Source organism: Macrobrachium nipponense, chromosome 46 (assembly GCF_015104395.2).
Source record: "Macrobrachium nipponense isolate FS-2020 chromosome 46, ASM1510439v2, whole genome shotgun sequence".
Taxonomy (NCBI): domain Eukaryota; kingdom Metazoa; phylum Arthropoda; class Malacostraca; order Decapoda; family Palaemonidae; genus Macrobrachium; species Macrobrachium nipponense.
This window is the reverse complement of record NC_061106.1, coordinates 18,972,174-19,044,262: the sequence shown is the minus strand read 5'-3', so window position 1 is coordinate 19,044,262 and position 72,089 is coordinate 18,972,174.

Sequence of the window (72,089 nt, the reverse complement as noted above, 5' to 3'; positions counted from 1 at the left end):
AAATACGGCGTATATGTACATGCAAATAAATAAGTCAATAAATGAATAAATAATTAGATAAATAAATGGGAAAAACACAGTGACTGGACTCCCCATGTTGTGGGAAACCCAACAAATACCGGAGCTAGGGTTCTCGTGGGTAGCCGGAGTAATGCGAACATTAAAACAGGATTCGCTTAAGTGAAGTCATTAATATCCGGGACTACTGTACGCTCATCCCAGACCTAATAATTGACTTTACATGCAAAATGAACTATAAGTGAGAGAATTGTTCAGCAGAATTTGCCTGATAAACATCAAAGCTTTTGTTTGGTGGGAGTAGGTCTATCTAAGTTAGACCTACGAAAATGTTCAGCAGAAGTTGCCTGATACACATCAAAGCTTTTGTTTGGCGAAAGTAGGTCTAAATAAGAGTCAGACCTACCAAAACGTTCAGTAAAAGTTGCTTGATAAACATCTAAGCTTTTGTTTGGTGAGAATAGGTTTAATAAGAGTTAGACCTACCAAAATGTTCAGTACAAGTTGCCTGATAAACATCTAAGCTTTTGTTTGTTGAGTGTAGGTCTATCAAAGAGTTAGACCTACCAAAACGTTCAGTAAAAGTTGCTTGGTAAACATTTAAGCTTATGTTTGGAGAGAATAGGTTAGACCTACCAAAATGTTCAGTAGAAGTTGCTTGATAAACTTCAAAGCTTTTGTTTGGTAAGAATAGATCTAACTAAGAGTTAGACCTACCTAAATGTACATTCAAGGAAACCAGGTAGAACATATGACAAATGTTCAGGTATTAGATAAAATGAACATAAATCGAAGTAAATAGTCTATTAAAAAGGTAAAAAAGGAACTCCGCGAGATTGAAAAAAAAACTTTTTACAAGACGAGAAGTGCAATGAGAAAAAATGGAACAAACTCTTTTATCAGCGTAGAATCGAGAGAGAGAGAGAGAGAGAGAGAGAGAGAGAGAGAGAGAGAGAGAAACAAGCATTTATACTTCAGTGTAAGGAGCATTTGACACTAAGAGAGAACCAGGATTTAGCGGAGTGAAAGGAAAATCTAATAAAGATGACAAGAGAATTTAACAGGTCCCAAGACTCGAATTAGTCGCTTAAAGTACAGCTTATTTTTACCTATTTTATTATTCCTTCCTTCCAAATATTTCACTACATGGGCAATTTTCATCGGTAAAGCCTAAAGTCGATTAATTGGAGGTCATTTTGGTTTGGCTTGATTTTAATTTATTTCATTATTATTATTTCTTTTGGACTAGTGTTCTACTCTCGCGTTTCAGAAACTGAGTGACTAAAAGCCTGGTGACGTCACGGCATCCAGTTCATTAACGCCTTCGTATCTGGGGATCTCGGGATCTCTCCAACGGGAACTATTTGACCTTAAATATACACTTATTTATTTATTTATTTATTTATTCCTTCTGCCTTGCCAACATGGTGTTTAACTGAACATGTACTGTCCAGGCTTTGTTAGAGGGGAGGAGGTACTACGTGGTTTTAAAGTTATCATAACTGTAATACAGTGACAAAAAAAAGAAGAAAAAAATGCACACATTGCTAATAAGAAGTGTTTTAAATAGCTATTGTTTTTTTTTTGTTTTTTTGTTACGAAAGTGAGGTACGAATACATTCATACACACACATACACACAAACACTCATACACACACACACACACACACACACACATCACACACACACACACACACACATATATATATATAATATATATATATATATATATATATATTATGCATACTATATATATATATATATATATATATATATACATATATATATATGATATATATATATATATATATATATATATATATATATATATGTTTAATGTAATAAGAAAATCAGGATGCGTTGGACAGATATTAGGTGGCCGTGTAGGTGTGTAAGTCACTTACCAGAAAATTGAAAATTTTAAAATTTTTTTAATGAACAACAATGCATCATCCAGAAATATTCCAAACACAAAACCCCCACCCCAACCAACCCCCTAACCCACCTCCCACCAAACTCCCCCCTACCGCCAGAAAAAATGGTCACAAATAGGAATGTGAAAGATGGTATATATACCTTCGGCGACCTTCGTTCTCCCAAAGAAAAATGGAGAAAAAAGAAAAAAATAATAGCAGAAGGTGACCTTCCCTCTTGCAGGCAAGAAGCTGAAAAAATGAAAGAAAAAAGTGAGTAAACTTGCTTGCGTGAACGATTTCATGAATGTTCACGTGGGGTTGTGTATGGCTGCGTTTGGAGCAAATGAAGGACAAGATAGGTCTACACTCTACACTCTACAGTGTAGGGAAGACGTATGCTAGTAGTACTACCTTACGGGACTCCTCAATTTCATAAGAACCTCTCACCTTTCACACAGAAGAAGAAGGAGGAGAAGAGGAAGAGCAGGAGGAGGAGGCGGAGGAGGGGTAGGAGGAGGAAAGATGATGAGAGAGTCGGTGGTGAGGGAGGAAGAGGAAGAAGAAGAAGAAGAAGAATAGAAAGAGAGAGGCGAAGAAATGAGATTGCAATAACAGGAAAGCGGAGGGAGTAGGCTGAGAATAATGATGATATCTGAAGCTCCGCGGCAAATAACAAATTCCGGGATGAGAGAGAGAGAGAGAGAGAGAGAGAGAGAGAGAGAGAGAGAGAGACCTTGGTCTATGCCTCGGTTCCACCCGGAAGATTGGATAATGTCCCGTCTTGCAAGTGTAGCTGTCACAGTTTACGGGTCTAGTAGTAAGCCAGAACATTGTTATGAATCCTCAACTCTTTCTTGAGAGAATAGCTCAGATTTTTGTCTATACATATGTTCTCTCTCTCTCTCTTCTCTCTCTCTCTCTCTCTCTCTCTCTCTCGCCGCCACAACAATTCCTTATAAGTCATGTCGTCTGGAGTTCTCTTTCAGCGCTTTTACAGTGATTGATCATAAGAAAACCAGAGAATGGCCATCTTTTATTGTCATGTGATGATATTGTGGCCTTTCAGTGTTATTATGCTTCTCTCTCTCTCTCTCTCTCTCTCTCTCTCTCTCTCTCTCTGACTGTGCATGTATCATCTCATTGTGGTGTCAATTAAGTTTCTTAATGAGGAATTGATTTATATGTCACATGGTCGAACAAATTGTATCCACAGTTTTTTGTGATTCGTTTCGTGGTGTTTTTGTCAGTCGTATCAAAAGTGAATATTCCAACAGAACACCAGTGAAAACCCAACAGAAGAATGACAACACACGACAATGTGTTAACATGGTACTATGCAAACATCTACTCGCCACGATAAACAAATTATCGCCGGAATCATGACAAATCGAGTCTCTCTTCCTTCGAAACTGTCGTAGAATCTTGCCAAATATCTGTCACAGCTTGCCTGCTTGATTAGCGACGTGTCCTGCAATTTTAATGCGGAACCAAAAGGTGTCTGTGTTTTTTTTTATTTCTATTTTATTTGAGACGGCGAATGTTTTTGGAAATCCTTCGCAAAAATTTGGAATTATAATTGAATCAGTGACAGCTCATGTTGAATGGTTAATGAATGGTTTTGGCAACTTCGAGCACCGTTTCCACACAGTACATGAAGTTTATACAATAATTAACGTGCAATCTTGTCGACAGAATCAAATATCGTCAACAGAGAAGCGTTAATGTTAATTTTATTCTCAGATGTGTTGAATTTCTGTTTTCGTTCTTCCTAATTCTGCTTTAAATTTTAGAATACACAGATAAATATTTATGTGAAATGAATATGTATATACAATGTGTTTGTATGTATATACATAGTAAATTTAAGAATGTTGGGCTATAAAAAAATATAAATAATTTTATTGATTCTGTACATAAATTACATATATTGTATATGTATTTATTGTAAAATGACTTTTAAAGTTTTATTTTTTTTAAATATAAGAGAAAACAAAATTCTGCTTGAAATAATATTGCACTGATTAGAAGCAGCGCTGGGATTCATTTTCGCAACAGTGACTAGAGCCACTATTTAGAATCTTTCCCAAAATTGGAGAATGAATAAAATATGAAAGTGGGTTATCATAACCACGTGTCTTTCGGACGAAAATAGATTCATCACACATGCAGTTAGCGTTAATCAAGCAGCTGGAGTCTTGTTAAGACTTAAGACGACGCATAATTGCAACACCGTACGTTACGAAGTTCATGCAGGAGTTGGCTCTAGTAAGTGCTTGCTTGCAAAAACAGGGATAATAATTTCCTATGATTTCCTCCATCACTGATTTAGTTACTATGTACTGCAAGCACAGAACATGTATCGAATCAGTGACTCAGAACCTTTTTTGTTCCTTGTTTAGTTTTCTGTACAGGAAAACTATTGAGATGGCTTTTTCCCTCCGCCCTCAGATCTTAGAAACTTCTGAGGTTAGAGGGCTGCAAATTGGTATGTTGATCACCCACCTTCCAATCATCAAATATACCTAATTACAACCTTCTAGCCTCAGTAATTTTAATTTTATTTAGGTTTAAAGTTAGTAATGACTGTGCGTCTGACACCGCTATGCAACACAGGACACCACCCGGCCGTGGCTGCAAGTTACATGGTCTGTAGCTGAGATTTTTCATAGAGCATTAAACGCTACACAGAAAACTTGATTACGCTGAAGAAACTTCGGTGCACATTTGATCTGTTGGTCTAGGTTTTCCTATTTTCTTTTTTTTTCGTTTTTAGTTTGGCCTACATGGGAAAACCAGATATTGAAAGATACAGAAACTGCGAACAGAATAAAAGAGAGAATCCGTATAACGAAATTCAATGGAACTTGCCGTCAAGGCAACAGCAACATAAAGAGCAAAATAACTCGATGATCTTAATCTGTAATCACTGCATCATGTTATTCAAAGCAAACAAGAGTTGGAGAGAGGCGTTCGCACAAGTCTTCCCAGAAGAACCTTTGCAATGTGATTCACTAATGGCAAGAGGAACTTGATGCGAATTCTGACCTTAAATATATACATATATATATATATATATATATATATATATATATATATATATATGAATAACTTGATCACGAAATATATAAAACGTGATGTTATGTATAAATAAAGTCGATGCCACGGAGGAAAAATGAAAAGACGAGAAATGCCCAGATCTTTCGGTCTATACGTATGTATTTCGGAACTTCAGTGGTACTTTCATACCCTTACTCAACAACTGTGAATCAGCAAGTGAATACAGTCCTCCAAAAAGTTCTGCCAGTATGTATAGCTGAACAGATGCGAGGGTTCGTTAGGCAGACATCTTTGCAGTAATCAGGAAGTAATGTACGTGAAAGTTCATTCAATCACAATTACTTTTCATCATTATGCAAGCTGAGATAAAACTGAATTAAAAGTATGTTTATTTTGATGAATTTAGAAAAATTCTGAGCTTGATTTTGCGAGCCGCGGTGGTATGGCTGCCTCACGGTCTAGGCCGATGTAGTAGGCTTTAGACCCATGTGGTATTGTTGTAGTAAGCTCTCTACCCGCAAAATCCGAGCTCCTGGGTGATGACCGTTATAAATAAAGTTAACACACTTAAAGTACACATATATAATACGGGTACAGCTATGTCTTACGTCTGTTCTTGGCAATAAAGGACTATTGTATATAATGACGGATTCCTTTTCAGATCTTTGGAAATTATGCATTTTAATTTGACGAACTTAATCGTCGAGGTGATTCTCGAGTTATTTATTTTTTATTAGAAAAATATTTTTGAATTATTAAATAAAAGAAAAGCTTGCGGTTACTGAAGTGTGTGAGTGTTAAATCCAAAGGAAAACCTTTTAATAGCCACAAACCACAGTGCACACCAACTCCTTCACCATCTTGCCATATAAGTTTCTGCTCTTATACGGGTAGATAGGGGATATATATATATATATATATATATAATATATATATATATATATATATATATACACACACACACACACACACACACATATACATATATATATATATATATATATATCTTTATATTATTATATAATATTAATATATCTATATAAACTTTCACTCAAAATATTCATGTACTATACAAGCGGGCACAGATCGCTCACGCCAAAGTACAAATGGAAAATCGTAATGAGAGAGAGAGAGAGAGAGAGAGAGAGGAAATTATTATTCGAGTATATCACCGAAAGAGAAAGCGTGCCAATAAAATGAGAGCGGGAGCTGTCGAAAACTTGAGAGAGAGAGAGAGAAAGAGAGAGAGAGGAGCTTTTCGTAGACTAGTCAGTTGCTCTGCTCTGGAGATGTCATCACAGATGCTAGGCGGACCACACGTCATTCACCGGATTTACTGTAGCATCCCGACCTGTTTACATATTGTGTGCCGAGTCCTGGCGAATAACAGAAAATACGGCATATTTCTGAGGGAGTTTCATTCATTGTTTATACAAATTATACAAGTCTAATGTTCATTAATTTGTTCATTACCAATAAAAAATAAATCCTCATTCAAGTGGTTCCCCCCAAAAAAAATATCGTATACAGGAATGCCAGCATTGAATTATATATATATATATATATATATATATATATATATATATATATATATATATATATATATATATATATATATATATGTTAACGGGATATTAATCTCGTTATTTATTCTGGCAAACGTGTAATATATACAATTTGCATTTGCAAGGTTATTTTACTATAAAAGATCTTGAAATGGGTAGAGACTGAATGAAACACGGAACAGGAACGCAAACGTATCAGTGTGTGTGTGTGTGTGTGTGGCTCTCTCTCTCTCTCTCTCTCTCTCTTTCTTATCATAGTATAGTGCCACACCATCGCTAAATCCAGCATGAACTGTAGTACTACCTCCCGCCTCGGCTATTGCCCACCTACTCTCTTCAGACTTAATTAATTCCAAAGGCGGTCTTCTAACACCCGTCATAATCAAATACTTGGTAGCAAGAGTCAGTTCTGGCATAAGCCCAGCCTAGGTCTGAAAAAAACAAGAAGCAACGGGAAAGCCTCCGTGAAGAAAACCGTTTGACGTCATCGCGCGCAAAAGTAACTCCATGTCGCCGTCCCACGCGTGAAGATAAGACTAGAAAAACACCGAAATTCACCCGCTTATCTGTAAGGATAAACACGTTCCCCTATATTATATATATATTTCCACCGCTAACTCCCTTCGTGTGAATGAAAGGTAAGTTTAAAGGAACGCAAGAAAGAGAAGAAGTAAAAGTTTTTGGGCTTTTAAACCCATGGCCGACCATCAAGGTAATCAGGTGGTTTTGCCAAGGAGGTTGGTTTTGCTCGTAGTAGGAAGGTCGGTCTCCTCCCTCCCTTCACTCCCTCCATCTGTTCCCCCCTCAACCTCGTCCCTCCTTCCCCTCCACCCTTTCTTCGTTTTCTGGGCGAAGGGAGGTGGAGGATGGGCCGTGGGAAAGTGGATGGGGGGAACAGAGGTACGAGAAGTAAGATCATGGAATGTGGGGTGGTGTTAAGACTGACAGGAGGTGAAAGAAGATGTAGGGGGTGTTGGATGGGGGTGGGATGGGAAGGGTGCGGTGTTGGAATGGATGGAAGGCTATTGGGGGGAGAAAGGGCATGAATGACCGATATGCAGGAAGCCTGATGGAGAGAAGAAAACGAAATGAGTCTAGTTTAAGGATTTGATGACAAGGGAAGGCCAACACTCTATATATCAGACTGCCGGCGGGTAACATGATGGAGCTGAAATGAAGTTATTATTATTATTATTATTATTACTATTATTAAGAGAAAAATGGCCACTGGGTGAAGTTGGTTCGTGGATCTGTTTACTTGCTGTTAAGTCATCAGTTTTACAAAATAAAAATGTACGTAACAAGAAGAGATATTGCAACAAATTCATCAACTGGGTCTTTTTCTCCTATTATCAATTGCAACGTGAATGATCGTTGGGTTTTTATATTTTATTTGTATTTTTATATATAATGATAATAATAATCCAAAGAAAACTCATGATCACATGAGTCATTGGATTTACTTTCCCCAATAATAATAATAATAATAATAATAATAATAATAATAATAATAATAATAATAAGGACTAATAATAGTCCTTATTATTACTATTATTCTCATGTGGCTAGGAGGTTTCACTAGGGTAAAAAATATTTACAAACATGAAAGGAATAATGTAACCAAACTGAATCATAAAAACTAACATAATCAGAGAGGCCTGTAAACCACATAAGAAAAAAAAAAAAGATGTTGAGTTAAAATACACAATCTAAACCAGACTAAAGCTAAAATCACTACCGTGACCTGAAACCTGAAATATACAGATAAAAAAAAATATACAGATAAACAAATATACAAATAAAAAAACATGTTGTTCTTAGCCCAATGAACACGAACTTGTTTGTATACGCAATCCACCGCGACGAGAACCATTTAAAAGGCCGCCTGAGAATCTCTGATTTTGACTTATTGAATAATGCAACTGGCGACACCGTTACCAAAGGAGTGCCGAGCTTAAAACGAGGGTTGGCCGGAACTGAAGAAGGAAGTGGGGAGAGCAGAGGCAGATGATGATGATGGGAGTGGGAGAGAGGGGAAGAGTTGGTGGGGGGGGGGACAGATGGGGAGAGTGGGAGGAAAGGAAAGGGCGTATTAGGTTAGGATAAGGAGGGGAAATATTGTCAAAGAGGATAAAAATAAAGGTGGAAAAGGAAAAGGGAAAATTGACGAAAACGGAGATGAGTAAGAAAATAAAGTGTGCTTGTGATGAAGAGAAAATAAATCAGTAATATGGAGAAAGAGGAGACAAAAAGAGAGAAGAAACATGAGAGCTTGAGGAAGAAGGGGAAAGAACGGTGAATGGAGGAGTGAGAGGAAGAGAGAGAGAGAGGAAGAACAGAAGGAAACAGGCTTAACGTAGACGCCGATATTTCCGAATCAAGAGAGGAAGAAACACAAGAAAGAGAAACAACGATGTGGTGAAGAATTGAGAAAAGAGATGAGATAAGAAGCAAAGCTGATGATGAACAAGAGGGACAAGGTAATGAAAAATCAAAACTATGAGGAGAAATGAACGTGATAAAGCAGATCAAAGAGGGGAAAGAGAAAGAAAATGATATGAGATCATGATCTAGCATATTAACTTTTTTTCATCTTTTATATGAGAAAATATACAATATTTTACAATTTTAACATTGTTACAAGCAGAATTTTATCATAGCTGACTTAAATTTACCAGAAGTTAACAAAAATTTTATCTCGCGTATTAACTTGAACATAACGGAAAGAAGAAAATATAGCACGAACCAAGAAAACGTAAAAAAAAAAAAAAAATGGAAATAGAAAACAACGTAAAGTGAAAACTATCGAACATATTAAATGAAAAGAACAGATGCAGAAAATAGCATCGTAAATGAAGTGAAAGAAGTCTTAGATGCTGGGTCGGTGTTTGACTGCGGGAACTCTTGTTGGGGGGGGGGGGGGGGGGAGTAGTGGAGGAGGAGTGGTGGCATAGATGGTTGGAGGGGGGGGTAGGGGGGGCGGGGGGCAAATATAGGCCGAGCGGACGTTTGCGGATACTAAACTGCTGATGACAATGGTGGAGCCGCGCGGGAAAGAATGCTTTCGTAGAGATAAGGCGGAAGAAAGACGGAAATAAATAAATAGGTAGATGGGTAAGTAGACAGACGGGGAGATAAACATGTAGACCGACAGAGACTGAAATTCCTGATCATCAAGAATCCAAACACTTAATAGGCACAAATAAAATTTTGAATATCACTGACATCGCCAGTGACAAAGATAACGGAATGACGCCACAGATAACAACAGGTGATATGCTATCATCGACGATTTCAGTCTCCCCTTCCCTCTCTCTCTCTCTCTCTCTTTCTCTCTCTCTCTCTCTCTCTCTCTCTCTCTCTCTCAGTCAATCAATTTGTTGCTACTATCAATACTGCTATTACTACTGCTCCTCTTTTTATCATAAAATCCTTCTTAATACAATTTCTTCTGAAGATTAATTTACGATTTTTATATATTAAGAACATAAGTAGAACCATTCACTATTGGTCCTACTAATTATGCTGCTATTATCGTTGCTGCTAACTGTGCTTCTATTACTGTACTGCCTAATGCTACGTAATTAAAAAAATCGTTATCTCTACCTTTTTCCTTACAGATATAAAACGCCGTATTTAAAAAAAAAAAAAATATTAAAGAAAAAATGGCATGGTCTAAACAGTAAACCAAGAAATTATTCCCCCCATCCCCCCCCAAAAAAAAAGAAAAAGAAAAAAAAAAGACAGGGCTTAATGAATTCTGGACGAGCGAGACGATACATGAAGCCAAGAAGATACTAGCGCAGAACAAAAAACGAAAGCGGATGATGAAAGACGTAGAATAATAAAGGAGAAATGCCAAAAAAGGAAACGTATTGAGAATAAAATCCAGCAAAGAGAAATATGGGAAAAATGGGAGAATGTAGAATAATAAAGGAGAAAATGCCAAAAAAGGAAATGTATTGAGAATAAAATCCAGCAAAGAGAAATATGGGGAAAATGGAAGAATAAACTGCATCCAAATGGTACTCCAACATACATTCTTACACACGGTAACAACTGGTGAGAGAGAGAGAGAGAGAGGTGGGTAGAGTTGATGGATATTATGTACAACTAGGGAGTTTCAAGAATTAAGATTTCTCAAAGACTCATTAGTCCATCCGAGGAGACATCATGTGCTTACTTATCTCTAGGAGCAGGTTTTACGATTCATTCACATTGTCCTAATGATTTTGTCTAGCTTTGTGCTTAAACTCTTCCTCACTTGATGTTTTCGACTTCAGGCGGTATTTAATGATTCCATACGTCATATATCTTGTATGTAAAGAAGTTCCCAAAATGAGATGTGTTGTATCTCTTCAGTATGGGTATATGTATGTATATACATAGTAAATTCAAGTATGTTGAGCTATGAAAAATATAACTATATTTATTGATTCTGAACATAAATTACATATATTGTATATGTATTGTATTGTAAAATGACCATTAAAGTGTATTTAGAAAAAAAAAGTTCTAGTTCCCATCCATTATTTCTATTTTGGTTTTCAGGGAGAGAAATTGTAGCTAAGAGAGAAAGACAAAGTAGCTAAAATAAAGAAGAAGAATAAGAAGAGAGAAAGAGAGAGAGAACGGGGTAGGAGGAGGAGTAAATCGCGGGCAAAACTCGTCCGTGCACACACACACACACACACACATACACAAAGCTACAAGCCCCTATCATCGTTACTTCTTATCAGATGGCCGCCAATCACACGAGTCAACATGCTCCCGACTTGAGGACCACCTTCAGCCATCGGCACCGATAGATCAAAGGTTCATCATCTCCACAGCGTCTAGGGGTCTAGGGAAATAGCTAGGGATTTCCTTGGACGGGACGAGTGTACGTACACAATACATCATCATCACGCAGCAAAGAGTGACTTGATCTCCAATGCCATTGTTTGTAGCGGCCACGGGGCTGCTTTTAGGCACAGGTGTGAGTGCTTGGGGATACAGGTGCCTGCTTCGAGTGGGCAAGTCCTTGAGCCTGTTATTGCCTCGTATCAAGCACCTGAGTGGAATGAACGAATGTTACCGATCATGAAGGGGATAATAATGAGGAAAAGGAAGAGTTATATACTTAGATACACGCCAGGTGTTTGGAGCGTCGGTTACACGGCAACACGGCTTTACACGAACTTGTTACATACAAGCAGATGGCCTACTCGTATCTGATGTTGCGCCATAACTCCAAGCAGTTTCACTGGATCAGGCGCAAATCCACAGCGTTCCAATACATCAAAATAGCTGTCAAATTACACCTGTAGGAGGAATGTGTGTATATTTTTATTGTGCTCTTATATATTTATATATTCGATATGGTGTACTAGAAATGATTTGAATATGGTTGCAAATAATGTCATAAGGTTACTTATTAATAATAAGATCAATAATAACAGGAGAGATTTATATTTAACACAGCAATAGAATAAAGAATAATTACGGTTCCTTTTTAGAAAAATTAGATTTGTGAAAGATGAGAACATTTAATTATCTTTTTTTTCTGAAAAATGAATAGGTTATAAAAGTTTCTCATTGTAAATAATTTTCTTTTTGTTTATGTACAACTTTTACTATGTAGATCTACTCTTGTGTATCTCAAGGTTGTAAGTCTTTAATAATAAAAAGAAAAAAAATTACAATGGAACGAATGTCTTACTGGATTATTCTACGCCTCATGACGACGTTCTACGAAGTATTTCAAAAGACGTCTTGTCTGCACAAGTAACGGCACACAGACGAACGAACATCAATGCACACGCGCGTACTCACGCAAGCACAGGCAAAATGAGGTAGACAGACGGGGAAAGATGAACGATTAATGAACATTAAAACGCTGACGGAATGGCCAATGTAACACGTGAACAGCGAATGATAAGCGGTGCCTGTGGACCTGGGCAACACTCGCCTAGTCTCACTCACGGCTGCCGAGTTCGGCCAAAGGGTCTTTTGTCTATTTGTGAGGAAAACAGCATTCGATTTTGAACAGATGATGTAGAGAGAGAGAGAGAGAGAGAGAGAGTGGAAGGGAAGGTGGGGGGAGTGGAGTTGCTCCTCCCATACGGTGGGAAAAAGCGACGACAGGGGTCGGGGAGTTGGTTGGGTGGTAGCGAGAGTTGGGGGGGAAATAATGGAGTCTGCAAGGGGTTGGGGGTTGGGGTGGGGGGAAGAAACCGGCAGATGTAAAAGGACGGCTAACAGTGTTAGGATGGCGGGAATAAACAATTCCAGGGAGCTGACAGGGGGGCGAGTGAGACACTCGTCGACATCACACTCTTTTTTCCTAATGCGATAAATATTGTGGAATAAGAAGAAAAAAAAGGAGGGAAAATGAAAATCTGAGAGAGAGAGAGAGAGAGAGAAGAGAGAGAGAGAGAGAGAGAGAATCATTTATGGTGTTCACCGTGGCGAGTTTTGCCGACATAAAAAATAATGCTGTCCATAAATGTACAGCCACCCGGCTCGCAACACTGGATATCGGTCTAGGCGTTCGTGAAGCGGCCAGTCATACATGGGAGGGTATCGGCTGATAGATTGGGGTTACTGTGTTCCATTGAACTTTTTTGTCTATATATATATATATATATATAATTAGTCGGCCTAGTAATAACCATGACATAAAATTCTATAGCATGTCAATTAGGCATACACGAATAACAAATAACCAATTCCTATCCTTATTACAAGCATGTCAGTACATTATTTAATAATAGATAATAAAACATCATCTTCCCTGTCACTTACCTATTTGTGTATGCGTCCGTGTGCGTTGGCGTGTACTTGCATTTTTATTTAGGTAAACAACCAAGTGCAAAGTGCTTAGGCTATATAGATTTAAGAGCTATCTGAAAAATTTTGCAACATAGACAAGTAATAGCATATACTATATATATACACATACATATACATACCTTTATAACGACTAATAAGATCTACTATAGTCTTTAACAATAACTGGGATATGATGATAGTTTTTAAAAGGATATTTCAATTACTGAGAATTTTTATAAAATATAGATTACAAACAATATCATTTTGTAACAAAGGTATATTTAACATTGTACTTTAATTATTTTGTTTTATTCTTCTGTATATATGATAAAATAAGTACTATGTAAATAATGTAGAGAAATTTGTAATATTTTCATAATAAAAGATAAAAACTCGGAGACGGTTATCATCAATCTAGGTTGCTCATATGTGAACAAAAATCAACAATGAAGAGAGAGACACAGAAAGCTGTTGACAAAACTTAAGAGACATTGCGTTGAAGCAACACATCAAAACACTGGAGGAGAACATAAAAACTTAAAAAAGAAAAAAAAAAAAAAAAAAAAACTTCAGCAAATTGAGAAACAATAATGTTATGTTCAAGCAAAGACACGATTTCCAGTAAAAAAAAAAAAAAAAAAAAGAGCAAACTTTCTCTTTGTAATAGGGATGAAGATGGAATGGGTAGGGGGCGAGGATGGAAGGGGAGAGTAGATGTTTTAAATGGGTTGCTACGGGACAGGGAAGAATACAGAGAGAGAGAGAGAGAGAGAGAGAGAGAGAGAGAGTCTCGCAGTTACCATCATTATTGCTTTTGATAACACGACTCAAGCAAATGTTACAAAGATTACCGTTGCCCTGAGCTAGATCTCTCTCTCCCTCTCTCTCTCACTCTCTCTCTCAGGCAAACATTACAAGATTATGGTAGCTCTGAGCGCTCTCTCTGTCTCTCTCTCTCTCTCTCTCTCTCCCTCCCTCTCTCTCTCTGTCTCTCTCACTCTCTCCCCTTTCGATTTTAATGACGATGGATCGATTATTCTTCATTGGACGAGTGGTTTGTACTCGCCTACCAATCTGGTTGCCTGAATTCGCTCCCGCCTGCCGCCAGTGCGGAATCAGAGGAATTTATTTCTGGTGATTAGAAATTCATTTCTCGATATAATGTGGTTCGGATCCCACAATAAGCTGTAGGCCCCGTTGCTAAGTAACCAATTGGTTCTTAGCCACGTACATATAAAACTTCAATCCTTCGGACCAGCCCTAGGAGAGCTGTGAATCAGCTCAAAGGGCTGGTTAAACTAAGATATACTTAAGTTGATCACCATCGAAGTGTAATCACCGTGTAATTGACGTCGACCGCCACATTTGTCCACAGATGTTGGAGAATCCCCGATACAAGTGTGAACACCTGTGCCAGGAAAAAGTAGAAAGTATCAGAAAGTGTTGCAGAGAGATTTTCTCTCTAGACAAATACTTTCTATGTCACATTCGGACTAAGTGTTTTGATCTATGGTTATCTATTATGTTATGTGGTTAGTAGCTCTGCAATGACTAATGCTTGTTATGACTTACGGCTTAGTCTTAGGCCATGGTAGTGATCATGTCTAATCAGGTAATGGTCATAACTTAAGGCTAATGGTCACGCCTACGTATGTCTAATGTTTAAGACTTCTGGCTAATGGTTAAGACTATGACTATGGGTTATGGTTTGTCGCTAATGGCGACGCCTGTGTCTAATGTTTATGACTTAGGCCTAATGGTTATGACTTATAATCAGTTACCCTAATTGATGTATAATGGTTAGCGGGTATGATCACGGCTAATGATCACGCCTGATGTTTAACGGTTATGATCACGGGTAGTGATCATGTCAAATGGCTACCAGTTATGACTTTTGGTTAGCAATCACGTCTCATGTTCAGTAGCTAAGTTTTATGACTTGCTATTGATGATTATTGTTAAAGGACTAATGTGACTGACGGCAAACGCTCATGTTTTATAACTAACAATAGTTTTATGTTCAATGGGGAAAACGATTTATTTATGGCTACTTAGTGATGAGTATAGAGTAGACTATCGTTGCTAATTTATCACTAAGGGAGATAGATGATTTCGAAGTAACTAACAAAACTTGGACGCAGTAACCATTAGGACTAAAAGTAATGAATAACAAAATAAGGCTGAGAACGCACCAAGAGAAATGAAACATTATGACAACTTCATATTACAGAAATGTATATTTTATTCATGATTAATGTAAAAATTATGATGTATACTGAAAGTTTTCATTAACTGTCATGAATTTTGAGTAACATGGTTGACTAATCAACGCTGAATGAATAATTACGCTAAGGAATATTTTCTAACTAAAATGGATTTGTAGACCGATCTTACTAATGACGTGTCATGCTTAAAATTTACGGCGAATTTATGATGATTTTTTTTGTGATTTGCGACATCGTATGGTTAACACCGCTCTTATTAAAAAGAGTAACGGTCATGATACTTACTAAAACCTTGTTTATCAAAAGCGTGAAATGTCTGTAGACCGAACTACCGATGAGAAGCAACACAAGCGAGAACAAATTCATGAACAAGAGAAACAAGACAATAATATCTTCATGTTTAAAGTTTGTAGGTTAAATACAAGAAACTGTTGGAATTGTCACAAGGCCATAATTGAAAATATCTATACATTTCTTAACGCCAATTGGCATAACTGCATCGCTTGGAGACAATAATAATAATAATAATAATAATAATAATAATAATAATAATAATAATAATAATGCTGGCTGGGGGCGGTGTTGATAAGTTTACCGCGGTTTCCGTTGATTAATATACGAAAATCATAGGTGTTCATAATAATAATAATAATAATAATAATAATAATAATAATAATAATATCTGGTTACAATGAACACATTCGTCATCTCGGGTATGAATAGACTAATGTGGTGGAAATTTATACAGGAAGGAGAGAGAGAGAGAGAGAGAGAGAGAGAGAGACGAGAGAGAGAGAGAGAGAGAGAGAGAGAGAGAGAGAGAGAGAGAGAGAGGCTAATTTCCCTGTTGCGGTAAATGAAATTCACACGCGTAATCTAGCAACTGCTTAACAATAATACAAGCAACTACGTAACTAGTACGATCTCATCTCGCCTCCAGAGAGACCCTGAAGTCTGAAGTCCCACGCAGCCTTGAGTCATTAATTCGGTCAAATGACAACTTCGCCGAAGTGAGAAGCGACGATGATTCAACAGGAGGAGTCCTGACTGAGTCCTGCTCCTTTCCCAGAAGTCTTGAACAGCCGATGTGGAACAATTACTACTTACTGTTCCTTCGTTGTTTATTGGAGGCCACTGTGGCTGCTGAAGAACCCAACTCGTCTTGGGTCTGGATGGAGAGAGAGAAAGAACAACTTGCCTTGCGCCTAGATTATATAGGAAAAACTGCGACTTGCCTCTAGCCTGAAGACAGCAACTCGCTTTGACCCTCAAAGCAGCAACTCGCTTTGATCCTCAAAGCAGCAACTCGCTTTGAGCCTCAAAGCAGCAACTCGCTTTGAGCCACAAAGCAGCAACTTGCTTTGAGCCTCAAAGAAGCAACTTGCTTTGAGCCACAAAGCAGCAACTTGCTTTGAGCCTCAAAGCAGCAACTTGCTTTGAGCCTCAAAGCAGCAACTCGCTTTGAGCCACAAAGCAGCAACTCGCTTTGAGCCACAAAGCAGCAACTCACTTTGAGCCACAAAAAAGCAATTTGCTATGAGCTACAAAATAGCAGCTTGATTTGAGCCTCAAAGAAGCAACTTGCTTTGAGCCACAAAGCAGCAACTTGCTTTGAGCCTCAAAGCAGCAACTCGCTTTGAGCCACAAAGCAGCAACTCGCTTTGAGCCACAAAGCAGCAACTTGCTTTGAGCCACAAAGCAGCAACTCGCTTTGAGCCACAAAGCAGCAACTCGCTTTGAGCCACAAAGCAGCCCAAAAAAAAAACTCACTTTGAGCCACAAAGCCAGCAAAACCACATTTGAGCCACAAAAAAGCAACTTGCTTTGAGCTACAAAATAGCAGCTTGCTTTGAGCCTCAAAGCAGCAACTCGCTTTGAGCCACAAAGCAGCAACTCGCTTGGAGCCTCAAAGCAGCAACTCGCTTTGAGCCACAAAGCAGCAACTCACTTTGAGCCACAAAGCAGCAACTCGCTTTGAGCCTCAAAGCAGCAACTCACTTTGAGCCACAAAAAAGCAACTCACTTTGAGCCACAAAAAAGCAACTTGCTTTGAGCTACAAAATAGCAGCTTGCTTTGAGCCTCAAAGCAGCAACTCGCTATGAACCCCAAAATAGCAACTCACTTTGAGCCATAAAATAGCAACTCGCTTTGAGCCTCTAAGCAACAACTCGCTTTGAGCCTCTAAGCAACAACTCGCTTTGAGCCACAAAATGGCAACTCGCTTTGAGCCTTAAAGCAACAACTCGCTTTGAGCCTCTAAGCAACAACTCGCTTTGAGCCACAAAATAGTAACTCGCTTTGAGCCTTAAAGCAACAACTTGCTCTGAGCCTTAAAGCAACAACTTGCTCTGAGCCTCTAAGCAACAACTCGCTTTGAGCCACAAAATAGTAACTCGCTTTGAGCCTTAAAGCAACAACTTGCTCTGAGCCTTAAAGCAACAACTCGCCTCGAGCCTGGATTACAGAGAAAAAAGAACAACTCGTGTAGAGCCTGGACTAAAGAGTAAAACAACAACTCGTCTCGAGCCAAGTTTACAGAGTAAAACAACAGTTCGTTTGGAACCAGTTTACAGAGTAAAAAACAGCTCGTCTTGAGCCTAGTTAATAGAGTAAAACAACTTGTCTTGTGCCTTGTTGACAGAGCAAAACAACAACTCGTCCTGAGCCTAGTTTATACAATAAAACAGCAACTCGTCTTGAGTCTAGTTCCTAGAGTAAAACAACAACTCTTCTTAAGCCTAGTTCCTAGAGTAAAACAACAACTCGTTTCGAGTCTACTTTATAGAATAAAATAAACTCGTCTTGAGCCTGCTTTATAGAGCAAAACAACAACTCATCTTGAGCCTATTTTATAAAGTAAAACAACAACTCGTCTTTAGCCTGGAGTTTAGTCCTTAGCTCCTCTCTTGCTGACTAAGGGACTAAGGAAGGATACCATATCCTTTGAATCATGGCGGTCGAGGATTCTACGTCACACTCCGTAGAGCTTATAATGGGTGACGCATCACTTGATTGATTGATTGTCTGATTAACTGTGGCGTTTGAGTTACGATTCGTTACATGTGTTGATTAAGTAATGACGGAAACGAGGCCGTGATGGGTAGCCTCAAAATTGTGTAAATCTGGTATCTTCTTTTTATTTATATGTAACGGAGGATTTGCGTTATTATATATATATATATATATATATATATATATATATATATATATATATATATAATATATATACTATATCAACAAGGCTAATCTTTCGAGATGCATTCGTGATATAAATCTTTCTAAGTCTAATAAAGACACTTGAAAAAAACAAAAAAACAAAAACAAAGAGAATTATCTGAATAAGTCGGTGCTGACTGGACTTGGCATTCCTCTGTCTTTTAATCATCTTTACCAGTGGATTTTCTTGTCTTTAAAAACACAAACAGACGAAACAGGGAGCGGTGTATGAGACTGCTTCTCCACTTCATAAAGGGAACGCCCACATCACCTGGGAAGAACCAATTAAAAAAAAAGAAAAAAAAAAAAGAACACACACACACACACACACACACAAGATCTTCAGAATACAGTTTTAAGTGGAAGAGAAAAAATATGCTCAGAATTAAAGGCTTTAAGGAAAAAAATTCAGAATAAACAGTCTAAGGGGAGAAGGAAAAAGGCAACTTTCAAATTAAATGCTTTATGGGGAAGAAGGGAAAAACCCTCAAAATAGAAAGGTTTATGCCCGAGGGGACAGAGGAGGTGAAAGGGTGGAAGGAAAGGAAGAAAGGAAGAGGAGTAAAAGAAGAGGGAATTGAGGGAGAGAAAAAGGAAGGATTGAAACGTACAAGGGAAAGGAATATTTCAAAACAAAGGGGAAAACCCTCAGAATGAAAACTTTAGGGGAAAACCCTCAAAATAGAAAAGCTTAAAGGAAATAAAATCAAAATAGAAAGTTTTAAGAAAAAAAGGAAAAAAAGAACACTTTAGAGTAGAAAGCTTTAAGGGGAAGAATACAAAAAATACTTCAGAATAGAAAGCTTTAAGGGGAAGAATAAAAAACTTTAGAATAGAAAGCTTTAAGGGGAAGAATAAAAAACTTCAGAATAGAAAGCTTTAAGGGGAAGAATAAAAAACTTCAGAATAGAAAGCTTTAAGGGGAAGAATAAAAAAAAAAACTTCAGAATAGAAAGCTTTAAGGGGAAGAATATAAAACCCTTCAGAATAGAAAGCTTTAAGGGGAAGAATAAAAAACTTTAGAATAGAAAGCTTTAAGGGGAAGAATAAAAAACATCAGAACAGAAAGCTTTAAGGGGAAGAATAAAAAACTTCAGAATAGAAAGCTTTAAGGGGAAGAATAAAAAACTTCAGAATAGAAAACTTTAAGGGGAAGAATAAAAAACTTCAGAATAGAAAACTTTAAGGGGAAGAATAAAAAACTTCAGAATAGATAACTTTAAGTGGAATAATAAAAAACTTCAGAATAGAAAACTTTAAGGGGAAGAATATAAAACCCTTCAGAATAGAAAGCTTTAAGGGGAAGAACAAAAAACTTCAGAATATAAAACTTTAAGGGGAAGAATAAAAAACTTCAGAATAGAAAACTTTAAGGGGAAGAATAAAAAACTTTAGAGTAGAAAGCTTTAAGGGGAAGAATAAAAAACTTCAGAATAGAAAGCTTTAAGGGGAAGAACAAAAAACTTCAGAATAGAAAGCTTTAAGGGGAAGAATAACAAACTTCAGAATAGAAAGCTTTAAGGGGAAGAATATAAAACCCTTCAGAATAGAAATCTTTAAGGGGAAGAACAAAAAACTTCAGAATAGAAAGCTTTAAGGGAGAATAAAAAAACTTCTAGAACTTTAAGGGGAAGAACAAAAAACTTCAGAATAGAAAGCTTTAAGAAGAATTAAAAAAAAAAAGACTTCAGAATAGAAACTCTAAGCCCTAAAGAAGGGGAAGAATATAAAACCCTTTAGAATAGAAAGCTTTAAGGGGAAGAACAAAAAAATACTTCAGAATAGAAAGCTTTAAGGGGATGAATAAAAAAGAAAACTTCAGAATAGAAAGCTTTAAGGGGAAGAATAAGACTCAGAATAGAAAGCTTAACGAAGAGAATAGAAAGCTTTAAGGGGAAGAATAACAAAAAAAGACTTCAGAATAGAAAGCTTTAAGGGGAAGAATAAAAAAGGAAACTTCAGAATAGAAAGCTTTAAGGGGAAGAATAAAAAACAGATAGAAAACTAAGAAGAAAAAAAACTCTAAGGGGAAGAATAAAAAAGAAAACTCAAGAATAGAAGCTTTAAGGGGAAGAATAAAACTTCAGAATAGAAAGCTTAATGGGAAGAATAAAAAACTTCAAATAGAAAGCTTTAAGGGAAGAACAAAACTTCAGATAAGAAAGCCTTTAAGGGGAAGAATAAAAAAAAAGGACTTCAGGAATTAAAAAAGAAAAGCTTAAGGAAGAATATTAAAACCCTTAAGAATAGAAAGCTTTAAGGGGAAGGGGAATAAAACCCTTTAGAATAGAAAGCTTTAAGGGGAAAAAAAGAAAAAAATACTTCAAATAGAAAGCTTTAGGGGATGAATAAAAAGAAAACTTCAGAATAAGAAGCTTTAAGGGGAAGGAATAACAAAAAAAGACTTCAGAATAGAAAGCTTTAAGGGGAAGAATAAAAAAGGAAACTTCAGAATAGAAAGCTTTAAGGGGAAGAATAACAAAAAAAGACTTCAGAATAGAAAGCTTTAAGGGGAAGAATAAAAAAGAAAACCTCAGAATAGAAGGCTTTAGGGGAAGGGGAATAAAAAAACCTCGGAATAGAAAAAAAGCCTTTTAAGGGGAAGAATAAAAATTTCAGAATTAGAAAAAGCTTTAAGGGGAAGGGGAATATAAAAAAGAAACTTCAGAAAAAAGAAAAAAGCTTTAAGGGGAAGAAAAAAAATTTCCAGAATAGAAAGTTTAAGGGGGAAAGAACTAAAAAAGAAAAAAACCTTCAGAATAGAGGAATTGAAGGGGAAAGAATAAAAAAACCTTTCAAGGGGAAATAGAAAGCTTTAAGGGGAAGAATAAAAAAGAAAACTTCAGAATAGAAAGCTTTAAGGGGAAGAATAAAAAAGAAAACTTCAGAATAGAAAGCTTTAAGGGGAAGAATAAAAAAGAAAACTTCAGGAATTAAGAAGGCCTAAGGGAAAAAAGGATGATCCAAAGAAATTTGCAGAAAGCATGTTTGGTTCCCTTAATAATACCTTTCGTGTGATATCTCCTTTTTTTTTTTTTTTTTTTTTTTTTTTTTTTGTAATAACTGCATCACTACAACACTGTCCCATGGAGATTCACTGACGAATAAAGGTACTGGCCTTGTCTGTCTGTCTTTTTTTTTATGTTGATGTTTCTGAAAGCATCTTCAAGTTTTATCATAAATGAATACCAATTAATATTATCCTTACATTTTATGAGAATCACTTCTTAAGTATGTTCAGCCGAGATCATCCTCGAGTTAAAAAAAAGAAAGTTAATTAATGCAGTTAATATTATCCTTATATTTCTATAAGACTAATTGTTCAAGTATGTATTGCCGAAAGCATCTTCAAGTTTAAACAGAAAAAAGGACAGTTAATATTAAAGTTATGAAATAAATAAATAAATAAATAAATAAATAAATATATATATATATATATATATATATATATATATATATATATATATATATACACATACATATACACTATATTTGTCTGCTTATTTAATGTTCATCGCTGTACGTTTACAATACAGTTAGCCTTGCAAAACATAAAGCGACGAAAAAAATCATATTAAGCATTCACGCAGCTTATAGACTCCTAGTCAAAAATAAAAAATAAAATAAAAGAAGGCTGTCGTTTCCTTCAAATAAAACTGAAATAAAAGCAAGGCGAAAATAACTCGAAATACAAAAACACGAGGACGGTTAAATATACGCGCGGCGACACTTAAGTATATTCTGTAGGTACGACACCTTTCTCGATATTTACGATGTTTGTGCGTCGGCCTTCCAGCACCTGCAGAAATTGTTGGGAGTTGGAATGTTGGCAGATGGGGGGGGAGGGGGGGGAGAGGGGTTGAGGAGGGGACCAGTTGAGGGAGAGGGAGGATTGGGGCGGGTTTGGGGGGCCGGGGTAGGGGGAGGCAATAAGCCCCTCTCTTATCACGGTGACATTTTGAAGAGGAGACTCTGCAGCATTCAGTCAGTTAGCAGGGAAAGGGGAAAATCGAGTAGCATCTCTCTTCTCTCTCTCTCTCTCTCTCTCTCTCTCTCTCTCCGATGGTGCCATTCTGGATGACTTTTAAACCCAGTGCGTGTAATCATCATCATCATCATCATTCTGATTTTGCAAACTGCGACGCCATTTGCATTTTATTTTTAAACTGAATAAATAAAAAATCAATCACTATTACTACGATCTGATTTTTTTTTTCTCAGTGGATTTCTTATTTGGCAAAGAAATGAAATGCTTCTCTCCCTCTCTCTCTCTCTCTCTCTCTCTCTATCTCTCTCTCGACTCTTGATTCGTGCCAAGACTGTATTCATGACGTCACAACTCCATCTCTCCTCTTTCTCTCTCTTCCACAGACGCAAAAACAAAGAAAATACAGAGGGAAAATGAAGCAAATAGCAGCTGAACCACCTAATTTCAACGTTGGAGGACCTAAGGGTTTCCCATAACAAGTCTAAAAGTAAGGAACAAGACGTTCTTAAAAGACCGCGGTAATTGTCCTTGTAAAAGAGTCGATCCTCAACCTTGCCTTAACGTTAAAAAAAAAGAAAAAAAAACATGAAAATTTGCTGAGCAACGACAAACGAGAGGTATTTGTTTTTTCACAAGACAGCTATTATGATTAAACCCTTATTATTATCTAATTTCATACGTTAATTTAAAAAAAAAAAAAGTTTCGTGAAAGGTTTATTTTTAAAAATACCCTCAAGAAACGTTATTCTTATCTGCCTAAAATTTCCATCATCAACATCAGAGCAAACTATCTAGCCATTCGTTGTTTAGTAACTAAAGATATAGTTACTAAATCCCTACACTTTCCATCGTAAACTCTTAAGCAAAATACCTTTCCATTCATTGTTTAGTGACTATGAAATTATAGTTACTAAATGCCCGCTGGAAAGGCATTTTGCTTGAGTGATTACGATGGAAAGTGTATCCCAAGAATAACCTTTAGATAAACACTTCATCCAAAACTGGTTATGGAAAGCCAAGCAGCGAAATACATTAATTACGTATTCAAGTATGCAAATAACCAACTCATAACACATGTATGAATAATGACAACGCATGCGCGTGTACATACGCTTTACATACATAGAACGAGTGCTATTCATCATTACCTTTCTCGAATACAGAAGAAAGGAAACTGGACAGAAATTTTTTGGAAAGCTCGAAACGGGAGTTTAGGAGATTCTGCCGTGATCGGGAGGGTGTGTGTGGGGGTTCAGGGGGCGGGGGTGAGAGGGAGGCTGTGGTGGCGCATTTCTAGTTTTGTAATGTCTATTTATTTTTCTTTATTCCTTTTATATTGATGACTGTCATGAAGGTATCTCTGGCTGTCGGTCTCTTTCTCTTCGTATCTCGTAATACTCTTTCCAAGTCTATGTATATTACCTGCACACACCACACATACATAATATGTATGTGTGTGTGTGCAGGTAATATACACTCAAGCGTAAATCAATGAAATTTGTGTATGTGATTTAAATGATATTACAAATAGGCGTATCACAAGATACGCCTGTTCGCCAAGTTGATATTGCTCTTTTGAAACGCTACAAAAAGACGTAACTTTAGTTACGCCTATACGTTTCGTGAATGGTTACTATATTTTTACTTAAGTCCTCACCTAAAGATGCTCTAATACAGCAACCGTTAGGCGTACAGATACGCCACTTTGTCACACTATAAAACTCGCCGCGAGAAACACAATGGGTGATATTATCTCAATTTTCAACTTTTTTGAGATACGACGCCCCTTTGTCACGGCAGTGACGATATATACATTGAAAGGTTTACTTTTATAATTACTTACATTATATATATATATATATATATATATATACTATATATATATATATATATATATATATATATATATATATATATATATATATATATATATATATATATATGGGCATTTATGTATGTGAACGCTACTTACACACGTACACGACCTGGCAATGGCATCCCTTTAGCGAACATAGAAACAACAATTCAGTATGTGAAGGGTTCATTGCCTTGAATTTAACCAGCTTAAGTTTCCTTTGTCACGCGTAGTCTATGTATCTTTTTTTATTACTCGCTCCATCTTTTTTTTGTTGAATACGTGTCCATAACATAGTTTTTTTTTTTTTTTGTTTTTTTTTTTTTTTTTTGTTTTTTTTTTTTTTAAACAAGAAGTTCGGGTTTCGTTCATCTTTCTAGAATGCTGCCCGGGTGAATTATTATTAGAATTGAATGTCTGGTTCTTTTTCTCTGACGTTTTTGTTTTTTGACTCATCATATTATCTTGTTCGGTGTTTGTCGCGTTGAGTTTATTGCTGTCATTGCTGCTTTCACCACGAACCTTTTTACTCTTTGAACAAACCAAGCCCTCAAAACATGGGTTGGATCTGTCTTTTCAAAGTACGAAATGGCAATCTCTCTCTCTCTCTCTCTCTTCTCATCAGCGAACTTTTCACACCCACAAATCATCGGAGGTCTTTTTTCTTTTTAGCCTCTGTAATGTTCCCTGCCAAATATCTCTCTCTCTCTCTCTCTCTCTCTCTCTCTCTCTCTCTCTCTATATATATATATATATATATATATATATATATACACACATATATATACATATACTATATATAATATATATATATATATATACATATATATATATATATATATATATATTTTTAGAGTATATTCTCGTCTGTTGGCTCCATGGTATCAATGTTCCATTTTGTTTCATCGGCTTAATATTATTACTATTATTATTATTATTATTTGAAAAAAAGAACTAAAGGAATACACGTCATATCTATATATATATATATATATATATATAATATATATATATATATATATGACTGTGTATTCCTTTAGTTCCTTTTTCAATTACTGTACGCAATAATAATAAAATAATAATAATAATAATAATAATAATAATAATAATAATAATAAGCCGAGAAAACAGAAAATAATAAAGAATTGAAACCATGACCCAACAAACGAGACTATTCTCTACCAAAATAAACACACTCAAAGACAGAATACTCTTCGGCAACATTTTACAAGCTGAATTTTATTACATCGATACCATTCATGCACAGTGAATATCTTTGCTTATTTTCTTGTTACACACGCGTGTACAAAAATACAGACATAGTATATATACATACATACATACATACATATATATATATATATATATATATATATATATATATATATATACATATATATATATATATATATATATATTCTTTGTTGTTCTTTCACATCTGTTTTATTATCATTCACGTTTATTTAAATCCATTTATTGGCCACCAACTACAGGGTGTCCATAAAGTCCCAGTATCATTACAAGTATATATTTATTGTAATGGTACTGGGACTTTATGGACACTGCATTTAATAACAGCTTTTCATGAACTTCCGGGAATTCGACAAACGCGGCGTCTTCGCCTGTTCATTGGGTATATAAATCTCTCAGTTCACCTATGATTTATTTTCATATGTTTTTTTATATATAAACTTGTTTGTTTGACGTCTCCGGGCTTAACAAAAGTCTGGGCAAATGTCCGTGTTAAAGCTTTGTCTGCGACCAGGGGGCCAACTTGTTCCGTCGAAGTTCTAATGTGTAGGTATTTTTTGGCTGCCTTTGTCTCTATGATCCTTTGTGCCATGAAACTTGGCTGGGGCGTTCTCTCTTTCTGTTTTTTTTTTTCTTTTTTAATCTAAGTATTAAGCATTAATATGTTAAGGCCAGTTTTTTTTTCTATTTTTTGGTGCTGGTAATGAAGATTTTGCCTCTAACGTGGAATTTTTCTATTTATTTATTTAACTTTTTTTTTTTTTTTTTACTGAAAAAGATTTTATGTCAAGTTATGTGGTAATATTTTAAGGTAAATTTTTCGCTTATTACTGAAAATAAAAATTTTCCTTTAAACAGAAAATCATTTTATGTAAATTTTCGTTTATTACTGAAAATGAAGATTTTATATTAAAGGAGATTTTGTCTATTAGATTTTTACGTTTTAAGCGTTATATGTTAAGGCTAGTTTTTCTTTTGCTTACTAATAATGAAGACTTTGCCTATTATATAAAAATTGTTTTCATTAGTTGTTATTTTATTACTGAAAATGAAGATTTTATATCTACTTATAAGTGTTAATATTTCAAGCTCAAGTTTTCGTTAAGTAGCTACCTTAAAATAAAAAATTTTTGCTTATGACTGATAAGTATTTTTTATACAATTGTTCTTTTATTCCTGAAAATGAAAATGTTCTAATGAGTGGGAATTTCCTCTTTAAGTTTCAAGTTTTTTAGTTTTTGTTACTCAAAATGGCTATTTGCTAACAACGTGAAAATACTTTCATTTAGTGAATGAACATTCCCTGTTCAAAGTTTCCACATCTTTTCGCTAATTATTTTCAGTAAAGTCTTCGTATTTCTTTTATATTTCTATTTTTAAACTTTGCGTTATTGAGTATTTTTCCGATTTCACGATGTTGAGAACTAATGAATGCTTAAAAACTTTCACGTGTCTGTTTACAGATGAAAATGATTTATGTGCATTTTGTAAATTAGCATATCCAATCCAAATTTCAAAACACACTCTTAATTATTCACACACACACAATATATATATAATATATATATATATATATATATATATATATATATATATATATATATATATCAGTAGAAGGATACACAGCAATATTCTTGTTTAACAAGACGAAATATATTTGTAGAAATATATTTCGTCTTGATAAACAGGAATATTACTGTTGATCCTTCTACTGATAACTTAGAAGATACGGTGTTTTTATATTGTGTACATATAAATATATATATATATATATATATATATATATACGATATAAATAAATATTATATATATATATATATATTATATATATATATATATATATATATATATATATATATATATACATTTTTCCATGCGTACAGACATACTTAAACTAATACGTGCTAAATTACTCTTTCTTAGGAGGGAATAAATAATATATAGATTCTCTTCTATTAAGAAATACCGTGTTATTCCTCCTCTCTGCTTCACTTGGTGACAAGCTACGGGAGTGGCGTGGTCTGACCACGTGCCCTGCTATATGACACGACCCATGCCAGGTCAATTAGGGTTACGGAGAGAGAGAGAGAGAGAGAGAGAGAGAGAGCTGGAGGGTCAAATATCGTGGATGAACTCCGAATATTAGCGAAGTAAACAGGAAACCAATGGATATACTCGATATAATAACGCAAAAGTCCTAAATACAAACATGTATTATCTTTGCATCTCGTTTCCATTGTTTGCTCGAACTGGTGAGTGACAGTTTACCCACATACACGCGTGCATGAGCGCGCGGGAGCAAACACACACATACGCACACACACACACAGATGTGCCGCAAAAACTGGCAGCACGACACTTGAAAGGTCCGTGAATATACCCACCGCTTGAGCTTCTGATGGTACGTACATCCGGTAATGATAGATTAAGCGTTTTTCTTCGAAGCAGAAGAAGAAGAGGAAGCTGAGAGAGAGAGAGAGAGAGAGAGAGAGAGAGATAAAACACGTCGAGATGGAATACCCTATATCGCTTATCTCTCACGAGACACATAAAAGTCCCCAAGTGAAGCGAAGACAAAGAGCCTTTTAAATCACAAAGCAATTAAATCTCTGGTCTATCTTTTTTCTTTTTAATCTCATCAAACACAAACAGCAAGACCTAAGGACGGCAGCGAAAACGACTTATGGCATGACGGATATTCCCCTTATCGCAAAAGCGCACATACACAACGATAAGAAACCAGGATCAAAGACTATATCACCCACCCCGAACGCACGCCTAACTCACACACACCTTCCCCCTCCCCCCACCCCCGGCTCGCCCGTTTCCTAATCACTGGCAAGTTCACTGGGCGCACCGTTGTTGTAATGTTACGACATAAGTACAGACTTGCGACACATCCCTAGTCTCAACAGGTACGGAGACCGGCGCCAAAATACCCGTGAAAATCTTTGGAGATCGCAAATATTGTTAAAAGAAAAATCTACCTTTGATCACTGGGAAGTGAAAATGCTCTCTCTCTCTCTCTCTCTCTCTCTCTCTCTCTCTCTCTCTTCCCGCCATCTCTTTGTACCAGAGAGAAGGCCATCTTCACCCTGACTTGGCAACCACAGCGATAAGACTCCACGGTCAGTTCACCGAAGTGGCGAAAATGTCATCGTTTCATGGCATATTCTGCGTCTAAAATTCCGCTATTTCTTCAAACTGAGTTTTGTAAGGTAAAGCAAATATAATACTGGGTAGGTGCCGCTGTTAGTAGTGTAACGAATCTGACGGAATTTTGTTCTGAGGGTAAGCTACCACTTCGGTCGGCGAAATCACCGAACAGAGATATGAAAGCATTTACTTCGTAGGCCATAGAAAGGAATCGTCGAAATCAACTGTTAAACATACCGCTCACGTAGTATCACAGGAAAGAAAGAAATAGATAAAGAAATAAAAAAGTTGGCATCCATACATCATCTGTGTAATCTTGCACATGACCGTGGAAATAGTTGAAAATCTCCGAAGGAAGTTATAGAGTCGGGAATCGCTTCAGGGATGTTCCGGGGGTGAATTTGCAACAGGAAAGATGGAAGCATGTTGGTTTTCCCCAATTTTGTTGTAATCTCTCACTCTCTTTCTCTCTCCCTCTTTGCATCCGAATAATAAATCTTTATTTTATAAACTAACGATGTGATGACGACATTCGTCGTTTTGACGTTGAGCTCGCGCTAATGGTCCCTTCATATTATCGGGCCCATGGTCCTTTGAGCTGTCAACCTGCACTGGTTACTGGGTGGGTGACCGTGGATGGGAGGTTGGGTGGTTTCGCCGGGCTGAAGCTTTTATGGCCGTTGTTGACTCAAGTTTACAGTCCTCAGATAAAGATATCGATTATGATAAAACAACGAAGACTGTTTTTATTAAATAACTTTAGGCTTATGATTGGAGATCAAACTTTCGCTGAAACACACAAGAGTTTAAAATAAAATAAGAAAATTGGTATGGACATTTTGCGCCAGTCTCTTCAATCACGGAGAATGGGGCAATAATAGGTTGATTTAAATGCTATGTATATATTAAATGCTATGTATACACTACAGTCACACTTCGTAGGCATATCACGGGACAGTGGAAGCAAGCGTTAACAAACGGCATTCGTACCTGCTTGAGCAGTGAGAGGAAGAATTTGGCAAGTTCCACATGTTGTCCTTACCATAAGACTAGCTTCCCTTTAAATATTATTTATCTATATAGTATAATATATATATCTATTATATATATATATTATATGAGGTCATATCACATTACCGTGATTCATATACATACATCGAGCTACAAATATCCTTTAATATCTAATTCGCTCTGCCTCGGAATTGATGTATTTTCATAAATGTTAACCGAAGAGGGATTTTTTAGCCGATAAGAATTAGGCATTGAAGGACGTTTGTAGCTCGAGTATATATATATATATATTAGATATATATATATATATATATATATATATATATATTATATATGTGTGTGTGTGTGTGTGTGTGTGTGTAATTGATCAAATCAAAGACAGTCAGCAACGCAATCATAAGATATTACAAGATACCTTGCCCCGATCAGCGCGTAATGGAGAGAGCTGAACAACGTTGGTTTGTCCATGGGAAAAATGTGTTCACATGTCAATAAAGAACATGCCGCTGATGGGAGGAAAGACTGGGGAAGGAGGAGGGCCGGCGGTGCTCGGTGTGAGGGGGGTTAGACGTATGGGCGAGGGTGAGTGAAAGGGGTAGAGAGGGTCTTCTGCCACTCCGCTAGTCAAGGCTTGCCTAGATATTGGAAATGTTGGCGTTCAACTTTCAATATGATCAAAATCCTGGCCAGGGGAGAAGGATATATCTTGTAACAAGTATATTATAACTCCCCTTGAATGTAACTTATTCCCAGGGTAATTGAATTCGATATTACTTTATAGCTGACTAATTGAAGGAAACTAAAGTGGATGTAATTATGCTGATGATAATGATACGAAATTGAGAGTACCGCTTAGTTTGCATAATGCTGGAAATAATCATTTCGAAGCGACGGCCATACTAGACTGCTTGCAGTCACTATCATAGAATCCACTTTGCGGATGGTGGAACTCGGCCTGGGATATCCCAGTTCCCGGATAACATCAACTGGTAGGCACGAGTTTGAGAAGGACTTTAGTGTGTGTGTGTGTGTGTGTGTGTGTGGGAAATTCCCTCGAAAGACATCTGCGTTTAGACCCGGGTGTGCTCGAACCTCGAGAAGTGAGGTCTTTTATGAATAAACACCTGTAATTTGAAGGGAGCTAGACTCAGTGCTTCTTGCCCTTCCTTTCCAATGTAACGAAGTATTTCAACCTTGATTCGCCCTTTGTTCTTATTTTTTATAACAAGAAAATGCGTTTTTTAACGTTATTTTTTGTTATCGAAGTATATATCCTTGATACGCTCCTGACCAGTTTTTATCGTGACCAAGAAAAAAGATATCGGAAGGAAAAAATGGCTTTTTTTGTTAGATCTTTGGTAAAATAAACGAAAATCTGAAAAAAAAGAGACCTGTTTGGCAGAAAACATTTATCTTTTTTGAAGCAGAGCGCACTCGTGGAATTTAAAAACAAAGGTGACAAGGCGAAGCCTTGGCAACCCGATTCCCACTTTATTCTGCTCTTTTGGAATCTAGAGTAAGGGGCAGTGAAATAAATGGAATAAGCCTCAGAGTTACATATGAAGTTTCAAGTTTCGTAATGTAATGGTAGGACTGAGATTTCCGGCAAATAAGCCACCAGTTTGAATAAAGAAACACATCATTTCCCAGTATTGATAACCGAAATTGTAATACGCATTCGCTACCGTTGCACGCAAATGGAAAATGATGGATTTAAAAAAAATAAAATAAAAAGAATCACTCTCTCAGTTCAGCAAGGAAAGTTGGGGGAGCCCATGCGTCGGTGAGGTTGGCACGCCTGCTCCCCGGCACACACAGCTGATAGCCTCCTCCCCCCGGCAAATGAATCTTCCCCATCCCCACCATACACCCACTCTCTATTCTCCCCCATCCCTCGTCAATCCCCCGGTTCACTCTTGCTAATCCACACAATCATAAACTTCTCTTTAGCGCAACAATGGCCCCAAAGGACCGCATGAATAGGCAGTAAATGAATTCTGTATTATTGGCGTTCGCTGGCATACAACACGCGTTAGAAACAACTGCATCTAGAGAGCAACTGAAAAACACCTTGCTGACTTGCTCGAAAGAGAGCTGGAGCTCTCTTTCTCTCCCCTCCCTCCCTCCATCCCTCCCTCCCCACTACCCGTCCCCTTAACGCCTGGCTGTCATTCCACAAGTTTATAGGATGAGTCGAGCAAACTTGTTACTCTTGTTAGTTTAGGAGTGCCTTGTAGCTCCCTGCTCCTGATATCGGTTTGATAGTGGTTATCAGTAACAACCACTACATCTATTTGCCATTGTACGTATTGGGCGATTAAGTGAATTAGTCTTCGTTTTAAGATCATTAAAGATTGATTTTGATGGTCTAGGCCTAAATAGAAAAATAAAGAGATATAAAAAAATGTCACATAGTTAAATGACAGAGCTGCGACCCACTAGTGAAGCGAGTGCAGCCAACCCAAATCTAAATGTAAATGCATGACTCCCGCGAGAGAGAGAGAGAGAGAGAGAGAGAGAGAGAGAGAGAGAGAGAGAGCGAAATTGCTCCTATGAAGGAAAGGAAAAACACATGACAGCATAGGAGTATAATAAAGCAGGGAAGAAGCACGTCTGATGAAAGAAAACCATGTAACCAGAATGTGAAATACAGCAGTAGAAAGCTACCCGGGGAAACTGAAAACCATGAGCCGGACACAGTCAAAAAACAGTCACGTTGCATCCGGCAATGCACAGGAATCCGTCTGGAATAGAGAATGATAATAATAATAATGAAAAAATACAATAAATGTAATTAACGGATTCTTTGCAGATTTCACGCAATAGTTACACTTGCTCCATGGTTTTGGAAGTATTCATATAACTATAAATGTGTTATTAAGTCATTATTATTTCTCTACGTCAATAATAATTTTACTGCTAATTTTTGACAAGAGATTCCTATAACTCTCCAGTCGCTTGAAATGAAATTTTTCCCTTAGATTATTCTTGGCCGGTAAAAAAATGTCACAGGCAAAAATTATAATCATTTATGGTGGCGGGTAATAATAGCCATTGGGAAAAAATTCATAATATTTCTTGGAGGCCATTATCTTTGTTATATTTACAGAATTGGTTATGTTTATATGGAAATCTCCAACGGGCTTGTACTAAACACGCCACAAAAGTGGATACATACCGGGTTACACCAAAAAAAAATATATATATATATATAAATCCCCAACGGGCTTGTACTAAACACGCCACAAAAGTGGATACATACCGGGTTAAAAAATATATATATATATATATATATTATATTATATATATATATATATATATATATATATATATATATATCTCCAACGGGCTTGTACTAAACGCGCTGCAAAATTGGACTCATACCGGGTTAAAACCCTGGGGTCGCTATCTTGAAAGATTGTTGTGACTTTTTCCACCTGGATTCAGATCATTATGGTGTGTAAGTGTTACCCAGTGCGTGTCTGTACAATACACAGCTACGTATAATACAGACACGGAGAGTCGGTAAGCCTTCGTGTTTATGGAAATGGTACTACTAGTATTGATTCATTTGTAAGGAAACGGTTGTTCTGGCCTCGCCCGGCCTCTTGCGATTGATTATACGGGCTGTTCGAGAAACATGATCCAACTTAATCTACCATCGGCAATTTTGACTGATCACAATACCTCAGTAATACGGATACAGAAAAATATCAACTTCAATATTGAATACATAGATCATTTGTAAAATGTACAGGCTAAAAATATTCATGTCAACCCGGTAGAACAGTAAGATAAAATCATATGTTAATTTTTGGTAAATTTAAGTCTACTCAGATAAAATTCTGCTTGCAATACTTGTTAGAACTTTAAAATATTGTATATTTTTTCTGATAAAAGTTAAAAAAAAGTAATAGCGTTAAAAATCTCATAATCGTCGTCTTCAGTGACATAACAGCTACCAATAATGAAGGTAATGATAACAGAAATAGAAATAATAGAGAGAATGATCTCACAGTCATGAAAAGTTAATGTAGACCTACAGTCTTTCTGAGCAGTGTGTAGACCAAACCAGCGCGGCGACCCGCCTACCTAAGCTCCATCTAAGACCGACCGTGTTGGAAAGTCGATATGAACAACCTGATGCTGAACCTGTCCGTAAGTTAGCACGGAGACATGCGATAATACCCGTTTCATATTTTTACCTTCTTTTCATCCCCTTCCCTCCCCACCCGCCCAACTCTCATTTCTTTTTGTCGTAGAGTCGGTGGTTGGGAGAGTTACAAACAACGGTAGACCCAATATGCCTCTGCCTTATGGGAAAGACTATTGTGCTGTCTGGCCAAACCGCCCCACTTGTCAGGGAAAGGTACTCTTTTTCTCCCAGCTGCTTCCATAGTGCGCATAACGAATATTAACTTGTGTGTGCACAGCTGCATTATGTATCAGTGAATGTGTTAGTAAACACTGTATGTAAAGTTCCAAATACTAGTCAAAGTTTGCTTGTATTCATGAATTATTTCAACTCGGATATTCTCATTTTTTATAATAATTTGGCCTTTCACTATAAAATACACTGGATTACTGCTACAGACTGAAATTACTCTTAATTAATTACTCCTTTTCATTTTTTGTCATGTCACCGATTACGTAATACTATACTGGATTCCATACCTTAGGCTTCTGACCAGATTTGCCAAAGCTAAAAGGATATATAAAAAAAGCTAGAAACCCATTTCTTCATGCTTTGAAGGTAGAGGAATGAGAATCCAGTGCGATTTCGCAGTTTCCTGTTTCGAATTTGGGCTCCTAAATATTTGGAAAACTTGACGTGTGATTCACACGCTACAGCGGACATCCTGTCCATTCCAATGCTAAATTAAGGCTTATGCGAAGCGGTGACATCAGTGGAAATTTCGAATAAGAGTGGAATGCATGGCCACTGTTAGAACTGCTACTGGTGCCGTTGTTCATTTCTCTCGTGCGTATAATAATAATAGTGATAATAATAATAATAATAATTATAATAATAATGTGATCACTGTTTAATCTGCCATTAGACCCTACAAGCGTTAAGACTTATTAGCAACGCTAATGACACATTCCGCTTACGGTACTCACTCGCCCGACAGTAGCCTATTTCAGGAGCTGTTGCCGAAGAAACAGTAGCATGCGTAGCAATAACAAACGAGAGTAAACAATTCATTTGCGCCTGTTTACAAGAGCAAGAGCCCGTGCTGGCTATAAGGCCACCTTAAACTAAAACAACAAGAGCAAATGACTTCTTGCTTGCCTACCTCAGCCTTCCGACAACGCGAATGACATAATTATGCAACCTTGACATTTACTGCGGGAAATATTACAACATAAAGAAAAAGAAAGAAAGAAAGAAAAAAAACAAAGGGTTATGGAGGCTACTCTTGCAATGAGCGGTGAACTTTATTTTATAGCACGAGACGATGATATTACTGGTGCGTGTGTGTGTGTGTGTGTATATACGGCAGTAATGCACGTGCTGATTGCAGACGCAGATTTCTTGTGCTTTCAACTGCTGGAATGTCAACAGTACAAGCAAGGCAGACTGGCTTTGTTTTTTTTTGTTTTTGTTTTTTCCTCTCTCCATGGCATGGCTTTGCTGGTGACCATCCGTTCATCCGTTTATATGTTGGTGGTTGCGCAGTTTGAAGGCTTGAAAGTTGTGTGTGTGTGTGTTTGAGGAAAAAACTTCACTCAATGGGTCTTATTATATCTTTTAGTAGAGAGAATGTTCAATATTTTACAGTTTTAACAGTATTACAAGCAGAATTTTATCAAAATTGGCTTAAAACTCGTGGTTCTTTCTTTAATACTACTACGTACACACACACACACACACACACACACACACACACACACACACATATATATATATATATATATATATATATATATATATATCTATATATATTTATATATATGCATTACAAATTCCTCGAAGCTGCATAATTCGTAACCTCATGGTTCCTTTGTTGCTGATATAATTCCCTTCTCATACTTAACTCTTGAATGTATTATCACTGCTTTCGTGCAGAGTGAACGTTAGACCCACTTAAACGCATAACTGGGCCCTATATAGACTGAGCCATTAACGTCAGTAATAAGAGTGTCTCCACTAATAAATTCGAGGTTATCCATTTCAAACATTTACCGATTCTTATAAATACTTAAGCTTGATTTCTGCTTGCGTGTATATGCACGAGGTTCTGATCATAAATCACTCCGCCATTTTACGTTACGACACCAGAATGTAGTCCCAACCATTTCTCTTTTCCTTTTAAATACGATATCACCTTTCTGTAAGTCTATCAACATAAGCACCAACGTGTTTTGAATTGATTATACAACTCAGTAGATAAATTCGGCGAGTCAGTTGCTATAAGTATACTGTAAAATAACTTGTAAAAGATCCATATATAATTGTATATCACTGTAGGTTTTGGGCGTCTTGTGATAACTTACGAAGCTCTGTAGTATGGTACTACAGATGTTTGGAATGCTAAAAAGAGATTACCATAATCCTTTTTCCATTTCTAGCCCAAGACTCAAGAATTCCATACATCTAGATTTCACAGACACAAGGACTTTTCCCTGTTAGAGAGAGAGAGAGAGAGAGAGAGAGAGAGAGAGAGAGAGAGAGAGAGAGAGTGTCCTAAAAGAGGACAGGTCTTTTGATATCTTTTTCCTTTTTCTTGCGTTACCCAGCCAAACTCGAAAAGCTTTTGGCGTTTTGTTCCTTTCCCACGCACTCACTCGCACACACATACACACATATGCTCTCTCTCGCTCTCTCACATAACACACACACATACGCGCAGTCTTTCTCTCTCTCTCACACACACCTGATGAAAATTAGTGAAAAAATTCGTATCAATTAGCTTTGCTAGTGTATTTTTAATGAACCTGTCAATCGATAAATTGCTATTCATTTCCCTGAGAGTGTGTGTGTAACGATCAACCCTCTTGTATTATACTCCCTGTTTCCCCAAGTCTGGTTCATGTTGGAGATCACGTAGGCCTAAGCTTTGCCGCGGTCCACTTATGGTACCATACAACTCTCCCTCCTTCCTCCAATAGCATGCGTGTGTGTGTTTGTGTGTATACGAGCGCGCGTGAACAACTGTTTAGTGCGAATCAATTACTGAGAGACATACTTACCGCGTCTTTGTCTGTTATGATATATTGAGTATAACTTACCAACACAGTGCGCGCCAGAATAATCGTTATTCATACGATACGAAATCGAGTAAATTACTGATTCATTGCGAATACTGAAAGCTCTGATCTGTTGAAGAGAACGCAGCCCTATCTAATGACAAGCACAGGAGAGGAGAAAAAGAGCTGTATCAAGCAAGCAACTGGGCTGAGATGGATAAAAAATGACAGGCGTCAACGCAGCATTCACGTCTCGCCATTATGCGACACGGAAAGACAGAAGCAGATAACATTGAACATGACACATGACAGATGCGAATGCAGACAGAATCGTAACACGTAACAGACGAGTAAACCATGCAAAGACCTCTTGGTGTAATGAATCACAAGGGAGCAGCAGCGATAAGAAGAGAGGAAAAGGAAGTGAAGGAAAGCGCTGCCTGCATGCTGGTGGTAAGAAAACACCGAATACATCCCGGCAGAGGGAACCAGGGCTGGGGTGGGGCTATGGTGGAGGTGTTTGGGAGGTTCCTTCTGGTAACCCTGGGTGGGAGAGGGGTGGCTTTCAGGGGGACGGACGGTTGGTGAAGGAGTAACTAATAAGGGGCAGGACGAGAGCCATTCTGGGGGCGGGTCAGGCCCAACGGATTGATGCTAACAAAACCTTAAGGATTCCGGAATCCGGATGCAGGATAGTACTACCGCAAGGATGAGAGAGAGAGAGAGAGAGAGAGAGAGAGAGATCCTGCAGCTGGACCGCTTAATTCCTCTTAACCGCGATCTTCTCGCTTATTGTGGCTTCTTTTACCTTATTTGCCTCTTGATACGGAGCAGGCTTTCTTCATTATTTTACGAATAAATGTTTATTTAATATTATTTGAACACCATTATTGTTACTTTGGTAATCTACGTTACAAAGTGAATTTTTATTAGCATGATGAAGCCGTTGAGAAGGTACGGAAAGTTATTAGTAAAAAATAATATATATACATATATATATGGTATACACACACACACACACACACACACACACACACACACACATATATATTATATATATAATATATTATATATATATATATATATATATATATATATATAAATATGTTCTAAACTAGTGGTAAGCTTATGAATTATACTGTCATTGAAGTTGATAACAATGCATGTGTAATAGCCGGTGTCCTACATATGAAAATAACCCTGGTGCGCTCCTGTCGCAAAATGATTATTCGGCTGCAGACGAAAAGTAATTATGACTTTCGTTAATTTTCTGCTCAATTTGTTTGATGAGAAATGACTTCTATACCGTTAATTAGTCCTTAATATCGTGGTGGAAATTGTGAGTCCTGGATTCAGAGACCATTTTTTTTTTTTTATCTTTTATTAGAGAAAATATACAATAATCTACAGTTCTGATAGTATTACAAACAGAATTTTGATCGAAGTTGACTTAAGCATAATTGTATCCCACCGTACGAGTTGATATTTAAATGCTTTTAGCATGTACAATTTACAAATAATCTATGTATTTCAAGATGGGTATTAATTATTGTATGTGACTCAATCGAAGACTACTGTTATAAAGTATGACGAAATTATTGTACGCTGAATATTTGTACTATATATAATATATATATATATATATATATATATATATATATATATATATATATATATAAGAGTTGTTTAAGTTATTAAGTGCTGTATTTGAGAAAAAAAATGAATATTGTTCCTCAACATAATTTTGCAATAAAATAATGTACGGCGTATATCAGATATTTTTAAATAATAGATAAAAAAAGAAATTAAATTTGATACGTCGCACAAAAAAAATTCTGTAGTTACCCATATTAAGATTTTTATCAGTATATATCGATTTTTTTTTTTTATTAAAAATTAAAATGGATTTTATTAAACCCATCTAATACCATCGTTTTCATGTTTTATTCCTGCTTTGTGGGCTAACCAAATCCCAGCAACGTAGTCACAGATCAAAATCAAGGAGACAATTTTTTTAGTCTCATGAATGTGACAGATTTCGAACGGAGGTAAAGAAAAAAAAGAAGAAAAAAAACTGAATGTAACTGGAGATAATACGAGAAAAGGAAGATAAGATTAAAATGACCAAGTATCTAGCTAGCCGACAAAGCAGGAATAAGAAATGGAAACGATGGTATAAGAAGGTTTATCAAATCAAGGATAATAAAAAAATTAGATATGTGCTGATAAAATCTTATATGGGTAACTACAGAAAAATATTAACAATGAAACACATAGATTATTTGTAAAATGCACAAGATAAAATTTTGGTACAATTCTGGTAAATTTAAGTCAACCTTGATGAGACTGCATGTAATACTGTTGAAATTGTAAAATAGTGTGTATTTTATCTACTAAACGATAAAAAAGAGAGAAGAAGAAGAAGAAGAAAAACCAGTTTGGAGTGAATGTAGCCAGAGCGAATACGAGAAAATGAAGATGAGATTAAAATGACTAAGTAAGTAAATAAGTAGCCTTTTGAATAACCTTGACATCCCAGCGACGACACTTGACGGAAATAACACCGAATCGTGGACGTTCGTGTGTGTGGAGGTGTGACGTACCCGCGTTAGAACTCTCCACATAAAATCCCTCCCCGGCGATGGCTTAATCGCCGTTGTTTGGACAAAACTCCTTCAACCCGTAAATTATTATGCCAATTGGCTGCTCACCTCCGAGGCACAGCAGGTAGTTAGTTCTAAGGGCTTGAGACATAAACATCATCATCCGGGTAAAGTGGTTTGCTGGCTCAGGACCTTCGGGCTAGACTGAGGATACATGTGGGGGGGCTTTGAAAACTTGGACCTGCTTACGCCATTAGCGCATAGCGAAGGAAACGGAAAGTCAAGTTCGTCATTGGTGGGACTATATTACCACGAAAACGATGAATAATCTATACACTTTTATTTTTATTATGTACGAGCATGCCTATGCATACCCCGTCTAAGCGAGAGAGCAAACCTTGACGTAATAGTGTGCGGTAATGTTATTGTTCATGGATTAGGATTTAATTTACTTAATTCTTAACGCTTTCATGTGGGTAACTACAGAAAATATTAACATTGAAATACATAGCTTATTTGTAAAATGTATACATGATACAATTTTTGTTAAATTCTGGTAAATTGAAGTCAACTTTGATAAAATTCTGCATGTAATACTTTTAAAATTGTAAAATATTGTATATTTTCTCTAGTAAAAGATAAAAAATCAACGATTTTGTATATATATATATATATATATATATATATATATATATATATATATATAGAGAGAGAGAGAGAGAGAGAGAGAGAGAGAGAGAGAGACTGGTTCTATATCGTTTTGGGTAACAAGTCCGTCTCGAGAATTAGATATGGTTATCGAAAGTTCAGCCAATGGGTTTTACTCTGGAGCTGGAATTGAAGGTCAGTACCTGATAAAATTAGAAACGTGATGTGGATTCATACCGTAGAAAGGAATTGACTACAAAAATCATATATTTCCCAGAACGGATATTAGGGAATATATCTTCATTTTGTTGAATATGTTTACTTAAGCACCTTCGTCGTATGTCAGCCTGAAGCTTGGAACGATATGTCACGAGATTGCTGCTTCCTTTTGAAATTATTGACGGGCTGTCCCAAACAGTGAGAGTCCGTGTTGGCATAAGGCCTGCTAGATCTAAAACAGCCTCAAGAGACTACGTACCACCACCAACTTAGTCGTTCTACTAAATCGAAATATTGTGGCTAGAGACTTCCAGTTTGTTGCAAAATGAAGGTAAACTGATTGAATATTACTAAAATATAAGAGTTTTAGCTTACAAATGCGTTTTTCGACCATTTCACGGTATGTAGACTTTTTGTAGAATTTTGGGTAAGGGTAGACTTTAGTCAACTACTAATCTCAGCGAGAGAGAAAGTTAAGTATATCTTAGTTTAACCAGACCACTGAGCTGACTAACAGTCTCCTGGGGCTGGCCCGAAGAATTAGATTTTTATATACGTGGCTAGGAATCAATTGGTCACTTAAGCAATGTAGGACCTACAGCTTATTGTGGGATTTGAACCACATTATATCGAGAGATGAATTTGTAATCGCCAGAAATAAATGTCTCTGTTTCCACACTGGCGGCAGCTGGTAGCTAACTCGGGCTAACAGAATGGTAGGCGAGCACGTAACCCACTCGTCCAGTGAGGAACTAGCGAGAGAGAGAGAGAGAGAGAGGAGTTTGTGATCAACAGCAGTAATCACTAAACCCAATCCTGCATCGAAACCTGTTGAATAGCGAGGACTTACACCTGAATCGGTAAAAAAAGAAAAAAAAAACTTTCATAACGCTACCTGCTTTATTAATTCATAATGTTTATTCATTCACCTTTGGTTATGACGAGAGTTATGTTGTCATGAATATGATGTTTTATCCACCGGAAATATCTCTCTCTCTCTCTCTCTCTCTCTCTCTCTTTATTTTCTTTTCTACCCCTTACGAAATTTCAGTCTATGATCGTGCTAGATTTGAATCTATAGAATCTCCTTGGTTAACGTAATCTCGGCTGCTGTACTGGTATCAGAGGTCCACACCAGGCTTCTTATACCCTTTAACACAGGCTATGGGTCTTGCTGGCATGAGGCCATATTAGTCTATACCAACCGATCATTTGCTGTCATTTTGAAAGCTTTTGCAGCCCTCTAGCCTCTGTAGTTTTTTTTTTTAGATCTGAGGGCGGACAGAAGAAAGTGCGGACAGAAGAAAGTGCGGACGGACGGAGAACGCCGGCACAATAGTTTTTTTTTTTTTTTTTTGTTTTTTTTGTTTTTTTTTTTTTTTTTTTTTTTTTTTACAGAAAACTAAAACTGATATTCAGAGGCTGGTACAGAGAGAAGTTAGATTATATTAGAATATTTGAATACACGAATAAAACTAGAGCCCTTGGAGAGTGAGGAAAATTATATCTACGCGAAATTAAATTGATAATAAAACATATTGGGATAATGACGTAAATTCAAATACAGGACACTTTGGAAGAAATGGTCCACAGGTCATACAAATTCATCAAGATAATAAGACGACAAATTAAAATAAAAAGGAAGCCAATAAATCCGGCGAATTTAAAGACAAAAATAAAATCGCGTTTGCGAAAATGATCAGTGTTTACGAATGACAGGAAATATGAGCCGGGATTTCTTGCAGTTCCTTGGAAAACGTTGACTCAGTTTCTAAACTCCCAGAAAGTAGATGGAGTAGAAAATGACGTCACTTCCTTTCACATTCTACACCATGAAGTAAAAGTACTTTCTTTGCTGGTAGTATCTGAGAATTGGACTTATAAATCCGACTATAGTTAATTTGCACCCCTTCAATCAGGGATCTTTAATCTGATCATAAAATCCTACTTATCCCTCCCACGTGCTTTCCAGAATAAAGAATTGAATATAGTATTTAAGCCAATGGCCAAGCACTTTTTTTTTTTTTTTTTTTACTTTTATTTAGAAAATATATATTTACAGTTTCTCACAATTTATAATATTGTATATACATTACAATTTATTTACATAAATGAAATTATTAATTACCAAAAAAAGAATGGACATATTGGGAAGTAAAGATTTTTTTACATTTATCCCCAAGTGCTGAGTGCACCTATGAGGTTATTCAGCGCTGGAACGAAAATCGACAGTAAAAAGTTTGAAAGGCGTAGCAGGAGGAAAACCTCAAAGCAGTTGCACTATGAATTAATTGTTAGGAGAGGCTGGAAAGTAAGATGGAAGAAAGAGAATATGAAAGGAGGTACAGTGAAAGGGACGAAAGGGGTTATAGCGGTGGGCCTAAGGCACGCTGCAGAGAGCCCTAAGTAATGCTTACAGTGTACCGCATATTTTGCACTGACGGCACTACCCAACCACCAACCCCCACCCCCGACGGGGTTCAGAAGAAAGAGACCATTCCGGAACAAGGTCGATTTACTTTACAGCCTCTGAGGAGCCAATCGCAGTAATTTTAATCCTATCGCGCTGTATCAATTGTTTTCATCAGTAAGTCTGGCTTAGATATTTGTGCATTTGTATACTAATTCATTTATATTGAAAACTAAATCTTCATTTGCTGCAGTTTTTTTCTTCTATAAATCATCCTTTATTCATTATCAAATCTCGATTTGCCACCTCTAGGTTGCATCCCAACTTAGGTCTACGGTTTATTTTATCTTTTATTAGAGAAACTAACCATCAATATACAGGTTTAACAGTATTACGAGCTGATGTTTATCAAGGTTGACTTAAATTAACCCAAAATAAACAATCTAATTTTATCCTACCATTCGGGTTGACATTGATGTTTTAGCGTGTACATTTTACAAATAATATATGTATTTCAATGTTAATATTTTGTTGTAGTTACCCAAAAGAGGTTTTATCAGTGTATATCTATTTTTTTTATTATCCTTGATTTTATAAACTGTCTAATACCATCGTTTTCATCTTTCATTCCCGCTTTGTGGGTTAACCAAATCCCAACATCATGGTCGCTAATCAAAATTATAGTAGTGTTCCGAGGGCTTAGGAACGAGATATACATACACACACACACCCATACACACACACCCACACACACAAACAACGCACATATATATACACACATAATGTGCGTGTGTATAAACAAATCATCGTCAACCTTGACCCCAATTTTCGAGAGCAAGAGTTGAAGAAACAGGTTGAAACTTACTCCATTACTGGTTTATGGGAAATCTCGGTAAAAACAAATAAAGAATTCTTTCAACGCTACTTAACCGATGACATGTACTCGAAAGATGTGACGTTAATGAGTTCTCTCTCTCTCTCTCTCTCTCTCTCAGATATATGCTTCTTTATCTCCCCCTTTCTGTAGCTTAATACTATGTACGCAGATAAACAAGACAAGCGTGTATAAGTGAAAAATTCACACATACATATATAGAGAATTATATATATATATATATATATATATATATATATATATATATATATATACATCACCTGATGGTTTACACCAGATCCCATTGGCATCATTGGCATGTCTTTTCAGTGTACCAAGGGGAAGTGACCTTCGAATCGTGCGACTAGCTCCCACCAGGGTCGTTGAACTCCACAAGTAAAGCATCTCTGAAGGCAGCAGATATTATGTGACATACCGAAGCCCTTTGGTTCATCTGGTGAAAGAATGTAGTAGCCACGCATTGTGACTGTGAGTGATTTCGCGGAGTAGGAGAGAGAGAGAGAGAGAGAGAGAGAGAGAGAGAGAGAGAGAGAGAGAGAGAGAGAGAGAGAGAATGCTTCAATAGACTCATACCCGTTGCTCCTGCTTAGAAATGTTTTACCTAGAAATGCTCAAGGTCTGTTTCTTCTTCGTTGCCTTCACAAGCCAAGAAAAATGATTCGTATTTTAATGTTCTTTACACGCCATGTTGAATAATTTGTTGCGTGACAGAAGGAGTGAGAAATAAATCTCATTTCTTTAAATGGTTTCAGTGCGACAGCAGATTTACGTCTGCATTTGTTCCCTATGATTGCGAGTCAGATGAATTAATTCCCATGATTACGTTTTCGATTACAATTCAATCATTTTTTTGTCGCCAGTGTAAAGAAACGGACAGCACCGATATGAATCCATTTCCTTTTAGCCAAAACCCACTAGAAAAAAACGGAATGCATAAATTAAATCAAAAGGGGAGAGCGTTGAGGACGAGCCATATTCAATACAACAATCAGTCCCACTGCGAAGTTATTGTCCTGGGGCGCGTGATTAGCACAAATATGTATCATATATGTATTATGAGTATCTATCTGTGTGTGTGTGTGTGTGTGTGCGATCACCACCCCGACCGTTCAGTAAACACTCCCGACTCACGGACAAAGATGCCTTCCTGACCCCGTTAACCTACCACATGATGCAGACATTCGTCTTTCATGCGGCGTGTCTATAGGTTACACACTACACAGCCAAATGCCGCTTAATGGAAAACAACAAGAAAATATCTCGCTACATACATTCATTTAGACGCATTAAATGGCTTTCAGTGGTAGAGCATTATCGGGGTTGGGATGACTTATTCCCATAAAGCAGTGGCTGCTTTCGGTTTCTGCAGTCTCTTAGAGCATCATTCAAAATGAAAAGCGGTCAGGCTGCTATGTTATGTAATGACACGTACCAAATGATAGTTAACAGAAGGTCAGGGATTCTCAGTCAATGAAAAAAATAATGTGGTTTCAATTAACGGGGTCTAGTCGCGACAGGCCTGAGAGATCTCCCCCCTCCGCCACCCTTCCCTCCCTCCCGCCCTCATCCCCGCCACCTCTGTAGCAAACTGATGCCAACTTGTCGACTGTGGTGGTAGAGAGAATGTTCACCTAAGTCCTAAGCCGTGAACCCGAAGTCCGGTCGATGTACTTGAAAACAAATACTCCTACTGGGCTTGTAAGATCTCCCTCTATGACAAAGAGACCTGCCATAGGTGCTAAATGAATCCGTAATTGCAATGACTCGAGCAACAGTCCATTTTATTTACGGCGCGCATCGCCAAGACGTTTTATTTGCGGCTGAACACAGGGGTGATATATCATCCCCAGGAACAGAAGCTACGTGCAAAGGAACACTCGCTGGGGATTGGAGAGGCTCAGTGAAGTCTATCGGACTTTTATACGGTTTCTGATACACTGTAATTGTACCTTTGGTAAGGACCTGTTGTCTTTTCATGTTATTGAACATACTTTATCACTTATTATTACGTACTTAAAGCAACTTTTGGATTTTTCATTTTGATCAAGCGTAGGCTTGTACAATGAGCTTGGAATTCCCCTTTAAAACATTTCCGTTCTCAAACGCATTCACTGAAAACCCCATACGGCCAAAATGAATTTGGGTAAAAGAGAAAACATCATCCACTCGATGGAAACATGAAACCGACACCGTTAATCCAATTAACATCGATTAGTTGTTTGATCTTAAGCGAAGTAATTAGTCCGACAAACCGTGCTTCTATGTTATAATAGCGAGATGTTTCATTTGATGGCACTGACTTCTGTTATTTGATTAATAGCTTAATGGGACCTTCTCCTTCCTCTGAACCCCTCCGCCCGTCCCTCCCTGCCTTCTCTCCACGTGCGCAAGAGACTTCCCAGATCGCCTTTAGGAAGGGAGTTCTCAGAGATGGTCGCTTCTCTTACTGACGCCCTCCATTTCCCGCACCCTCACCCCCACCCGGCTCCTCCCCCAGATCCCCTACCGACATCCAACAACCCACCCACCTGTCCTGTTGCCCCGCGCGAGTCCCATCCCCCAAGCAAACCCCCATCATCTCTCTCTCTCTCTCTCTCTCTCTCTCTCTCTCTCTCTCTCTCCATGCCACCAATACTCGCGTTTTATTCATTTTGCAGTGGGCGCGTTTTAAAGATGTTTACGCTGTTTATGAAAAACATTCATAGACCTCGGTGCGCGCATCGTGATTCCTGGTTGTCCTCCTTCTTTCCTTGACGTAGTCAGGTCTCCAGAACTCGCGCCCGTTTCCTCAAAACGCCACCATCATTTTCGTTCTCAGAAATGCCTTTCCCGCGAAATCGATTTCTTAGGATCACTCCTAGAGGTTTTATTCTTCCACAGGGTTTGTGGAAAGATGATTTTCCGGCCAGTTACATTTATAACTAGCGTTTGCTGCGTACGTCTGTTTTTCAGAATGATAAAATTCAAACGCATAAATCATGGTTAATTATATTATACTTAATAATTCAGTGTTCCTCAGAAACTTTCTGTCCATCAATCTATCTATACACAAACTATATATATATATATATATATATATATATATATATATATATATATAAATGAATGTCTTTTACTGTGATACAACAGTATAGTATGAAGATAAACGGCCCATAAACCACCATATGAACGCTGCAACCATATATTTCGAGCACTTCCTTCTGTCCCCCTGATCACTGGTAAAATATCAGGGCAAAGGAGGAAGTGCTCTAAATATATGGTTGCAACGTTCAAATAGGGGTTTATGAGCCTTTTATCTTCATATATATATATATATATATATATATATATATATATATATATATATATAAAGTTTCAGTGACACGTGCACATGGAGAATATATACAATGATAACTTTCAGGAATTTTTGTATAAGGAACCGCACTCACGCCCTGTTTGCTAGACGTCAGCTGACAATAGCTAACGCTATATTCCGTCTAATATTAGCAGCCAAACGATGAGATAAACAGTGACAACAGCGTTGATAACTATATACATTTCTAGCAGCAGTTGTTAACTAGGCAACATGACGTAGGCAACAAACGTGGCCTCTATTCATTCCACAGCGAGTTACCAAAATAAAGTTGACAGTCAGGGATGATATTCTCTCTCTCTCTCTCTCTCTCTCTCTCTCTCTCTCTCTCTCTCAGACCCGAATAGAGGCCAAGGCTCGAAGAGTGAAGTACAAAGGGAGAGATAAGATGGTTTCATTACTTTTGTGCAGAGGGAGTTTTTCTTTGATAAACGTTAAAAGTCTGTCATTTCTATGTATAGTATTAATAAAGATATTAGGGAAAACACTAGATGCACACAACACACTATGTGTATGTATGTATATATATGTGTATATGTTATATATTTATATATATATTATATATATATATATATATATAGACATATATATAATGGATACAGAACCAAACTCCCTTCTTATTTGAAACAAAATTGAATTTAACCATAAATTCACTCGATCTACTACACCACGCAGTGCACGAAAATCAAAACTGTTTTTATTTTCACAAAGAAGAATAAGTTCTGGTGGTTCATATATAAAAGAACGAGAGAAAAACCGTCATATATTTACAAAAAAACATTTAGACAAAACTGGTCGCTTTAGTCATACCCAGAGGGCATTTGTAGGTAGGTATAACCAGTACGAAACTTTCTGTCTCGACGCCAAATGTTGATGTCTTCGGAAAATATAAAACGTGACTCAGCCAGCGAAGAAGAAGCCTGCCGTGTGTGAGTGTACGTGTGTGCACGTGTGTACGTGTTTGTACGTAATAGTTCTGACGAATTCGCGTCCTGGCACTACTGACTCTGTAGAAGAGTATGACTATCGATTGTTTTTACTGTTAATTAAAAAAAAAAAGATTATTTACGGATATATTAAACCTATAAAGGGAGTTTTCTCTTAATAAGTGTACGCTTGCTTTATGGCATACTTGAAAAGCATTAATATATATATATATATATATATATAATATATATAATATATATATGTATATATATATTATATATATATATATATATATATATATATATAATAAGTGCGCTATCGATTATTTTATTGACGATTCTTTTATTTATTTGCTGATATATTAAACCTATAAAGGGAATTTTTCCTTAACAAGGACAAGCTTTAATATGTATATGTATATACGTAAACATACACACACACACACGTGTGTGTCTTCTGTATACTGAACTGATTTCATTAGAAAGAGGGAGAAACAGACAGACAAGCAGACAGACTGACATAGAGAGAAGCAAAGAAAGACAACCCTGAATTCATTAAAGGGTCATTTAACACATAAATAGTTTAGAAGCGAACCCAATTATTGCGTCTCATGTTGAGTGAAACCCCACTGAGACCAAAGGTTAATAACCACTCAATCGAAAATTAAAAATACCCCTTCACGTCAAATATATGATCTCTCTCTCTCTCTCTCTCTCTCTCTCTCTCTTGCTTGGCCACTTAAATTTTCATCTACTACGTCTTTATGGGTTAAGTAGTTCCTTCTCTCGTCTCTCTCTCCTCTTGCTTGTCCACTTAAATTTTCATCTACTAACTCTTTAAATGGGTTTAAGTAAATTCTTTCTTTCCCTCCCCTCTTCCGCTCTTGCTTGGCCACTTAAATTTTCATCCTACAAACCGTCTTTAGGGTTAAGTAGAAAAAAAAATTCTCTCTCTCTCTCTCTCTCTCTCTCTCTCTCTGTTTACTTAGATAAGTATTTCATCGTTGATGTGTCTTTCTGAGTATTTAATAGGCTGGCTCTCTCTCTCTCTCTCTCTCTCTCATATATATATATATATATATATATATATATATATATATATATATATATATATACATATATAACATCACGTATGCTCGGACGTAATTGTGTAGTATTTAGTGGTATATTTTTGTCTCTCCGTCTTCAGGTATTTATTTATATGTATATCTACGAGGAACGTATGTACCACCAAACACTACACAATTACGTCTAAAGCACGCATGGTGTTAACCTCGGTGTGGAAACTCCTCCTGCTCCAGAGTTAAGGGACACGAAGAAAGGAAGAGGAAGAAGATGGTCTCGAAGCTTTGATCTCGGCTTCGTCGAGAGACCGGTTATGTACGTGGACCGTTTGCCTAATCCGTAATAGAATCACACGCGGACGGTAATGAGAAACTTTCGCATTCCCTCGTTTGATGTCCGTCAGCATACCCTATACAAGGTAACGAGGATGAGAGATGATTTGGGTATTGGATATTTTGTTAAGTTGTGAGAAAAAGAGAGAAAGATGGTGGATACGATATGGCAGAAGTTTTGTGCTTTGAGAGGGATTTATTTTCTTTAATTCCTCATCTCATGATTTATCTTCTTCCTCCTCGTATTTTTTAACTAGTCTTGGACCTTGCTGTATTATTGTTTTGGCTCTTTCAATTTGCATGCATATATAACATACATACATACATACATACTACAAATACATACAATACATAACATATATATTAATAATTATTAGATATCGATATATATTAGATATATATATACACCAAACATATCATAGACCATACATACACACACACACACATACACACACACACACACACTACATATATATATATATATATATATATATATATATATATATATAACAATATAAAGTTTTCAATACTGGCCCTTGTACGCAAGATGTAAGGTACTCTCCAATTGATTGTCGCCAAATGTTCTGTCTCATCTTTTTTATAACAATATGAATGGCTTTACATCTCGTCAGAGAGAAGAGTTATGTATAAACCTAAAAATCAAATGTATGTAATAAGTATTATTAATAAAATAGAGTACTTTCACATTTTGATTTGTCATCGTCATGATCTTGGTACGCTAATATTTTCTTAGCTTCTTCCAATAATCAGTTCCTTCGGGAAATAAATGCATTTTCTCATTTCCAGGATGACATCTCCCTTTCCACTGACAGGACCCATCAAATTCCTCGAAAACCTGCAATTGCTAGAGCATTGTGGCCGTTGCAGTCTTGCATGATGAAGACTCCTCTGGCATTCCCCCTCTCTTCCCCGCCGCACCCCTTCGTCTTCTCCCGTTCCCAAGAGTCCCCCTTCTCTCTCTCTCTCTCTCTCTCATCTCTCTCTCTCCCAGTCGTGGTCTCAGCTCCCACCGCGTCTCCTCCTCCACCTCCTCCTCCTCCTAACCATCATTAAGTATCGCCATTTGACTCTGAAATCCAGTTCCATTAGCAGATATCTCATTCCAGTTTGCACTTAGATAAGCTGTGATTGTCTTCCCAGCCCTCGGCATAGTTACTGTGTATATTCAGATTCCCTGTTTCCCTTCCTCTCTTTATATAATATATATAATTATCATATTATATAATATATTATTATATATATTATTATATATATTTTAATTAATTTTATTCTATTATTTGTTATTGATATTATATACTATATATGTATGATATATCTATGTATTGTATGTATATCTATATATGTATGTATATATATAATATAATATATATATATATTATTATATATATACTATATATATATATATTACTCTCTTATGAAAATAGTCAAAAGCAGGCCATTAATTTGCCAGATTAACTTCCACAAAGTGGATAACTACTGCGTGAAAAAGAGGGAAGGATATGAAAACTTAGAAGTGTAAGATCCAGACGATAAGATAACAAAGGATAACTCGGTAAGACAGTCTTTAACGTCTGAGTATATGCGCCTGATTATTTACCGTAGTTCAACTCCACTGCTGATTTAAAACATGTAAACTATACAATGCACTACGTTAACAAAGTGTAAAAAGTATATCTTAGTTTAATAAGACCACAAAGCTGATTAACATCTCTCCTAGGGCTGGCCAGAAGGATTAGGTTTATTTTACGGGGCTTGGAACCAATGGGTTACTCAGCAAGGGGACCTACAGCTTATTGTACGATCCGGACCACATTATATCGAGAAATTAATTTCTAATCACTAGAAATAAATTCCTCTGGTTCCGCATTGGCAGCAGCGGGGAGCGACCTCGGGCTATCAAAATGATAGGCGGGTATGTAACCCGCTCGTCTAATGAGGAAATAAATATAGTGTAGAATCATTATTGCGATATGTTAATATTAAGGCCATAGTAAGGATTTTCTTTTCTTTTGAAAAGTCCGTTTTCCCACTTCCTCGCCTTCTAAGAACGCCTCTATAAGTTGGCTCTTTGAATGTCCAGAAAATATAGTGTGGATCGGTCATCGCTCCAGTTCATAATCCAAAATAAAGCCTCAGTCTTTTGGACAGTGTCTGGAAAATCATCATATTATTCTTTTCCAGTAAACCTGAGCTATTAACTTGAGCAATGAGGACCCTGCTACTGGATTAGCCATGGTTCTTTGTTGCTTCGATGAGCACCGGTGTCTATTTTTCATTTATTTTTTTTCTATTTTATTTTGCTACAGTCATTACTTCCAGTGCTGATGGCAATAAATCATTTGGTGTTCAGTATGTTATTCTTTTGGAGTTGGTAAATATTATGTACAGCAGGCAGCTTTTGAGACTCATGGTATCTTAGGTATCCTTCTGGTTACAAAACAGAATGGACATTATTATTATTATTATTATTATTATTATTATTATTATTATTATTATTATTATTATTATTCTTATTCTTATTATTATTAGTATGTATTATATTCAGATGACGAACCCTATTCATATGGAACAAGCCCACAGGGGAAATTGGCTTGAAATTCAAGCTTCCAAATAATATGGTGCTCATTCGAAAGAAGTAGCAGATATTTGTTCATTTCGTGCTGAGGAAACCTGACGAATCAGAAGTACCTGATTTCTAAATCTCTTTTTAATGACTCTCACGTGAGGCCTGTCAGTGTGTTTCTAGTTCACTACCCTGTACCTGAAATCTGTTCTATAGTAATTCATTGAATATAACGATCTACCCGGCTGAAAATACCATAACATATATATTGCATGCTTGTGTGTGTGTTTGTGCGTTATTGAAGTGGGTGATTGTTGCATTTTCTTAGAATGAAGTTAATTAATTTTTCTTTGCTGTTTTACTTCGTTGAAATGTAACGATCTTCGATAGCATTAAAACGACGTTGGCACAATATTCGCTGACTCCCAGGCAGCTAACTGTTAAAAGCTGAAAATACCAAAACAGTTGTTGACTTTATTTTCAGCTTTCGTGGAGGATTTCTGCCTCTCCTCCAATCTTTTTCTCCTTTTCAATTGAGGATTCATTTGAAACCTCCAGCGGTTGCGTCGCTAATACGAAAATTGCTCACCTCTCCAAAGAGCTTTCATGGAGGTCTTACGAAGCGTTGCGTTGAGAAAGGAGGTTATTTTTGTCGGAATCCGATGACCCTGTGCTTGAAAGCATCTCTCCTGGAAAAGATTATCAACAGGGCTCAGTGTAACGTCAGAGTCGATCTTCGCTGTACAATAGCAGTTTAATAACTATGTTGAGGCATGAACGGATGAAATGGTAGAGTATTGTGCGTCCAAGAATTGTTTCCTCCCAAATTGCAGCTTAAAAGAAAAGAAAAAAAAAAACTTATTTTAAGCCTTCCAAGGCTTAACACCTGTCTAAGTCTGCTGCACTGATGTGGGATTAATTCTCCTTTCTTGTGTCTGTTTGTTTGTTTGTATGGTGTTTTTACGTAGCATGGAACCAGCGGTTTTTCAGCAACGGGACCAACGGCTTTACGTGACTTCCGAACCACGTCGAGAGTGAACTTCTATCACCAGACATACACATCTCTCACCCCTCAGTGGAATGCCCAAGAATCGAACTCGCGGCCACCGAGGTAGCAGGCCAAGACCATGCCGATCACGCCATTGATCCTTTATTGTGCTGTTCCCCGTAGGAGGGTAGTGAAACAGTGCGCCTCAGGCACTGGATTGAAGGCATTACTGAAGGTTCTTTGCAGCGTCCCATCAGCCTCTAGCTGCAACCCCTTTCATTCCTTTTACTGCACCGCCTTTCATATTTCATTTCTTCCATCTTACACTCCACCCTCTCCTAATAATTGTTTCGTAGTGCAACTGCGAGTTTTCCCTCCTGTTGCAACTATCAAACCTTCTTTAATCTGAATTTCCCTTTCAGTGCTGAATGACCTCAATGGTCTCAGGACCTTGGCCATTGGCCTAAACTATATATATTCCAGTTTCAGTTTCTTGTTCAGTTACTATATTTAGCAGCTTCTCCACCTTTCTTAGGTGCTTATCTTTCCTTGCATGGATTCATTTGTCTTACTCGCTTGATTCTTTTGTTAATCTCCTTTTATTGGCTTAAACGTGTCACTGCAGTCCTGCGTTCTTGTCTTCCGTGGTTCGAGCCCACGAGACGACGAACTTATTATCAATTAAAAAATTTCCCTTCGGTTAACATATATGAAAATATGTTATTCCCGAGGTAGAGCGAACTGGATATTAAAGGACATTTGTAGTTTAATGCTTGTATATGAATCAAGGTGATGTGATAAAATTCACACACACACACACACACACACATATATATTATAATAAATAATATATATATATAATATATATATAATATATATTACCAAACATAAATTAATTAAATAACCAGTAAGACACACATACACACACACACGCATATATATATATATATATATATATATATATATATATATATATATATATATACATGCGTACGTGTGCGTGTGCGTTTTTGAAGTGAGTGATTGTTGCATTTTCTTTAAGTGAAAGTAATTAATTTTCCTTAGCTGTTTTACTTCTGTAAAATGTAACGATCTGCGATAGCATTAAAACGTCGAAGGCAGCAACATTCGCTGACTCCCAGACAGTTAACTTAACTGTTAGAAGCTAACGGGATCTCTCTCTCTCTCTCTCTCTCTCTCTCTCTCTCTCTCTCTCTCTCTCGCCTGTGCTTTCTGATTCATATTGTCCCCTCTTAAGACATTTTCCTTAACATCTCTTTATCCTGCTTTCCTTAGGCCTTTAGTGTCTGCTATTCTCATGTTCATCTTCTTTCTCTTTCAGAATCACTTCTTCCCTTCTTCATCTTCTCTCATTCCTCCTCCTCCTCCTCCTCCCTCCCTCCTTCCCTCCCTTCTTCTCCTCTCCTCCTTCTTCCTCCTCCTCCTCCTCCTCCTTCTTCTCCTCTTCCTCCTCCTCCTCCTTCCCCTCCTCTTCTTCCTCCTCCTCCTCCTCTTCCTCTTCCTCTTCCTCTTCTTGTTCTTCTTCTACTTCTGTTTTAGCTTGTAAGAATAGCTTTTAAAATATGACCCTTGGAATATGAACACTTTACTCTGATTGAATGTAAACAGAACACGTAGACTAGTAGAAGTAAATAGTAGTAGTAGTAGTAGTAAGTGGGATTTGCTTCTACAACGGCTCTTCCTTAGACCTAACCGACTGGCATTCGCATGTGACGACGAAGGGAAACTCACTTTCCCTTGACTACCGGACGACCAGCCAGGCAGCCACCCGCTCACCACAGTTGCACACACTCCAGTGAACTCCAAGTAGTCTGCGTCTTCTCATTATTGTTCTTTCTTTTGTTTCTTCTCCCCCTTCTTGCAGATGAGAGAGAGAGAGAGAGAGAGAGAGAGAGAGGTAAGAATCTGTTGACACATTTTAATATACACTATAAATTCGCGAGGCTGTTTGGGAGAACACGATTGATAGACATATTATACATGTGAGAAACAAGTATTTAGAGTATATGTATATATACTATTATATATGTAGTATATATACATATATATATATAATTTGTATATTATATAGGATATATATATATATATATTATATACGTACATACGTATATACGTTACATACACACGTAACGCGAACATTTCAAATAATAGTAATGCTTCCTAAACCTTCAGGCAGAATGAATTGGATATGACCCGAACACAAAATTATACGGTGAGAGAGAGAGAGAGAGAGAGAATGCCACGGGTTCTCTCCTCTTGTTGTCTCTTGAGATTTGCTAGGATTTTTGCACAGCTAAGCAGAAGCTGAGACTGGCGTTTATTCCAATCATCAACTTGTTCTGTTGATAACATGACATTCCACATAACATCTTCGCTTCGTTTTTTAAACAGTTTGAAAATGAATCGGGTTTTGTAATGTTATTCGTGCCTCTTATTCCTCACAATTACTAGAGCATGAATTATTATTATTATTATTATTATTATTATTATTATTATTATTATCATCATTATTATTATTATTGTATGCTGGAAGTAAACCCTCTTTTAAACATGTTTTATTAAAAATAATTGCTGCCTCAGCTTCATTAATTTTATATAGGTTGCTCACCAGTTTAAACAACAATGAGAAAACTATAATTAGGAAAATAGAGAAGAACCTAGTATATAAAATTAATGCAGCTGAGGTAGCAATTACTTTTAATAAAACATATTATTATATTATTATTATTATATTACTATTATTTAACATGTCATGTCCGTAAGGGAAAAGTATAGAAAATACAGAGTGAAGAAATATTATTATTATTATTATTATTATTATTATTATTATTATTATTATTATTATTATTATTATTATTATTATTTAACACGCCCTGTCCGCAGAGGAAATGATAGAAGATGTAGTGGCATTTATCGGTTAAATGTTGAAACATCAGTAATCAACCCCGGAGATGTAAGCAACCTTTAAATCATCTGACGGGTAATTAAGCCACGCAGAGGGATCATCTAGTACAGTGTGCCCAATCTCTTCCCTTCGTTCAGTGAATAAGTTAAGTCTTTTGTGTGTGTGTGTGTATATATATATATATATATATATATTATATATATATATATATATATATATATATATATATATATATATATATATATATATATGTGTGTGTGTGTGTGTGTGTGTGTGTGTCTGTGTGTGTGTGTGTGTGTGCGTGCGTGTGTGTGTGTATGTATGCGGATATAATTAAGCATCATTCTTCCATCGGTAATAAGATTTCGACTGTTTTCATTTAATTTATCTTTAATTCTGTTCCTGATTTGCTGCTGGTATTGATACTAGAAGCATGGCTGAGAAGAATAGACTGTATACTGATATTCAAGCTATTCTTTGTGCAGGAAAAGAGAGAGAGAAGGAGAGACAGGCCCATACATGCGATTATTTGAGAAACAAAAGGGAAATAACAAGATCTCAAATATGAAAGATATTATTATTGGTAAAACGAAGGCAAGTCTCAATGAAAGCTGTTTTTGCCACAATACATTTATAGTTGTATGTTCGGCCAGCGTGATTTAGAAACAGACGGGCTGTGAATAAAAGATTGACCTTCACACGCACATACTAACGAAGAGAGAGAGAGAGAGAGAGAGAGAGAGAGAGAGGAGAAGATCCTCGGAGAACTTTCCTACGCCTTTGTTTTTTCAGCTTGTCTGTCAGTTATATGTTTGCTGTTTTCTTTGCGTGTGTATTCTCTGTCTTTTATGTAGTACTATATTGTATGTGTCGTTTTCTCTGCGTGTGTATTCCCTGTTTATTCTCTGTCCTTATGTATGTACGTATGTATGTATATTTCGTTGTGTGTGCGTGTGTCTTCCCTGTCCTTATGTATGTACGTAAGTATGTATATGTCGTTTTCCGTGCGTGTGTCTTCTATGTATATGTCGTTTTCTGTGGGTGTGTATTCCATGTCTTTATGTATATACGTATGTATAATTCATTTTCTGTGCGTGTGTTCTCTGGCCTTAGGTATGTATGTATGTATAATGTGTATGTATGTGTATACATTCACACCCCTTTCATACAACAACCAGTCCGGGGCTCAATAACCTTTAAGAAAGCCAAGAGGAGACACGGATCCTTCAGCTAAAGGTCATTACACGGGTCAAAAGACTACCGTAGGATACTAGCTGACGTCAGAGGACTTAATCCTTCTCTTCAGAATGTTCTTGCTGTATATCACCGGCAGCGTCATCTATCATAATCTCGATGAGGACTTTGTTAAGACGTTGCGATTTCCTTATGAATTTCCTGTGATTATTTGTTCCGCCAGAAATGATTTCTTAGGTGACGAAGTTCTGTACGGATATACTATATTAATGTCCCTCTTTGTCCTGTCAATGGCTGATATTACTGGGAGCTTTTTTTATGTTTAGAAGTTCTTATTATGGAATTATCAGCTTTTACCTCACAATTGCCTATCGTGATCATCAGTATTTTCTTATATCCTTTCTTTTCCTTCTTCCTCCATCATCGTCCCCTTTCCGATTTTCTTTTTGTTCTCGCCACCTTTCAGCAATTTCCTCATGTCCTGGCCCCGAATCCTTTACATTTCGTTGAACTATTGGTTACTCAAAGGATTTATACATACATATATATATATATATATATATATATATATATATATATATATATATATATATATATACACGCACACGCACACAAGCAATTGATGTCAATATCTGAATGAGCAAATATGCAACGTTGATCCCACCCCTCCGTCAGGGAAATACGAACCTATCGATAATGTTTAGCTTTGATTCGAAACGCTTGATGGTGAAGTAGTAGGCAGGCGAGGCGTCTGGCGCCTGCGATGAATCAAGTCTTAGTAAACGAATCGTTGACGCCGACGATTATCAGCTGCTGTTCTCCAATTTCCTCGAAATCAGGAGGAGGAGGAGGAGAAGAAGAAGTAGTTCCTTCAGTCAGCAAAACGATCGAGTACGTAATCGATCGGTTCGTAACAAGCGAAATGAACTTGGCCCTTGGCCTCCTCTCGGTCTGTTCGAGGTTTTGTTACTACGTAGTAGCCTCTTATGTGTCCTACGAATTTTCCTGCGTTTTTAATGTCCTTCACGTAAGATTCTTTATTGCAACCTGTTTTAGGCCATTAGTGCTCCCTTTACTAAGAACACTATTCTCCGGTGTGGATGTCTGCTTCGGCCAACGCGACACCAGAGGAATTTATTTCTGGTGATTAGAAATTCATTTCTCGATATAATGTGGTTCGGATCCCACAATAAGCTGTGGGTCCCGTTGCCTGGTAACCAATTGGTTCCTAGACACGTAAAAATATCTAATCCTTCTATGGGCCAGCCCTATAGGAGAGCTGTTATCCAGTTCAGTGGTCTGGTAAAACTAATATATACTAACTTACTTTGCCAAAGATTTATCTCTTGGTGGTATAGGTTTCCGTTTCTTAATAGTTGCAGTTATGATTTGCACCATCGGCGGATGGTCTCTTGTTTGTCACTTTTTCATAAGTTGTATTTCAACAGAGAGATCGTTTACATACACAAATGATCCCTGATCCCCATTATTTGCCGAGGGCAGCCAGATTTGCTGAACAGCATTATGCCTCAAATGAACCTCGCTCTCGAACTTCTCAGTTCCAGAAGTCCTTTATTCCACCTCTCCTGAGGGATACTTTTGAAAGACGTATTCCTCAGGAGAGGTGGAAAATAGATCCTACCCATGTGAACTCTTGAGAGAGACTGAGAGTTTCCAGACCTGTGACTGGCTTATCAACAGCCAATCAGGAGCGTCGTAAGGGACTGGCCTAGACATCAAATGCACAGTTGATGTGAATCTACTATAGTCTGCTTGCATTTTAATACATTTTTATCTATTTGTTAATTTATCAATTTATTTATTTTTTTTTTTAATAAGTGGGATCTCATCTTTCTTTATTTCCCTTCACCTCCTCTTACTTATTCCTAATCAACACCATATTCTTTGGAAGCTTAAATATCAAGTCAGTGACCCCTTTGGCGGGCTTGTTCCATATGAATAAGGTTCATCTTTTTGAACAATAATAATAATAATAATATAATAATAATAATAATAATAATAATAATCTTTAGATATTCTTTAATGACCTTCAGCTATGAATCCAACACATCTCTCGGGTTTTCCTTGAATGACGGGTTGTTGGTTTTCCAGGTTTTTAAAACTCCTGGAATCGAGTCAAGAGAGAGAGAGGGTGGGGGGGGGAGCGGGGGAAGAGAGGGGGGTTGGGGGGGGGGGGGGCGGCCGGCTTCTGTTTCCTCGTATGTCCCAAGGATGAGTATCCTTGAGTCGGCAGGTTCTAACTGGTTAGGTCAAGTAGGGTCCAGACTCCAGACTGAGGTTTCTTTCCCATATTTTAGACCTAAACGTCATTTTAAAACGTACAGGTATATAGGTGTGTGTAATGGGCATCTAAATATATACAGTATGTGGACACTATATATGTATGTATGTATTTACATAGTAAATAAAATTTTAGTTTATTGATTTTGTACATAAATCACATCTATTGTGTATGTATTGAATTGTGAAATGAACTTTAAAATGTATTTTTAAATAAAAGAGAGAAAAAAGTCCTATCATGAAGAAATATATATATATATATATATATATATATATATATACATATACATAATATATATATATATATAAATTATCTCATTAATGACATTTTTTTCGTTAACAAAAAGACAGTCATGGCTGAGTTAGCCATAAGAGGTGACGAAGTTTTTTTTACTGTATATATATATATATATATATATATATATATAAATATATATATATATACACATACATATATACATGCATACACACATATATGTATATATGTACATACATACACACACACACATATATATATATATATATATATATATATATATATATATATATATATATATATATATATATATATATACATACATATATATATATATATATATATATATATATATATATATATATATGTGTGTGTGTGTGTATGTATATATACAAATACAAAGCTTCCATTCATTTATAAATGTGTAGTTTCTTCCTTCACTGCAACGTCAAGTTTCTCAAAGGTCATATATTCATTGACGGTTCCTTTGCAATACGTTGGTATGTATTCTACGCAATGTCATTGTGTCACGCACTAAAAACTAATAGCAACTTAGTCTATTATACTAAGTATTTTATTCCTGTGGAACAGCTTATTTACGTATTTCTAATAGCTGGCCTCCCTTTTCTTAATTTCCCAGTACATTCTGTTAGATCTTCCGAACGAACTCCATATTACCATATTCTTTGGAAGCTTGAATTTCAAGTCAATGGCCCCTGTGAGGTTCACCGTAGGGGAGTAGCGCCGTCAGTGCACCTCATGCGATGTACTGTAGGCATTACTAAAGGTTCTTTGCAGCGTCCCTTCGGCCCCTAGCTGCAACCTCTTTCAATCCTTCTACTGTGCCTCTATTCACATTATATTTCTTCCACCTCGCTATCCATCCTAACGATTATTTTACAAAGCAACACCTTTCAATCTACCTACTCTCAATTTCCTTTCCAGCGCTGATGACCTCAAAGGTCCCTAAACTCTATATTCCATTCCATTCACTGTGGGGTTTATCCATATGATTATGGTTCATCTTCTGAGTAATGACACATGACAATGTTTTTCGACCTGACAACAATTAAGATAACAATGAAATAATTTTTACGATTCAGTGCGTCCTCGATACCTGTCAAATCTGAGGCAAAAGTTGCTTGAGTCAAGTGACCTGAAAAGTAAGCTGCTTGCAGTCAGCTTTCCCGCGCTGCTTGCTACGCTGTAGAGGACGCCCTGTGTTAGTTTCTTCTTTGTGATCATAATCTCAGCATGTAAAATGTTTAGCCATCTCGAAGAACAAGAAGATTAATAATAATGAGTTATTATTCTCGTTGCCGAATATTTTTCTACGTCTGGTTCAAGACTAACTATGCGCTTCTGAAGAGCCGGTAATAAACAGACCAATTACGAAATTCCTACCTTTATGAAATTAACGTTACTGTGATTGTTTGAAGTTCCGACAGCCAAACGACAAAAATAAAAAACAAAAAACATACAAAATAAGAGCTTTCGAGCGATTCTCATATTCAATTTTTTTTTTCACCTCGTCTGTCTTGACTTTTTTCCTCCTGCACGGCGGGAGACATGAAAGGAGAAGAATCCTATTCTTTATGTTTTTTTTTCATGTTTGTCTTTGTCTGCTTATTCGATATTCGGCTCACTTGATGCTTTCCTTGTTGTCGTCATCGCCGTCTTGTTTGTTTGTTTGTATGTTGTTTTTACCAGTGGTTATTCAGCAACGGTACCAACGGCTTCACGTGACTTCCGAACCACGTCGAGAGTGAACTTTTATCACCAGAAATACACGTCTCTAACCCCTCAGTGGAATGCCCGAGAATCGAACTCGCGGCCACCGAGGTGACAGGCAAAGACCATACCAACCACGCCACTGAGGCGCTCATCATTGCTTACATTACATTTCTTGTGTAGCTGTTCTGTGAAGGACGCCTCTCTCTCTCTCTCTCTCTCTCTCTCTCTCTTCTCTCTCTCTCTCTCTCTCAGCGTTTGCATTACAGCTGCTGCTGTTTCCCTCATTTGTCGTTTTGAGGTTTCAGATTTCCTCATGCATGAGCTGTCACGCTCTTGCTCTTTTTGGGAATTCACAATTTCTGTTTCTTTTAAGGCAGTGGTTTTCACCCTGGGGTCGCGCTCCACCTAGGTGGGGGAGGGGGGGGCGTCAGCAATTTCCAAGGGAGGGGGAGGGGTGGATGGAGCGAACCCTAGGGAAAAATAAAAGATCCTTTAATCATATTCGTTATTCTCTTAACGAGAGTGAGGAATTGATATTCAGAAGTTTATGAAAGATTGCAAAAATATCACCTTTATAACGTTATATTCTCTTAACGAGAGTGAGGAATTGATATTCAGAAGTTTATGAAAGATTGCAAAAATATCACCTTTATAACGTTAGTTCCCTGTAGGCCACTACTCTATACTCTCGTTTTTTTCCATCTGTCCATCCGCCTGTGGTGTTTTTGCATTGTAACACTGCGTCCCGGGCTTTAAATAGTTACGTTAAGTGTAAGGTTTAGGTAAATAAAAAGTATCTGGGTGTACATTTGCAACTGAAAAGTGTTTTAATAATTTACTGTATGCGAATTACATCGTTAATATTCGAAATAGGATATTATTATGATTGTTGAATGTAAGCTGAATGTAACTCTAAAGCCCGGGACGCTGTGTTACCTTACACAAACACCACAGGCGGATGGACAGATGAAAAAAAAACAGAGTATAGTTCGGCTCGTTTTACCGCGTTTTGTAGTTATTTACCTCCCTCCCTATCTCTCGAGACCCCTTCTCTTTCTCTCTTTTTTTTCTTTCATTTTCCTCTAAGTCTGGGAGGGAATTTTACTCATAGATGCAAAGGAGGACGATGAGGGAGGGGAGGACCAACTCTGCGAGGGGGCGTGGTAATAAAAAGGTTGTGAACCACAGCTTCAGAGCGTGATGCTGCTGTTGTCGTCACAAAGTTAAACTTTTTTTTTTTTTTTCTTTATTTTAAAGCTTGTTGCTTTTGTCTCTGGTGCTATTTAGAATGCTTGCTAAGGACCTGATTATTCGAAGTCGTCCTCCTACTGAGAACTTAGGAGGCTCATGAAGTCTCACGGATTTTTTCTTTTATTTTTAGACCTTGAATACAGCATGCGGACATTATGCGCAGACACTTATAACGCCAAACTCCCTGAACCATTTGGTTATTTGGAAATGAGGTTTTAAGAGTTTATATTAAAATCAGAGGAAACTTACGGAAGGCAACGAATGTTTGTTCCTTGCTGATATAAAGCCATCCCAATTATTCTTGTGTAATAATAAACTTGTTTACTCGCGTTATCTTTATTATTAAGAAGAAGAAGAAGAAGAAGGGGAGGAGAAGAAGAAGAAGAAGAAGAGGAGGAGGAGGAGAAGAAGAAGAAGAAGAAGAAGAAGAAGGAGGAGGAGGAGGAGAAGAAGAAGAAGAAGAAGGAGGAGGAGGAGGAGGAGGAGGAGGAGAAGAAGAGGGAGGAGGAGGAGGAGAATATCTCGGCGAGGAAGAACCGTACGAGACGGGTATGGAACCAATTTCACTGCATTGCACAGACGGACCTCAAAGATCTCCCTATATGACGAAAACGATGAGCCGTCCTAAAGATTTGATCCCCCAAAACAACCTTTCCAAAAACAAGCCAGAAACGCGAATCAGGCGCCTCTTCTGCATTGGCCGTCAATTCGGTCCGACGTCGTTCAAGTTCGCTCAAGGATGCACTGGACGAGTCGGTGTACGTACTTACACGGGTTCCTGCGGGGCGGGCGGGGTGTGTACGTCTTTTAAAGGTGGCTCGGCGACCATTCACTTTTCGCCGTTACCTTGATACACACACAGCGAACGAACGAACGAACGAACGAACGAACGTACCAACGACTCTACGTCACCGCCGTCAGGTGAATGATGCAACCTGCCTTTTGATTCTTTACACATTACCTTGGACGAATGACGCAGATTTTATTGTGATGGATATGATTTGGTGCTATGCCTTGTATATATATATATATATATATATATATATATATATATATATATAAAGCATAACACACAATCGTATCCGTCACAATAAATTTTGCATCATTCGTTCAAGCTAAAGTGCACAAGGAATCTAAACACTATGTATACAATTTATATATATATATTATATATATATATATATATATAATATATATATATATATATATAATTATATGCGTGTGTGCGTACATTGTTACAGCATCTTTTAAATCTTACCATTAGGCAAGGAAATCCTTCTACATGCTTTTATCACAGAGAGCAAAATGTTCCCGGTTTTCTCCGAGCACATCCTGCGCACGGTGTGGGAAATACGTCCGTGCGCGTTATCACGTCGACGTCTATGAATACACAAGCACGTTATGTTTAAATTTCTCTTCGTCCATCACATAACGTTTTTAAGAAGTGTAGCTAAAGCGACCTCCGGTTTTTTCTTTTTTCTTTCTTTTGGTGGTTGGATAGGCGAAGGAATCCCCCAGGAATTCCTAGCTACATTGGGGCTGGTTAAGTTTTAAGGATGAATTATGTTAAAGAAATAATAGTTTATAATGCGAATATTTCAGACCATAATGTCATAGAATTAACAGTTCATTCCAAAGCAAGTGAAAATAGAGATAAGCAAGAAATGAAAAAGTGGGAAGGATATGGAAAATACAACTTCTACAGTAAAAATATAAAATGGTCAGAAATCAATGAAGAATTAAACAAAGATTGGGATAACATTTTCGTAAGTGATGACATAAGGGTAAATACGGAGATATTATATAAAACATTGGAGAAAATAGTGGAAAAAATATATACCGAAGAAGGAAAAGTAAACATCCATTCATGCATACCAAGAGACAGAAGGATCTTGTTCCAGAAAATCAGAAAGTGGAAAAAAGGTCTTGCAAAAGAAAAAAATGCATGGAAGTTATAGAACTAAAAAGTAAGATAGAAAATGCAGAACAAAAGATTATACAATCAAAAGAAAATGAAAAATAAAAACGGGACTTGGAAGAAAAAACCCTATTAAATATCAAGCAAAACCCCAAAACTATTATACGCATATGCGAAGAAGATGAATAAAAAGAAGAATAGAAATAGGCCCCTCTGAGAATTGAAGGGAGATTAACGAATGAAAAAAAGGAAATTTGAACATACTGGCAGAACGATATAAGAGAGAATTCACCCCTAGAATAGATAATGAAGATATGATATAGAAGTAAGGGATGAAAATAGTGAATATTTAGCTGACATAGATATTAATGAAGCTGATATTGTGCAGGCTATTAATGAAATTAAAAATGGAGCTGCTGCAGGGCCCTGATGGAATTCCTGCTATTTGTTAAAGAAAGTAGTTCATTCTTAATCGCAAAGCCACTTGCAATATTATTAAGACAAAGTGTAGATACAGGCAAGATTTATGATGAGCACAAAATTAGCATATATTACCCCTACTTTCAAAAAGTGGATCAAGACTAGAGGCAAGTAATTATAGGCCTGTGAGTCTAACATCACATATTATGAAAGTGTATAGAAAGGGTAATGAAGAAAAAATATTATGAAACATTTAATAAAAAATAATTTGTTTAATAAAGGACAACATGGTTTCGTACCCGGAAAAAGTACACAAACCCAACTGTTAGTCCACCGTGAGAAAACATATTCAAAAATATGAAAAGCGGAAATGAAAACAGATGTGGTTTATTTAGACTTTGCAAAAGCTTTTGATAAAGTAGACCATAATATATTAGCGAAGAAAATTAGAAAACACAATATCGTGGATAAAGTAGGAAGATGGTTAAAAGAATTTTTACACAACAGAAAACAGATAGTTATTGCAAACGACGAGAAATCGGATGAAGTCAAGGTAATATCCAATGTGCCGCAAGGTATGGTGTTAGCTGCAATACTGTTTGTTATTATGATTGAAGACATAGACAATAATGTGAAGGATTCGGTAGTGAGTAGTTTCGCAGATGACACAAAGATAATAAGTAGAGAAATTACTTGTGATGAAGATAGGAACGCTCTACAAAGAGACCTTAACAAAGTATATGATTGGGCAGAGGTAAATAGGATGGTATTTAACTCTGATAAATTTGAATCAATAAATTATGGAGACAGAGAAAGAAAGCTATATGCATATAAGGGACCTAATAATGAGACCATCACAAATAAGGAAGCAGTTAAAGACCTTGGTGTGATGATGAATAGGAACATGTTATGCAATGATCAAATAGCAACTCTGTTGGCAAAATGTAAAGCAAAAATGGGAATGTTGTTACGGCACTTCAAAACAAGAAAAGCTGAACACATGATTATGCTTTATAAAACATATGTTCGTAGTCCACTTGAATATTGCAATATGATATGGTACCCACACTATCAAAAGGATATTGCACAAATAGAGAGTGTACAAAGGTCCTTTACAGCTAGAATAGAAGAAGTTAAGGACCTAGACTACTGGGAAAGACTACAATTCTTAAAATTATATAGTCTAGAAAGGAGAAGAGAACGCTACATGATAATTCAGGCATGGAAACAGAGAGAAGGAATAGCAGAAAATATCATGGAACTAAAAATATCAGAAAGAGCAAGCAGAGGTAGATTAATAGTGCCCAAAACTATACCAGGAAAAATAAGGAAAGCACACAGGACATTAATCCACTACGCACCAGCATCGATAATGCAGCGTCTATTCAATGCGTTGCCAGCTCATCTGAGGAATATATCAGGAGTGAGCGTAGATGTGTTTAAGAATAAGCTCGACAAATATCTAAACTGCATCCCAGACCATCCAAGATTGGAAAGATGCAAAATATACCGGAATTGATGTACTAGCAACTCTCTGGTAGACAATTAGAGGTGCCTCACACTGAGGGGACCTGGGGCAACCGAAACAATGATGTAAGGTCTGTAAGGTAAGGTAAGGTCTCTCTCTCTCTCTCTCTCTCTCTCTCTCTCTCTCTCTCTCTCTGTATATTGACGTGCATGACCATATTGCTATTGTGATGTCAATGCATGTTTGAAATAATTCAAGGCGATTTTATCTTTAAGGAAAGCAAACCATCACTAACGAAAAAGTCAATAGTACTAATGATAGCCTGAAGATTAAATATCAGAAGATAAACCTTATTCATATGGAACACGCCCACAGGGGCCATTGACTTGATATGAATAATCAACAGATATCCATTCCAAAATATGTTTTTATACGGAAACCACCGAGCAAATCCACCGACTTCCTTTGTGACATACTCCGAAGTGTGACATTGCATTCGTGCGCCAGCTCAGGTACTACGTACAATCCCGGACCCCGGTAAGAGATCATCGAGGTAGGAGTGCAAGAAGGTATCTGCAATCCTTGAGTGGAGTCGAGCTGGTGTCGGAGGTGTATAGCCTTTGCAATGGCTCTTCCGGTATGAGCTCGGCGGAGGGGAAGGTCGTCTGGTCTAGACCGTGTGGGTCTAGCGGGCCGAGAGCCCTCTACCGGAACTATCACTAACCCCTTCGGCCTCGCTGGCCTGACGTCCGGTTTGTGTGAGTGTGTGAGTGTGTGTGTGTGTGTGCGTGCAAGCGCGTGCATTCGTGTCGGTTTTTGCAAATAACCCTTGCCCCCTCCTCATGCCTATGAGATACCTGAAAACATCCGGTAGAACTTTATATATGCAATTTTGGTCGGTGAAGCGACGCGCGAGATATAATTCCGTTTTTCTCACCCACTCCGAGGTGCTAGTACTAAACACCGTATGGTAAATGTAAAGCAGATGGCTGCACGAAAATATCGTTTATTAATATAATTTGTCGACCACACAATAAAGAAATGGGTGTATATATAATACTTTGATCCCCGAGGGGCTAGTGCTAAACACGGCGTTCCAAGAGCCTTCTTCCGCCATGTTTATTACTAGTGCCTAGGAGTAGGTGACGCGTAGATAACAAGTCAAAGTAGTATCGACTTTCTTTTATCCCTTTTTTACTTTCTCAATTGATTCATTGCTCGGCTTCTAACATCCGAGACGTTTATTTAAATGGCCCTTCGCCGCGGGGGAGTAGCGGCAGGTTCTCTTGGCCTTGGGCAACGTCCAACGAGTTCTTTAAAATGGCCTTCGCTCCGCGGGAGAAGGACTTACGGCCACAAGACTGACGACTCTCCAGGTTATTTTGCCGGAAGTCCGGAAATCTGACCTTCTCCCCCGTGTTTCCATACTCCATTATAACTTCTGTAGAGTTGTAATTATCATGGAGTCTTGTTTGTTACTTAGGGTTTTATATATTAAGGCTCTCTAGAACTAATTGGAATTGTCGTAAATGAAAAATATTTGTGGATATTTTAAAATCTCTCTCTCTCTCTCTCTCTCTCTCTCTCGGAATAAACTGCCGCCAGAAGTTGTAAACAGCAACAGTGTGGAAGAGTTTAAAAGAAAGCTAGACAAAATCATTAGGACACAGTGAATGAATGAACAGTAAAACCTGCTGCTAGAGATAAGTGAGCACACGATGTCTCCTCGGATGGACTAACAAGTCTTTGAGACATCCTAATCCTTGTAACTCATTGTAACTCTCTCCCTCTCTCTCGCTCTCTTATGATATTGGGTGAACATTAGCCGCTGGAATTTCTTATGGAAGTTGTTAGTTTTCTCCTCTCTCTCTCTCTCTCTCTCTCTCTCTCTCTCTCTCTCTCTCTCTCTCTCTCTCTCTTTTGTATTGGAGTTTGGGTGGAACATTATCCGCCCTGGGACAATTTTCTTATGGATAAGTTGTTTAGTTTTTTCTTCTCTCTCTCTCTCTTTCCTCTTCTCTCTCTTCTTCTCTCTCCTCTCTCTCTACTCTCTCTCTCTCTCTCTCTCTCTCTCTCAGGATAGTGACGACTCCAAAGCAGCAAACACACATACACATATATACGTACATATGCAATGACATCGCGGAATTAGCTCATCCCCTTCTTCCCCCATGCCCATCCCCCATACTCCAACCCCCCTCCCCTCCCCTCCCCTCCCCCCACCCCCCCCTTCTTCCAACCCTCTTCCAGTCTCCTTCACCTGAATTCTTCTCCCCTTCAGTCTTCTGTAGGTAAAAGTTAATATGATTTATCTTCCACTTTATCGGCTTTTGTTTGCTCTCGTTTCTCAGTCTTTTGTCTCCTATCCTTCACCTCTTTTCTCGTCCTCGCTTTCTATTTCCTTTTAGCTTTTATCCCGAGTCTGCTTTCTCTTTCTTTCCTTTCTGCTTTACGCTTTTTTCTCCATTTCCACTTCCTCTCCCTTTTTCGTTGGGTAGTTTCCGATTCTTTTTCCTTCGTTTCCTTTCGTATGTCTCGTCCACGTTATTCCTTCTTCCTGTTAGTCAAATTTTCCATGCATTTCCCATTTATTGTCTCTTCCATTATCTTATCGCCTCATTTTTTTTTCTTACATTTTCCTCTTCCCATTCTACTTGCCTCTGCTTCCTGTTTCTTAATCTTTGCTCCTCTCCTTCCTTCTTTTTTTTTTATTTTATTTTGCTAGTAATTTTTCTTTATTTCCCATCTCATCTACTTCCGACATTTCAATTCTCCAGTTATGTTCTTCGCCTTTCTCAGTGACACTTACTTACTCTCTCTTTTGTTCTTCTCCAACACCGTTAGTTCTTGTCTCTTTGGTTTGTTTCTTCTTTCCTATCCCACTTCCTGTTCACTTTCTTCTTTAATGTTAATCCCTTTGTTGATTCTTCATTTCCACTTTTCTCTATGTTTCCTTCGATGGTAACATTTCCTCATTCTTCGCTTTCACTTTCTTCACCTGTCATGTCCTTAATATTCATTTTTCTTTTCTTCATTCTACTTTATTTTAGTTTACTTCCTTGTGCTTTGCCTGGTTTCTCTCATCTTTTATAAATTCATTTACATTTCCTTCATTCATTCTACTGGTTTTTAATTTTCTTCCTTATACTTTGCCTTGTTTCTCTCATCTTTTATAAATTCACTTTTATTTCCCTCATTCATTCTATTATTTTTAGTTGTCTTCCTTATACTTTGCCTGGTCTCTCTCATCTTTTATAAATTCATTCTTATTTCCTTCATTCGTTCTATTATTTTCTAAGTCTTCATTTCATCGTTTCTGCTCAATTATTCCTTCACTTTGTTTCCCTCCTTCGGTAGAGATAAATGTATGATAGGGATCGTTTGTAAGTCATCAATTAGTATAAATGAAAGGTAATTAGTAATTAGTGGTATGATTGCTTCCAATGTTTGGTTTTGCTTTTCTTAATTTAGGATACTTTAGACAGGATTGCAATGAAGAAGTTGCGTAGAATGTTCAACGGCTGCTTTTTGCAACGTGCAGTTTGTCTAGGACATAAAGTAAAGCAGAATTATCACTACATACCTTCTTACACTGATTATCACTATGTATGTATATATATATATATATATATATCATATATATATATATATATATATATATATATATATATATATATGGACTGGTAAAAATGTTCTGTTGCAACAGATTTCCATCTAATAAAAGGAGCCCATAAAATCGCCAAAATATAAAAAGTAAGTACTTTGTTTCAGAGGAGAGAGACAGCAGTCTCTGAAATATAGTACTTACTTTCTATATTTTTGGGCGTTTTTATGGCCTCCTTTCATTAGATGTATATATATATATATATATATATATATATATTATATATATATATATATATAGTATACATATATCATTCATACATATACATCATATAATGCGCATCCGTGTGTGCACTTATTAAAGCACAACAGAAGAAAATCTTGAAAAGCACTGACGAGTCTTTTCTCTTCTCTCTTTTCTCTACTCTCTCCTCCTCTCTCTCTCTCGCTCTCTCTCCTCTCTCTCTCTCTCTCTCTCTCCACGCGACTTGGCAGTAGTTTAATGCATCTTCTCTCGTGTCCGAGAGACGGAAGCTAATGTGTTTTGTCTCTCTTTTAACATTTACCAAATATGCCACCGACAGCCGCATGTTTTTTTCCTCAGCTACATCAAGTTCCTCATTCCCATCTTGGTGTTTTTGCTGGGATGAAGGAGGAGGAGGAGGAGAGGAGGAGGAGGAGGAGGAGGAGGAGGATGATGAGGAGGAGGAGGAGAGAGAGGTCTAGAATGAGGGAGGGAGAGGGGGAGGGAGTGAGGGATGGAGGGAGGGGTAGAAGAAGTAGATAGAGAGTTTTCGGCGATCATACATCACAGCTTCATTTCTCGCAAACATCGTCCCTTTGAAGGTGGAAAAAAAAATGCGCTCGATATTTCTTACTATTTATTATTAATATTTTTATTCAGAAGAAGTAACCTACTCATTCGGAACAAGCCCACCAAAGGGGCCACTGACTTGACATTATAACTTCCAAAGAATGTGGCGTTCGTTAGGAAGAAGTATCGAGAGAAATGAAGAAAGAAAAGAACTCACTTATTGAAGAAGGGGTGTTAAACCTGTCTCAACCATCAACATCGTCATCATCGCCAATATCATCATTGCTACTCGGAGCAAAAAAGAAAGAAAATAAAACTTCCCTTTTTGTGAATTATTATTATTTATTTTTTTATTAGAACGGTCATGGCCTTGCTAATCTTGCCCTACCTGGTCGGCGCTCACCTTGAGGGGAATCGGGTGAGGTGGTGTGGGCTGGGTGAGGTGGGGGGAGGGGGCTGGTTCCTCGGGATGTAGTGGAGGGCTGATTAGGGGAAGTGGGGTAAGGGAGGGAGGCTTGGGGAGGGTCGGGGGTGGGGGTGTTAGTCAAAAGCGACCCACTAACGATGAGCAGATCCACTTTCGTACTTTGCTACCACCACCTGCTGTCTCTGTTGCTAAGTTAGGCAGAAATTTTAGGTACTCTAACCATGTAGTAGGTTAAGCTTGACGAATATCTGGCGTTGACTTATATATATATATATATATATATATATATATATATATATATATATATATATATATATATATATATATATATATAATACATACATATATATATATATATATGTATATTTATATATGTATACATATAATATATTACTATATACATTATACTTATATATATATAAATATATATATATATATATACTATATATTATATAGATATATATATATATATATATATATATATATATACAT